General features: G+C 46.7%; 1 protein-coding gene across 1 annotated transcript; it reads right to left on the bottom strand.

The window, feature by feature from the left end:
• Positions 1–34,618: 34,618 nt before the first annotated feature.
• Ddx47 (DEAD-box helicase 47) lies at positions 34,619–46,468 on the bottom strand. The gene is made up of 12 exons (XM_052175135.1): positions 46,345–46,468; positions 45,679–45,772; positions 43,269–43,457; positions 42,994–43,065; positions 42,692–42,810; positions 41,935–42,006; positions 41,327–41,443; positions 40,207–40,353; positions 39,014–39,151; positions 37,523–37,593; positions 36,534–36,663; positions 34,619–35,098 (listed from the first exon to the last, which is right to left on the bottom strand). Exons 1-12 carry the CDS (start codon positions 46,429–46,431, stop codon positions 34,967–34,969), a joined length of 1,368 nt encoding a protein of 455 aa, XP_052031095.1. The 5' UTR covers positions 46,432–46,468; the 3' UTR covers positions 34,619–34,966.
• Between the last annotated feature and the right edge of the window lie 21,017 nt (positions 46,469–67,485).

Below are 67,485 nucleotides of genomic sequence, written 5' to 3'. Positions count from 1 at the left end.
CATCTTACCAGCACTCAATGGCTCTCTTGGTTGCTTCCCAGTTGCAGCAGTGGCACCAGCTCAGCCAAGCTAGACAGGCTGGAACACTTGCATGGTGAGGCAGGAGTCTGGTGACACAGACATTAGGGTACAGAAATCAAAGCTGGTATGGTGGTGTGTGTCTGGATGCCAGCACCTGGAAGACTAAAGCACAAAGATCTTGAGTTGGAGACCAGCCTAGACTAGATAGTAAGACCCTGCTTAAGAAGCAAAGGGGAGAAGTGGAAAAGGTAGAAAAAAATTAATTAACATGAATTCTCCAACCCCTAGAGAAGTTTGGAATAACTCAATTGTCATTTCTCCGAAGAGGGAAAGAGGAGAAAATAAAATATTGAGTGAAGGCCTACTGGGCACGAGGTCCCTTTCCAGAGTGATAGAACTACAAAGAACTAACCATACAGTCTCTCTGTACACATACATGATTCCTACTGTGTGCCACACACAGGTAGTACGTCCAATGAAACATGCAACATGCGAAAGGATGACCTCATATCAGCAAACTCCGTGTGTGTGCATCACAGTGCTCTCCGTGAGAAAGTCACAGTGTAGCCACTTTCTGACACTTCTCCCATTTGTGGTTAAGTCTGTGCATTGGTTAGAATCCCAGAAACACAGCCACTAAGGGAGAGTTGGTATCCCAGAAGGGAGAGCATCAGAGGGCCCTTCTCTGTCTTCCAGTCCCTGGGCCACATTTGAATCTGGTTCCGTCCACATGCCAAGAGGTGGCCCACTGGCACCGGTGGACACAGGACATCATCTGGTTGGCTAATTTCCAAGAACAACGCAGATGCAAGACAGAGCGAAATTCCTGTGGAGACTCTGGGCAGGTGAAGCATCTCAGACACCTTCCGGGACACCCTGCAGTGGCCCCGCCCAAGCCGTCCTGTCCCGGGCAGGTGGGCAGCAGAACAAGATACTTTGGGTTCTGAACCCACTTGCTAGCCTTTTCCTCATTTCTCTTGTGGTACCCCAACTAAAAGAGGTTTTTAAGAAGCCCGAGGGTGTGGCCTTGGGAGGAGTCAGTGTAAACAGAGGCCCACAAAGGAGCTCTGAAAAGAGAAGGCTTCTAAATCTAAACAGCAGTCGGCCAAGATAAATATGAGACCCTGGTACTCCCTGCCTGCCTGGAGTTTCCCATAACAAGCAGTCCCCTGAGAAAGATCTTAGGAGCTGGCACCTATGGGGATCTCATTTCCCATTACAGACAAGGAGAGATGTCTTCCACAAAGCAGCAGAGCTACCGCAGCTGCTGGCAGAAAGGCGGGTGTGGGCACTTGCATAAACACACGCGTGCATACATATAATAAATAAACAAATATTTATTTGTACCCCCAAAACAAAGCAAAACTAGGTAGGTTTCATACCATTAATCACAGCACTTGGGAGTCAGATGCAGAGAGAAAAAATAATGCACTATAGTTGTCAGATGCAAGCTGGAGCATTTGGGTTGGTGTAGCTATCTGTCTGTCCGTCTGTCTGTCTGTTTTTTTGAGATGAGATTTTACCAAATAGTCTTGACTGGCCTAGAGTGTGCTATGTAGTTCAGACTGGTCTCAAACTTGTGGAATTCCTTCTGCCTCCTTAGTATTGAGATTATAGCCCTGTATCTTTTTCTTCTTGTTGTTGATAATTACATTTATTTATTTATTTACTTACTTACATTTTTGTTTCTTTTTCTTTTTTCTTTTGCTTTGAGACAATGTCTTTCTATATAGCCCTGGCTTTTCTACAACTTCCTATGTAGATCAGGCTGGCCTTGAACTTGCAGAGATCCACCTGCCTCTGCTTCCAAAGTGTTATGATCAAAGGTATGTACCACCTTTAATTATTTGTTTGTTTGTTTATCTATTTATTTATTTTATGTATACATGTTTTGCTTGCATGTGTCTGTGTACTGTAGGGATGCCTGTTGCCCTCAGAGTCTGGAAGAGGGAGACAGATGGTGTAGAACTGGAATTACAGACTATTGTGAGCTGCCAGGTCGGTGGTAAGAGCCAAATGTAGGTCCTCTGTGAACGTAGAAGATGCTCTCGATCACTGAACCATCTCTCTAGCACACTTGTTGTGTGCCTGCAAGTGCAAGCACAGGCCTGTGTGTGTGTGTGTGTGTGTGTGTGTGTGAGTGTATGTGCATGCGTGTTTGAAAGCATGTGCACGTGTGTGTGTGTGTGTGTGTGTGTGTGTGTGTGTGTACTGTATGCCAGGGCACAGGGGAGCAATGCAGATCAAGGAACAGCCCTCAGGAGTTGCTTCTCTCTTCCCATAGTTTGGGTCCTGAGGATCAAACTCTATTCATCTGGCTTGACAGCAGGAGCTCCTGCTCCCTGAGACGCCCTGCCAGCCAACTGTCTTTTACATATTAATTAATTGATTAAATAATTAATTTAGTGTGTTTGTGTGAGTGTGTGGGAGCGTAAGCTTGCAGGTGCTCAAGCCGGTGCATGCACACAAAAGCCAGGAAAGGGCGCTGGGGGTCCGGCTGGGGGTCCGGCTGGGGGTCTGGCTGGGGGTCTGGCTCTGTTGCTTTCTGTTTATCTCTTTGAGGCAAGGTCTCTTCCTGAACGCAGAGCTTACGCTTTCTCAGGCGAGCTGGAAGCCGGGAGCCCCTGTGTTCCTCCTGTGTCCACTCCACTCCAGCAGGGGCTGTAGGTATGCGGGATGCCAGGCTGACTCCGCGGCTGCTGGTGTCAGAACACTGGTCCTCACTCTTACTGTCCAAACCAGCTCCCCAAGCCCTTTTCCTGCTGGTTTAATTTTTGTTTGCCTTTTGAGACAGGGTCTCAAGCTATAGCCCAGAACTCCCTGTGTAGTCTAAGATGGTCTGATTTGCAGCTGTCCTCCTACTTCAGTTTCTTGAGTTCTAGGATTGCAGGCACACCACAGCTTTTGAAAGACTTTTGCATGCTTTTAAATTCTCACTGCACAGCTGTGAGCATCTGTGCTCAGCAAAAGTGCAAAGTCGGCTAAGCAAAGTCGTCCTCTGACCACACGGCTCAGTGATAGCCCTATGACTCCGCTTCCTTATCGGTAAGTGTAAACGATAATTGTTGCTTTTAAAAATAAGCCATTAATCATACGGGAAAAAAGACACAGCACACTGTCTGGTCTGTGGTATCAGTTCACAGTGCATCTGGTGGGGCTGATCTCAACCACTGAGCCAATAGAAATCCAGACAGAATGCGTGATCTTAGTCCCCAAGTCTGGATGATCTGGGCCATAGACTCCTTCTCCAGGTGACCAGAACGGTCTTACCCATCTAAGGATAACTTTTCCTTTTGAAGCAAGGTCTCACTATGTACCCCAGGCTAGCCTCTAACTTGTGGGTCGTCTTCCTGCCTCAGCTTCCTGGGTACTGAAATTACAGGCATGAATCACCACACCCATAATAGATATGTAGAGATAATCAATATAGAAAGAGGTTTGTGTATATGAGTGTTTTGCCTCTGTACCCCTCAAGGATCTGGCACCCTCAGAGACCAGAAAAGCGCATCAGATTTCTTGGACCTGTAACTATAGATGGCTGTGGGCTACCATGTGGGTGCTGGAAACCAAACCCTGGTCCTCTGCAAGAGCAGAAAGTGTAGCCTCTGAGCGGAGTCTCTGGCCCAGGATAGTAGGTTTAAATAGTACACTCTGACATTCTGCCTTTTTCTGCTTTTCCAGACACGGTTTGACTATGTAGCCTAGGCTAGCCTCAGACATTCAGAGATCCTGCCTCCCTTTTTGCATGTTTCTTCTCTGTTTTTTAAAACACATTTATTTTGTTTTCAAAACAATACAAAAGAAAAAGGAAATGAGAGGGAAAGGAAGGAAATGGTCTAACTGTTCCTACAGACACTGACCAATTCCAGCAGCTCAAGGCTCATGCTGTGCACTCAGTTGTGAACTGTCCCCAAGACACACACACACACACACACACACACACATTCATATATTAATGTCTCAACCCTTGATGTATCCAGAATCTGAAGTCCTCTGTTCTCAGCTTTAGGAAAAAACTGAGAAACGGGATCTAGTAAGCTCATTCATCATTTGAGCTAGAACAGAAGTAGAGGTGTGTGTATGTGCCTGTGTGTGTGTGTGTGTGTGTGTGTGTGTGTGTGTGTGTGTGAGTATGTATGTATGTATGTGTATGTATTTTTGTGTATGTGTTTGAGTGATGTGTGTGAGTACGTGTATGTGTAATCTCAGCTTGAGTCTGCCCAGCCAGTAGCAACCATCTAATTTATAGAAAAGACTGAACAGGGGCCAGGAAGTGCATATTCAAATTAGCTGGGAGATAATCTTTCCCCCCAGGCAATCTCTGCCTTGGCATTCCTCACCCTTCACCCTGCCCACCCATGGGATTGGCTGCAAACATCTTAATTCCTTAGGCTTTCTACTGCCTTGCTATGATGCAATGCTATCAGGAGGTAGGGCCATTAGGAGTCCTGAGGTCAGGCGAGGTCACAGACGGAGATTCATGATGGCGCTGCTGTCTTCATAAGAGCAGATACCGAAGGCTGGGTGGGATCAGTTGGTAGAGCGCTTCCCTAGCAAGCACAGAAGCCTGGATTTGATCTCCAGCACCGCATAAAGGGGCTATGGTGGCACACTATGCGACAGTGGACTGACCTGTGCACTGCTCCTTCCATGAATTCTTATGTTGAAGTCCAGCACTTGGGAGGTAGAGGCAGGAGGACCAGGAAGAAGTTCCAGGCCAGGTGAGACTATATGAGCCCTGTCTCGAAAAACAGACAAATACCGTGATCAAAATACACTGGCATATATGAAAATGCCATAACCAAGCACATTATTATGAATAATTAACATGCTAATAAAAATCATTTTTAGTAGACATTTTATATTTAGGGGAAAATCAATAAAATTCCACTGTGAGTTGCAAAAAGAAAAGGCAAAGAAGAGACATATGTGGCTTTCTTAAGATTTCATTTTAGCCAGGCGGTGGTGGCGCACACCTGTAATCCCAGAACTCTGGGAGGCAGAGGCAGGCGGATTTCTGAGTTCGAGGCCAGCCTGGTCTACAGAGTGAGTTCCAGGACAGCCAGGGCTACACAGAGAAACCCTGTCTCCAAAAAAACAAGAAAAAAAAGGATTTCATTTTAATTATGAATATTCTTCTGTGTCTGTGTAAATACAGATGTCTTCAGAGTCCAGAACATGGCATTAGATTCCCCCATAGCTAGAGTTACTGTGCTGTGATGTTGCAGGATTTTCCATGTCTAATCATATTAGGCCTGTGATTGAACAGGAAAGGGAGGCAGAGCTAGGAGTTGAGGGACAGGGGTCTCAGGAGGAGAGACAGGAACAGAGACGGCTTCGGACATGGACCTGTGTGGCACTTACTAGCCACAAATAGCTAAGTTTTTATAAGGTTAGAGATATTGGGATAAAGCTTTTATCATTATCAATTGGCTCTGAAATTACTGTACTGGCATCTTGTAAATTATGGTATTATTTATGCATAAATCTGATTGGTTAACTAAGCTTTAAGAGTTTTAATTTACTTGGTTACCAGGATGTGGGTCCGCACATTACAGGGGTTTATGGCGGAAAGGGAACACAGCTGGGGCGCTGTGGGAGCTAGCTGGGAGAGAAGAGCTTGGTGGGGAGAACACGCTGAGTGGGACTCCGCCAGGACATGGTGCTGAGGCCTGGTGGGGCAGGAGAGACGGTGGGCAGCTTTTATATTTCCCGCAACACTGTGAGCCACCTAATACGGATGCGGGGGAACTGAACTTAGTATTATATAATCCTGACTGCTGGGCCAGCTCCAACATATGACTTTACAATTTTTTAATTACATTTTTTTCTCTGTGTGTCTGCGCATGTGTGTGTGTGTGTACATGTGCAAGTGCACATGGAAGTGTGTGTATAGTGTGTATGTGCATGGGTGGATGTGTGTGCATCATGGCACAGCTATGGAAGTCAGAGGACAATTCACAGAAGTCAACTCTCTTCTATCGGGTAGGTCCTGGGAATTAAACTCAGGCTTGGCCAAAAGCACCTTTACCCACTCATCAGGCTTGCCAGGCTGGTAGGTAGCTTTCAGTGTTAGAAGGATCTTCTTCAGGTGGCATAAAATATGCAGGGGTGATGTATCAGCCCAGACGGAGGAAGATGGGCTCAGCCCAGAACAAAACATATTTCCCTATTTTTCACATTTTGTATGAGGTTTATTTTACCACAAAAGAAGATTATCTTTAAAAATGACCGCTTGTTTCATACAAAATACATCATGCAATAGACATAATAAAGAATAGGCTGCCTGAAGGTTTTTTTTAAGTGTGTGTGTGTGTGTGTGTGTGTGTGTGTGTGTGTGTGTGTGTGTGTGTGAATGAACAAGTGCAGGTGTCTGTGGAGGATAAAGACATGGAACATGGGTTACACAGGTGCTAGGAACTGAACTCAGTCCCTCAGCTTGTGCTATTAACCATTGGGTCATCTCTCTGGCTCAAAAAATTGTTTTGTTTTGTTTTGTTTTAAATCAGTTTAGTTTCTTTTGTATAACAATGACATTTGATTACCAGAATTTTTGGCTTCCAAAAGGACTTAAAGATGTCTTTTTTTTTTTAAGTCAATGTCTCTTAGAGTTTTTGTTGCTGTGATAGACACCATAACCAAGGCAACTTTTACAAAGGCAAGACATTTAATTGAAGCTGGCTTACAGTTCCAGATGATCAGTCCATTATCCTGGTGGCAGGGAGCACAGCAGTGTGCAGACAGACAAGGTGCTGGAGGAGGGGCTGAGAGTTCTACAGGTAGATCTGAAGGTTGCCAGGTAACTGTCTTCCACCTGCAGCCAAGAGGAGGTGGAGCTTGAACACTAGGAGACCTCAAAGCCCTGCCTACACAGTGACGCACTTCCTCCAACAAGACCACACCTCCCAATGGTGCCTCTTCTCCTGGGCCAAGCATATTCAAACCACCCCACAGGATTTCTTGAGTAGCCTTGGTTCCTGGAACTCTCTCTGTAGACCAGGCTGGCCTCTGACTCACAAAGATCTGCCTGCCTCTGCCTCCCAAATGTTGGGGATTAAAGGCTCTGCCAACATTGTCCTATCATATTTTTAACAGGCTAGAAACTCTACAAAGTATCTGTTCACTGTCTTCACTTGTTTGTTTTGGTCAAGTTTTGTTTGTTGTTTTGTTTTGTTTATTGAGAAGGATTTCCAGTAGCCCAGGCTGGCCTTAAGCTTGCAATGCAGTCTGGGCTGCCAAGCTCGCCTCAAACTGGTGGCAATCCTCCTGTCTCCCAAGTGCTGGGATTACAGGCACAACCCATCATGCCCAGCTACAGGGCCTCAAGACATATATATAACCACAAGACGTTGCTACCACACCCACCAGGCTCAGCCCCTCAACGTAGCCCTGCCCTCTTCCTCTGGATCCCTCTGTGTCCTGTGAGGTCATCCGGCCCATCTGTAGCTGACTCTATAGGGACTTAGATGGCTGCGCCCTCTGCCACCGTGTCCCTGGAGAACTCAGTGATCTCTCCGGCTCCACCCTGCTGAACTGTGTAGCTGTGGTGCCTGAGGCTTACTCAGCTCCTCAGTCTCTTTCCTAGACTGTTAGGTTTGGCAGGAGTTGCAGCTCCTCCCTTTGCTTCTCTTTCCCAAGTGAAAATAGCTGGCACGGTGACCTCACCGGGGCCAGGCTGGCATCTCTCAGCCAACGCCTCCACCCACGGCTTGTTTTCCATCACTCGTGTTTGCGACATTACCCCGTTTCTCTGGCTCCACCACCCAGGACGAAGCTTTGCCATATTGTCTTGATTTCATGTTGACCACGGACAAGGCCTCTTTTCCTGGGATCTAGTTCACGTTAAATGGTTTCTAGCCATTTCCTTCAACTGTCCATGACAAACGGGGAAGGGCCTGCTCTTTGAACTGAGGCTCCAGCAGCTACCAGTGTGTCCATGCCTTCTTCATCCTCTCAACACCTGCCACCTCCAACCTGACCCTTGTCTTTATCCCAGAAATATGTCACTTAGTTTGTATATTTCATCCCTCTTCCTTTCTCCCTCCCCCCACCCCCTTTCCTCCTCCCCCGTGCTAGGATTACAGCATGCACCGCTGCGTCCGGATGTATACCGGAAACCAAACACAAGCTTCCTGGTTGCTAAGCAAGCACTCCAACAACTGAGATACTTCTCCAGGTATTATTTATTTATTATTTACATGCATTGGTGTTTTGCCTGCATGTATGTCTGTGTGAGGGTGTCATATTCCCTGGAGCTGATTTACAAACAGCCGTGAGCTGCCACGTGGATGTTGGACCTGGGTCCTCTGGAAGAGTAGACCGTGCTCTTAACTGTTGTCCAGCCCATATTTTTAAAATTATTATTATTGTCCATTAGGTTGATACTGGTTCTCACATTGTAACCCTGGCTGTCCTGGAACCAATGGCAATCCTCCTGCCTCAACCTTCAAAATGCTGGGATTACAAGCATGCATCTCGAGGTTGCTTCCCTAGGTTTATCATCTGTGTCAGTTGTTTCCTACTAAGAGGAAACATCTATGACATACAACCTCAGTACTCAGGAGATTGAGACAGGAGGATCTCCTCCAGTTCAGTGTTTGGCTAAATGGTAAATTTTAGGCCAGCCTTGGCTACACAGCAAAATCCTGCCTCAAAAGAGAAGAGCAGGAGGAGCAACAGGAAGTGGTCAAAAATATGAAACGGCTGAGGGATGGACACATGGCCAGGGATTGTTTGGACAGGGACTTGTGTGAGTTTTGACTTATTAACCTGTATTTCTTTGTTCCGATGAACATTAAACCCAGGGCTTAAAGCTCATGGTAGCCAAATACTCTACTGCTGAGATCCATCTGTAGCCTCATGCCATGATTTATGAGACAGATAGCATTTGGTACTTAACTCCTGTGCACTACCTAGAGGAGGGGAAGCTGGGATAGACCAGCTGTCTTCCCTTCCCTTCCCTTCCCTCCCCTCCCCTTCCCTCCCCTTCCCTCCCCTCCCCTCCCCTTCCCTCCCCTCCCCTCCCTCCCCTCCCCTCCCCTCCCCTCCCCTCCCCTCTCCTCCCCTCCCTTCCCCTCCCCTTCCCTTTTGGTTATACAAAGACTGTTGTACCCCAAAGTCTCCCAAGCTCCAGAGATCAGGGAATTTCTGTGTACTTGACATTTTCCAGAGGGAAATTCCATAGCTCAAATTGACAAGCTTCCAACTCGACAGCAGTTCAGAAGGACCGGTTCACAAATGTGTGCTGTGAGAGAAGCCCACGTGTGGCAAAAGAATCGTCTACAAAGAGGCCGCTGAACTGGAGTGGAAAGGAACGATGTTTGACTGTTGGCTTTTACCTGCTGGTCCCCCTCCCTGGTCCCCCTCCGGTCACTACCATATCTAAGTTTACCCTCAGGCATTTGCCAAGCAGAAAGTCCCAGGAGGTAAGCAGTCTCTTGCTTAGCCTTGGCTGTTTGGTGTTCACCATCCCTCCTTGTATGTCAGCTGTCTGACGTGTTCCCTTGGCTAGTTGCACCTTCAGAATTAACTCTTATTTATTATTGACCTGTTTGTCTGTTTATTTGGAAAGTAATTTGGGGGGGGGGTCTATTACTCCTTTTATCTCTCAAATAAATGACACAGAGACCTTGTTTTTATTATAAGCTTCAAACACTATAGCTAGACAGATACTCATCTGTCCTAACCTTCTATGGCTGCTTACCTACCAGACATAGAAGGTAGGTAGGCAGCCATAGAAGACATGGGCCATCTTATTTTGCCCTGGCTGTTCCTGCTCTATCCGTGTCCTCATGGTGACCCCCCTGCTGGCCTGCTCAAGGCAAATCTCCTCTCTACCACCTAGACCCATCTGTCTGTATGTATGTATGTCTGTCTGTCTCTCTCTCTCACACACATACACACACACACACATACACACACACACACATACACACACACACACACATACACATATCTTATGTGCCCAGCTATAGAATGAATCAGCTCTTTATTAACCAACAGAGATGGTGGGAAACAATTTTTACACAACACTGAGACAGAAGATGCTTGACAGGGCCTACATCCAGGCTGCGACGAAATGTCGGCCACACAGTGACCAGAAACTGAAGGCACAGTGCACAAAGCCATCTCCCAACATTCACTCACTCACTTACTTATTTACTTACTGCCGTACATAGTAAGGCAGGGTCTCACTACATCCCTGGCTGACCTGGCGCTCACTCTGTAGACCAGCTGGCCTCGAACTCACAGACATCCACCTGCTGCTTCTGCGTCCCAAGTGCTAGGATTGCAAGTGTGGTACACCATGCCCTGCTATCTTCATATTGGTTTACTTAGTCACTTCAAGACAGTTTTTCACACAGTCCCAGCTGACCTCCCTTTCTCAACACAGCCAAAGATGATTTCGAACTGGGATTCTACTGTTTCTCCCTCAGCGGTGCCGGAATGGCAGGTGTACGCCACCATGCGTGGTTTATGCGGCGGTAGAGATGGAAGGACGCGATTAGAAGGGTTTAGAGCATGCAGGCAAGCAAGCTCTCTTCTGAGCGACTGACGTCTCCAGCACCGTGGAAATAAGTTCAAATACATACTCACACTCACATGATTTAAGGCGGTGGACACTCAGCATAGCCATCTTATTCATTCATTCACTCATTCGTTCATCCATCCCACATTTAGTCAAGTCCGTCTTCTTCCCAGGCTCTGGAGTGAAGGATATAAGTATGTCCCCTGTCCTCAAGGTCCTCACCATCTCCTGGAAGAGGACCACGTAAAAGGGCGTGATTAGAACACAGTAGGTAAATGGAGACAATGGAGTGACCTGGGAATTCTCCAATCGAGAGAGATGGCAGGGAAGATTTTATAGTAGCGCTTCCCTCTGCCTAAGCAGACTTTGCTTTGTGGCGCATTCACTCAGCAAACCCTAGTCCAACACCTTCTCATGGTAAACGCTAACTCCTCCTTGTCTGCCCCCACTTCATAACTGTCATCATAGTCAAACTGAATTAGGGTGTGGCTGGCCCCTGCTCCTCACTGCATAATGGAGTTACTTTGCATTGCAAACTCTGGCCTTGCACTTGAGGGTCAGCAATCCATCTGTGAGCCTGAGAAGTTTATGAGAAAAGCTAGTCAAATGAGAGCCAGCCTCGGGAGGAACTTGGTCACCAGTTTCCCTCTCAGAGTCCTCAGCCTGGTCATTAGCAGAACTAAGGGTGCCATTTTAAAAGTGTTATACCAATTCCTGGGCATATACCCAGAGGATTCCCCAGCATGCAATAAGGACACATGTTCCACTATGTTCATAGCAGTCTTATTTATAATAGCCAGAAGCTGGAAAGAGCCCAGATGTCCCTCAATGGAGGAATGGTTACAGAAAATGTGGTATATTTGCACAATGGAATACTACTCAGCAATTAAAAACAATGAATTAATGAACTTCTTAGGCAAATGGTTGGAACCGGAAAATATTATCCTGAGTGAGGTAACCCAATCACAAAAGAATACACATGGAATGCAGTCACTGATAAGTGGATAATAATTAGCCCAGAAGCTCTGAATACCCAAGACTCAATTCACATATCAAATGATTCCCAAGAAAAAGGAAGGAGAGGGCCCTGGTCTTAGAAAGGCTTGATGCAGCATTGTAGGGGAGTACCAGGACAGGGAAGTGGGAGGGGGAAGAGGGCTTATGGGACTTATGGGGATGGGGGTTGGGGGGGACCGGGAAAGGGGAAATCATTTGGAATGTAAATAAAGAATATAGAAAAGAAAAAAAGAAAAAAGAAAGAAAGAAAAACTTACTCCTGATGAAATAAAAAAAAAAAAGTGTTCCCGCTGAGCCTGATACGCTGACTCGTGCCTACCGTCCCAGCACTTGGGAAGCTGAGGAGGTACAGTCTAGGGTTTAAGGCAAGCCTGAGCTACATTTGTCTAGCCATCAGGTTATTAGCTAATTTTGCTGTGCCACTGGAGCCCAGAAAACAAGTGTGAATGAGGGGAGGGGCCTGCAACCAGGGAGGATGATGGAAAAGAAAACTGACACAACTTGTTGTCAGTGTTGCTTTGAGACAGTGTGTGAGGCAGGGTTGGTGAGCCATATCACAAAGTCCGGCCAGCTTTACTGCAGTCTCCTTCCAGCTCCTGCCCTGGGCCTTGAAGTACCCGAGTCTGCTCCCACGCTGCCCTCTGAGGAGGGCTGCACACTCGAGCCTTGCCCTGTCCTCACACCACCAGACAGAGGGTTGATGACAGAGTCCAGGGGTCCGGCACACTCCTGGTAAGCACAAGGCCCTGGGTTCTACCCACAGCACCACACACAAAACAACTTCGATAACAACCATCCAGGAGGAGTAGGCAGGCAGTGGCTTAATAAGGCAAATAAAATGACCTAAGGCTAAAAACCTAACCAGAGCCAGGTGGTGGTGGCGCATGCCTTTAATCCCAGCACTTGGGAGGCAGAGGCAGGTGGATGTCTGAGTTCGAGGCCAGCCTGGTCTACAGAGTGGGTTCCAGGACAGCCAGGGCTACACAGAGAAACCCTGTCTTGAAAAACCGAAAAAAAAAAAAAATTAAAGAAAGAAAGAAAAAAAACACCTAACCAGAGAGCCAGTCAGGACAACCCCAGGTCTCACAGACTGGGCCTATAGTCTTGCCCAAGGTGAAGGCAGGTGTATCCACCTTGTCTAAAACCTTCTATGAATTCAGTCTAGATCTTTGCATCACAGAAGAAAGGCAGAAAATCAAGCAGGACTCCCAGAACCCATGAACATCTCAACAGTGGTGATGAAGTAGACAAAGGGAAGGTAATGTAATGTGGCACCATCTTCTCCTTCGCCTTTTTCTCCTTCCTTTCCTCTTTCCCTTCCTTCTCCTTCTTCTCCTTCTTCTTAACAAACTCCACATTTAGCCTAGACTAGCATTCATGGTTTTGGTTTTTTGTTTTTGTTTTTTAAAGGAATTATTTACGTATAGACGTACACTGTAGCTGCCTTCAGACACTCCAGTAGAGGGGATATGTGAGCCACCGTGTGGGTGCTGGGAATTGAACTCAGGACCTCTGGAAGAGCAGTCATTGCTCTTAACCACTGAGCCATCGATCCAGCCCCATTCATGATCCTCTTGCCTCAGCCTTGAGGGTGCTGGCATGACACGTGTGTGCCACCATATGCAACCCTGAAGGATTATAAAGAAATCCTATAAGGACGACTGCTCTCTGGGTCTGACAGATTACCTTTGAGGGGGGCTATTCCATGAGATGGCAATCTGCTAGGGGACAAACCAGCCCAGCCTTTAGTCAGATGCAACCCTGACTTGGCCTGAACCACGTGGTTAGTTGTTACCTATTAAAATAAATGCTGAAGCCCTACCCCTGCCCTTAGGAAGGCAATGTTTGTATGAAGAATGGTTAAATAAACATGAGTACCCGAGTAGGAAGCGCTGGGAATGAGAAGCATGGAGAAGCAAGGCTGTCGGGATCTGTGTTCTGGCCCTGGCGCACAAGTGGGAAGGGTATTTAAAAACTGTAGTCTAGGAGCTGGAGAAATGAGATGGGCCAGGGTAACAAGAACTGGCTCATAACCCTGACCTGGGCTCAGGTGACCTGGGCTCAATTCCCAGCATCTACATGGAAACTCACAACCAGGGTTGTCACACCCCAGTTCCAGGGGATCAGACATCCTCTTCTGACCTCTGTGGTCACCAGATATGTATGTGATACACATACATACATACATACATACATACATGCATACATACATACATACATACATACATACATACAGGCAAAACACACACATACTTTTTTAAAGTATTAAAACAACAGTCCATGGGGATAGAGAGATGGCTCAGCAATTAAGAACACATACTGCTCCTGAAGAGGACCTATGTTCAGTTCTCACCACAACCTCTCGATGATACTCCAGCTCCAGAGGGAGTCTCCGTCTCTTTCTTCCACAGTCACCTGCACACAGTGCACATGCCCACACACAGACACATACTCACATAATTAAAATAAAATTGTTTTTAAAAAATAAAATAATATGTATATAAAAATCGTAATTGAGAGGCCAGGTGAGATGGGTCAGTAGGAACAGGCACCAGCCACCAGGACTGATAATGTAAATTCAGTGCCGGGGACGGTCATGGCAGAAGGAGAAAACCAACTCCACACATGTTCTATGGCTTGTGAGAACCCACATACATGCATGTACACACACACACACACACACAAATAAATAAATAAATAAATAAATAAATAAATAAATAAATAAATGGGATAAGAACTCTAATCTGTTGAAATGTCATTGTTCTGAAATTAGCCACATTGGTCTGAAAATATTTAACTTATTTTCTTTCTATTCCTACAGAGTTAACACAATGTATTAATTATATAACAGCTACTCTGGTTTGAGTACAGAAATTAATAAAGGATTCTCTTAATAATGAAGGAAAGTACCTGTAACCTAGCTAAATATGGTAGCACATATCTGTAATCCCAGCACTCCTGAGGCGGAGACAGGAAGATAGCAAGTTCAAGGTCAGCCTAGGTTACATAATGACTTTTGAAGCTAGCCTGGACTATGTGGCAAGGCTTTGTCGCAAAAATAAAATAAAATAAAATAAAATAAAATAAAATGAAATGAAATGAAATAAAGTTGGGTATACAATGCCTGCTTTCATTCAGGGGGTCTTCAAAGAGGACAGAAAGCTGTGTAAGAGAATCCTGTAAGACCACTATAGTGGAAAGACTCCTCTCACACAGGCCAGCCGTCTATGCCTCTCAGCCAAATCCTGATTAGCATCAGATGTCCACAGAGGGAGGGAGAGGTCTTACAAAGAAGTCATTGACCTTCGGGGTCATGGCGAGCCCTCAGGCCCAACAGCCACCTTTGTCTTCTGCAAGGGTTTGAAAGAGAATGACCTCCCTTAGGCTCATGATGGTGTGAATAGGTTTGGCTCCTGTGTTTGAAAGCTTGGGCCCCAGGGGGTGTCACAATTAGAAGCCTTGTTGGAGAAAGTGTGTCACTGTGGGGGTGGGCTTTGGGGGGGGGCGTAAGGTCTCCTCTGCTCAAGCTCTGCCCAATGTGGAGCTTGAGTCTGCTGGCTGCCTTAGGATCAAGATGTCCAAACTCTTGGCTCCTCCAGCCCATGTCTGCCTGCACTCTGCCGTGCTTCCTGCTATGACAGTAATGAACTAAACCTCTAGAACTGTAACCCAGGCCAATTAAATGTTTGCCTTTATAGGAGTTGCCTTGGCCACGGCGTCTCTTCACTGTAATAAAACCCTAACTAACTCTTGTGGTTGAATACTTGATCCCTAGTTGGTGGACTATTTGGGAAGGATTAGAAGGTGTGGCCCTGTTGAAAGAGAGATGTTACTGGGAGTGGGCTTTGTGGTTTCAAAAGATTCCTGCCATCCTCAGTAAGCTGAGAGCTCTGTTTCCTGCTTGCTGTTTGAGATGTGAGCTCTCAGCTGTTCCTGCAGCCTTCACTCCACCATCAGATTCAAACCTCCTGAAACTGTAAGCCCAACTGAACATCTTTTATATGTTTTATATGAACATGTTTTATGTGTTGGCTGGTCTTATGTCAACTTGACACACAGACTGACGCTATCAGAAAGGAGAGACGCTCATTTGAGAAGATGCCTCCATAAGACCTGGCTATAAAGCATCTTCTTAATTAGTGATTGATGGGAGGGAGCCCAACCCACTGTGGGTGGTGCCATCCCTGGGCTGGCGGTTCTGGGTTATTAAGAAAGGTTGAGCAAGCCAGTAAGCAGCATCTCTGCATGGCCTCTGCGTCAGCTCCTGCATCCAGGATCCTGCCCTGTTTGAGTTCCTGTCCTTCCTTCCTTCAATGATAAACAGTGCTGTAGAAATGTAAGCCAAATGAACCTCTTCCTTCCCAGCTTGCTTTGTGGTCAGAGTGTTTAGTTGCAGCGATAGGTACCCTAACTAAGACACGCCTTGATCATCACAGCAGTAGAGAAGTAACTAAGACGCCCTTCTCCTCTACCTTTCCCCAGGAACCCCTCCCCTACACAGCTGCCTCAGAAACCTCGTCTATTCTTATAACAGGGTCTTCAGGACAACCCGAGTCCACTGGGGATTTTAGGAAACACAGCCAGAAAGGCTGGTGACACCCAGTCACATGTAACTGGTATGTTACATGCCAATTAAATGGGAAGACGCAAATAAACGCTCCCAGGCAGAGCCAAAGGGAAACAAATATGGCAACTGGGAGAAGACGGGGTGTGATCCAACAAACAACCTGTAGATCTGAAGCGGGGAGGAGGGATCACGCGTCACGCGGTCCCAGGTCCCCCCCCCCCCCCCGTGCGCCCCTCACTAAGGACACCGGTCAATTAGCCTGGAGTAAGCCCCACCTAAGCCTCCTGCACCTGTTGCTCCTCCATATCTGTCTCTATCAAACAGCACATACTAAACTCCGGCCTGAACAAACAAGTTTAAAAGGTTAATTTCCTGGCAGGAAATGCCTGTGTAATCAGTCAGCAGCTTGTCACTAACCGGCACTGTGGCCTTTAAGGGTCCACCCCTGCCCAGACCCACTAAGTCTTCAGGTAAGAGCCTCCTGCCCAGCCCGGACCCCTGCAGCTTCCCCCTGATCCCTGTGGCTCTGCTTTTCCTTGTCTGCTGGAGACCCTTAGTATGGAGAGTCTTCTAAGATTCCACATCTGGGGCTCCAAGGCAGGGCATGCACACAGAGAACTAGATTCAGTCTCCAGTGCTGCCAGTACCAGTAGGAGAAATCTGGTGAGTACTACCCTGCTTAAACCTATATTCTCTGGCCTGGGTTCACACACTTAGCTTGCACAAGCCCTGGGCTCAATATCCAGTGCCACCAAAAATAAATAAATAAATAAATAAATAAATAAATAAATAAATAAATAATAAAATAAACCAGCAAATAAAATCTGTATCATTTATTCCTAGCTGGAATTTGTAATGATTGATACTGGCGATTTGGCAGGCTCTTGAATCACCTTGAAGACAAACCTCTGAGCTCATCTGAAAGGGATTACCTAGACCAGGTTAATTCAGGTGGAGCACCGCATTCCGCAGACAGGGTCCTGGACTAAACAGAAAGGAGAAGGCAGACTTAGGAAGAGCGTTCCTGTCGGCCTGCTCCCGGAGGATGACCAGCTGCTCGGATTTCCCTGCCGTAGGGGATTGATTGGATTCTGTGAGCTGATATAAACCCTTCCTCCCTTAAATTGCTTTGTTTATTTTTAACACAATGGCCTAAGCCTTTAATCTCGCAGCACTTGAGAGGCAGAGGCAGGCAGATCTCTGTGAACTTGAGGCCAGCCTGGTCTACCTAGTGCGTTCCAGGACAACCAGACAAAGAGACCCTGCGTCTTAGTCATGGTTATATTGCTGTGAAGAGACACTATGACCGAGGCAGCTCATGTAAGAGAAAGCATTTAATTGGAGTTTGCTTAGAGTTTCAGAGGTTTGGAGGGAGAGGGGGGGAGGGAAGGAGTGGGGATGGGTGGTGGTGTGTTTTATAAAAAGAAAAGAGAAGGAAGGAATGTGTTTGGTGGGCACATGGTATGGTGTGGGGAAAGGGAGTGCCTCTCCAGGCCCATGCTGAGGCATCCCTTCCCCTGAGGTTTATTTAGAGAAAGGCAGAGAGAGAGAGAGAGAGAGAGAGAGGAGAGGACTAGAGGTCAGCCATGAGCACTTGGAGAGAGGGGGGAGGGGAATGGGGAGAGAGGGGGAAGAGGGTAAGGGAGCAGGAACAGGAGGAGAAGAGAGAGAGCAAGAGAGTGAGGCGGGGACAAGCGTCCCCTTTTAATAGTGAGTCAGGCACACCTGGCTGTTGCCAGATAACTGTGGGCGGGGCCTAGAAGGAATGCCAACATAGGAGTGGGGCACTGGCAGGGTGTGGGCTTTTGAAAACTTGAAGGCCCACCCGCTGTGACCCATACTTCTTAATCTTTCTAATCCTATCCAAGTGCCCCCCCTCCTTGGAGCCTATGCGTTCAAATATATGAGCCTGCGGAGTGGGGGTGCCGGTTCCCATTTAAACCACCATACCCTGTCTCAGAAAAAAAAAGAAGTTTTTTATTGAAATAGACTTACATCACTTTCCTCCCCCACCCCCTCCTGGGCCTGCTTCCCAAGCACCCCCTCCCCCCAACACCCCCAAGTTGGTCGTCTCTTTTTCTTTGGTTGTGTGTGGTATGCATGTATATTTCTACGTATATGCACAAATATACAAATACAGCCTGCTGTCTGTTTTTATAACTTGTGCTTGCATACAGTTTCAGGGCTAGCTACTCTGCCTACATCGGACAACCAGTGAGGGGTCTGTCTCATCCCTGGGAGAAGCTGATTGCTCTCTCCGCAGGCAGTCATCCGTTGCTTCTAGTTCTTTGTCTAGGGGTAGAGCCCTGTGAGGTTGCCCCTGGTTCTGGCCTTGTTTATGCAGTCATTTCTAGGAGAGGCTGTTTCACCACAGACTTCCTGATATCCTGGTGTTTATAGCCTTCCTGTCCCCTCTTCGATGATGTTCCCTGAACCATAGATGTGCAAGCTGTGGCATACGTGGATCCACTGGGGCTGGGCTCACTGATGATGATGGCCCATCGATCTCTGCATTGTGTCCTGCTGGTTTTCCCCATGATGGTCTCCGTTTGCTGTACCAGGAGCCTTCTTGGATGAGCGCTAGAAGCTACACTTACCCAGAAAAGCTGCCTCACAAACCGTTGTTTGTTAGTTGGTTAGTCTATTTGTTGGTTTGTTTTCTGAGACGGGATCTCACTGTGTAACCCTGGCTAGACTGGAATTCATGTTGTAGAAAAGAGAAGGCAGGCAGGCATGGTGGTCTGAGCTCGTAATCCCAGTGCTGGGGAGGCGGAGACAATGGATCCCTGCTTGGAGAGTTCTAGACTTGTGAGATACTCATTTAAGACACAAGGTGGACAGCATCAGAGGAATGACAGCTGGAGATGACTCTGCCTCCATGTGCATGTGCACACACATGTGCATGTATGTGTACCCATGCATAACACACACACACACACACACACACACACACACACGGAAGAAAAGAAAAAAGAAAGGGAACAGAGTCCTATTGTCCCCTCTAAGGGGGCATTTCAGTGACCTGAAGACCTCCCATTACTGCCACCTCATGAAGGTTCTGAAACTTCCCAAGAGTGCTGCAGGCAGAGGATACAAGAGCATTTGGCGGACATTTAAGTTATAAACTATTGTGAGTGTATGGTAAGACCTGTGCCTGCAACTGAAAGCATGGGAGGTAGCGGTAGGAAGACTGTCAGCCTCATCTCTAAAGTCCTTTTTAAAAAAGAAAAACAAAATCAGGAGTTCAAGATTAGTCTTAGGCAAAGTGCAAGGCCAACCTAAGCTACATTTCTCAAGGCCATCCTGAGCTACATTCCTCAAAACAAAACAAACAAACAAAAACAACCTATAATGACCGTCTTAGTTAGGGTTTCCATAACTGTGAAGAGACACCATGACCAAAGCAACTTTTATAAAGGCAAACATTTAATTGAGGCTGGCCTACGGTTTCAGAGGATTAGTCCATTATCATCATGGTGGGAAGGAAGACAGTGTCCAGGCAGACATGGTGCTGAGGAAGGAGCTGAGAATTCTACATCTTGATCTGAAGGCAGACTGTCTTCCATGGGCAGCCAGGACGGGAGCTTCTTCCTCACTGGTCAGTTTGAGCACTGGGGCCCTCAGAGTCCATCTCCACGGTGATGTACTTCCTCCAACAAGGCCACACCTCCTCACAGTGCCACTGCCCCTGGGCCAGGCACATTGTAACCACCACAAGGACTATGACTGCCTTAATGCCACAGATTGTGACCACTGTCCAAAATGAAGTGAGTGATACACCCAAATATGTTGTTTATTGTCCCCCCAAGATACTCTCTGAATCGTTGCTTTGTTGTTGTTGTTGTTTTTTCTGAGACCTGGTCTTGTGTGGCCTAGGTTGGCCTCACACTCACTATCTGAGATGACCCTGAACTGACCCAGTTTCCTCTACCTGCAGAGATTACAGGCATGCACCATTAGGACCTGGCTTAAGGCTCTGTACAGTAGTTCTCTGTCCCTGTCCCTCTACTCACCTGTGCTGTCTAGTTTTATGTCACTGAGCTCCCTTACCCAGACTATTCTACATGTGTCAAATAATCACAACTAACCATCACATTGCATAGTAAGATTTTGTATAAAACAAATAAACAAATACAGTAAAAAACAAATGAGTCAATTATAGAGAAAAAAAACTAGGTCTGACAATAACCTAGGCATGTGAAGCGCGTCAAATGAAGACAACAGGAGACACAGCCTCTAAGCAGTGACCTTCAGGAGGTGCTGTAACCCTTACACCTGCGTGTTAATTATCTCTCACTTGAAAGCACTTATCTTTGGAGACAATGAAGAGGAGTTTGTCTGTTTGTCTGTCTGTCTGACTGACTGACTGACTGACTGACTGACTGACTTTGAGGCAGGATCTACATACCCTGACTATTCTGTAACTATGCAGACCAGGTTACCCTCAAACAGAGGATCCAGCTGACTCTGCCTCCTGAGTGCTGGGATTAAAGACGGGTGCCACCAAGCCCAGTTTGCTTCAGATCCTTAGAACTACAGAGACAAACACCTTATCCAGTTGGGATTATTTCTTGTTTGAGTGAGTGTCTCATGTAGCCCAGGCTGACCTTTAGCTTACTTCATGCTGAGAAGGCCTCTGAGCTTCTGCTCTTCCTATCTCCCTGAGTGCTGGAACTGCGGTTGTGAACCACTGCGACCAGTTTTATGTGTGTTGGGAATTAAACCCAGGGCTTCCCACGTGCCAGACTTGCAGGCTGCCAACTAAGTTACTCTCAGCCCCCCAGCATTCTTTCTTATGCTTGGCCTTTTACTAAACAGGCTGGCTTCCTTGGATCATCCTATAGCACCTGGAAAATGGCAACTGCTGCATGAATGAATAAGTGAATGAATGAGTGAATGAATGAGTGAGTGAGTGAATGAGTGAGTGAGTGAATGAGTGAGTGAATGAGTGAGTGAATGAGTAAGTGAATGAATGAGTGAATGAATGAGAGAGTGAGTGAATGAATGGATAAGTGAGTGGATGAATGAGTGAATGAGTGAGTGAATGAGTGAGTGAATGAATGAGTGAATGAATGAATGAATGACTAGCTCACAATACCTGAGAGACCCCAACATGCCAGCAGTGGGCAGAGGATTACTGCTCCAATCACTATGGCATAAGGCATGACATTCTTTGTGGGTGAAGCCTTTCTCCGGTGCTCAGCAGAACCCTGGGTCCACGCAGCACACAGTGAGTCTACACAGCACACAGTGAGTCAGTTTTTCAGCCTTGATGAACATCCACTGTACCGTGGACACAGGGGTGACACTTTCAGAAGTGTGACTTTATTTACAGCAGAGAGAAGACTTGCACCGGCACGCAAAGGTTCTCTTCCCACCGCTGCACGGAGGATGAATAAATAACCTTTGAAAGTGTGGACAAGCAGTGGAGGAAGAGAGGCAGCTGAGCAGTCACTGGAGCCCAGGGGCCACACGGGGCGTTCATGAAGAAATTTAAAGGAGCAGTTTGGGGGAGAAAACTAGGGTGGGGGACACTGTTTTGTTTTCTACTGCTGCTGTTGTTTTGATGAAGGAAAAAAGTCAGCCTGTAGCCCAGGCTGACCTCCAACTTGATATGCAGCTAGAAATAACCTGAATCTCTGATATTTTGCTTCCATGCCCCAAGTCATAGGATCACAGATCTAAGCTACTGTGCTCAACTCTTTAAATTACTTTTTTAGTTTTAATACAGGGTCTCATCATGCAACCTTGGCTAGCCTGGAACTCCCTATGTAAACTTGGCTGGCTTCGAACTCACAGAGATCCACCTGCCTCTGCCTCCTCAGTGCTGGGGTTAAAAAGTAATGGTTCCACACAGCGTTTTCACGGTGACAGAGTGTCACAGTGGTTGCTCTTCCCATGCCCGGTGCCCTCCCTCGTGTCCCTTGTCCCCGTTCCAGTTGATTCCTTTCCTGCTCCCAAACACCCCCCACTTCTGCTTTCATGTCCCATGTATCCCTTCTTCCTTCCTGGCGATCTCCTTTCTAGTTTCATGACCTATGCATATACTCACCCAGACACACACTTACACACACACACACACACACACACACACACACAGATCTGCATTTCATATGTGGACAAAAATGTGCAATAGTTACAATTTTCAGGCTCACCCATTTTCTTGTAAATGTCATGATACCATTTTTATTTTTTAAGATTATTTAGATGGATTTGTTTTATTTGTATGGGTGTTTTGACTGCATATATGTATATGAACTACATACCCTCCCTGGAGGCTAGAAGAAGGAAAGCATCAGATGCCCTAAAACAGGAGCTCTGGATAGCTGTGAGCCACCAGGTGGATGCTGGGCACTGAACACCGGTCTTCTGCAAGACCAACAAGTACTCTAAGCCTCTGGTCTCTTTTACTAGCCCCTTGATTTCATTTTTCTCTTCAGGGTCTCGATACATAGCCCAGCCTGACTTGAAACTCTTATTTCTCCTGCCTCAGCTTCCTGGTACCACCACACCTGGAAAACGTGTACTTTTCCCTTCTACTCCAAAATCCCAAACAAAGGCATTTATTGGAAAGACCTTTGTTGATGCAGTGGGCTCTGTCTCTGCACAAAGAGGCAGGCTTGGACATAACAGTTTTCCCCTTAACCACACAGCCACCTCATCAGTGCATTTGGGCGTAGATTTAGGTGTTTAAGTTTGTCTCGGCCGATGGTAAAATCTAAAGACACATCTTAGAGTGCTTGAGCCTCCATGATGATCTCATTCCATATGTATGTACGGTTTTGTTGTCACTGTTCTAGCTTCTTCCTTCATCAAGTTAGACATAACCTCAACCTAAACTCACACCTACTTCTTCTGGAGCTGTTTCTTAAAGCTAAATATCGGGCTGTCTGTGTGTAGCGATGTGCCTTACAAAGTTGGCAGGCCCTGAAGACAACGTGTCTGCCATGAGCCAGGCGTGATGGTGTGCGTGCGTAATCCTAGCACTCCAGAGGGTGAAGCAGGATGGCTGCCTCAAATTTTGAGGCCAGCCTTGGCTACATTGCAAGATCCTGTTAATCAATCAATCAATAACTCATCTGCTCTTTGTAAAGTTCTACCTGCTTGAGTAAGTGTTGGGGACTGTAGACATTTTGTTGGTGTCTCTTTGAGAGACAGGGTCGTACCATGTAGACCAGGCTAGTCTCAAACTTGCCGGTTCCTGTCCTCAGAGTCCCTAGGTCTGGACCACTTAAACTTACATTCAAATTTAGCTTGTGAGTTTCTTTTGTAAACTTAGTGGAAGCTCAGTCTCCTAATTTAATATCCTAAATAACAGTTCACCAGTTCCATGATCATGATTTAGAGGTGGGGGCTGGGGTCTCCATGGTTAAGAGAACTTTCTTCTCTTGGAGAGGACCTGGGTTCAGTTCCCAGCAGCCCCATGATAGCTCACAACTGGCTGTAATACCAGCTTCAGTAGAACTGATATCTCTGGCCTTCTAGCACCTCTGTATACCACACACATGGTACACATAAACTCACATGGGCACTCATTAGAACCAAGTGTGAGCAGGTGTATTTCTCTAGAGGGCCTAGCTCAGGTGTTGGTTGGGTTATAGACAGCTATACCATCCCAGCCTGTCTCTGTGGTCACCTGGTCTGTTTTCCACGTGTCCAAATCTATCCATTTATTTATCATTGGGGTTTTTTTCTTTTTCTTTCTTTTTTTTGTTTTTGTTTTGGGGGGGTTGTTTTGTTTTGTTTTTTGTTTTTCTTTAGAAACAGGGTTTTTCTGTGTAGCCAGGGGATTTTTTTCCAAAACATTTTATTTTATGTGTATGAGCATTTTGCCTGTATTTGTGTATGTGTACCACATGCATGCAGTACCCAAAGAGGTCAGAAGAGGGCGTTGGATCTCCCGGAACTGGAGTTACTATGGTTGGGGAGCCACCATGTGGATATAGGGAACTGGAACTCATGTCCTTTTAAAGAACAACAGGTGCCCATACCTGCTGAGCCATTTCTCTGGCCTCTCATCCTTGGTCTTTTGAGGCAGGGTTTCATGTAAGCCTAGGCTGGCCTGGAACTCACTAAGTAGTCAAGGATGATCTTAAATGACTGATATTTCTGCCTCTGCCATCCGAGGGCTGGAATTCTGGGTGTGTGCAGCTTTAGAGGCACCCAAGATTGGAAGTAGAAATAATCATTGTCCTGGTCACGGTAGTTAGCACTCACTCGGCAAGCTCTGTGTTGCTGCAGAAATGAGCATTTGTTTGTTTGTTTGTTTGTTTTTAAGTGTTGGAATTGGACCTGGGATACTCCAAGCAAACACCCCAAACTGAACCACATCCCCAGCCATGGATTAGCCGTTTAGGTCTCCTAGGAACTCAGAGAAAGCAGCTTAAATATAAACCCAGGTACAGCAGGACCCACACCCACCCCATCCCTGTTGGATGTGAGCAGCAGCATGCCCCTCAGTTTTGTGCATATTCCTTCAAGGGGCCTCCAGACTGAGGCCTGCACCACAGACAACACAGGCTCCTGCCCGGAACAAGCCTAGTGCGTTCTCACCGGGCTACAGGAGTGAACTGGGTCCATCAGCTCTGTCAAACAACCAGAGGAGAAAGAAGAGACCATAATCAGAAAGCTACATTTCAGCCAAGTGTAACGGCTCATGCCTGTAATCCCAGCACTTGAGAGGCGGAGGCAGGAGGAATTTTGTAAATTCGAGGGCGGCATAGACTACAGAGATCCTGTCTCAAAAGTAGACAACCAAAGCGGGATTGGGGATACGACTCTGTTGGTAGACTGCTTGCTTATCTTATCAAAAAGCCAGGGTTGTTGGTTCCCTAGCACCACATAAACTGGGCATAGTGGCACAGGGCTGTGATCCCAGTAGTTGGAAAGTGGAGATGAGAGAATTATTCAAGTTCTTCTCGGGTAAATAGTAAGTTCAAGGCCAGCCTGGACTACATGAGACCTCATTTATTCTGAGAGAGGGGAGGGCATTGAATTTGGTCCATCTGCAACCAAAGAAAAAAAGGGGAGTGGAGAGAGAGAAATGGGGAGGAGGGAGGAAGGAAGGGAAGGAGGGAGAGAGGGAAGCCCATTTCCATGATGTGGACTGTGCGTGCGCGTGATTTCTGACCACATTACCCCCCTAAGAGCCACAGCGATGAAGTCAGACAGGGTCCAGGCGGCACCTTCCCATGGTTTTGGGGCTCTGAACTCCACGGCACCCAGAAGCTAGTGACTGTCCTACCTCTGTGCTTTGTTCAATATTTTGTGCATTTTGGCACTGGATAAAGTTAGACTGGGAAAGCTGCGGGTGGCACCACGGCGTTTATTTTGGTTTCTACTTTGCAGGCTGCATCCTCACCTCAGAGCAGACTCAAAATCCAGGGATCAAAGGGAGATGGAGCCAAGCCGCGGCACTTGGAGCTGGCAACGTTTGGGGAGAGAACTCTTCCAAGGGACAGCAAGAGGTTCACATGGTGCAGGCTGGCAGTAAATCCAGGCCCCACGTCAGTCCCCTTGAGACCTGCCTCAGGGTTACAGTGAGTGGTGAGGGAGTGTCTTCAAGAGAATGAGTTTGATTTCATCTTTTAAAAAGCAAAGCGTGCTGGGAATGGTGGCATATGCCTTTATCCCTGCACCAGGAGACAGAGGCAAGCAGATCTCTAGAGTAGCAGGCCAGTCTGTTTACACAGGGAGGACCTCTAAGCCAACCAGAGCTACACAGAAGATGGAAAGGAGGAAATTATAAGAAGTGATAGTAACCTCTGTGTGGTAAAACTGGATTGGGGTTGGGGGTTGGCACAACTCAGGAAGTAAAGGCATTTGCTGACGAAGCCTTACAACATGAGTTGGATCCCCAGAATCTATGGCAGAGGGAGACAACAGACCCCTAAAAACTTGTTCTTTGATTTGTGCCACAGCACACACATGGACATGTTCTCGTGTATATGAATGTGTATATGTGTGCATGTGTGCGCGCGCACACACACACACACACACACACACGTACACACTTGCACACACTCACATGCACTCTGGTTGGATGTCATCCACTCTGTTCTGTGTCAGGCTTGGACTGGAAGGACTGAGATATAAGGAGGCCGTAAGGTGTGCGGCGGAGATTAACCCCACTGACTCCAGAAGAAAGTGATAATCACTTCTTATTACAATCTCAGGTCTCTAGGGTGGTTCTGGATGGCGACGAAGGTAGAATTATGGAATGGGACAAGGAAATCATCTTGCAAAAAAATATGGCATGAGGGACAGACATTCCTTAAGCTTCGTAGTCATGGTAGGAGTGGGGAAACAAGAAAAGGAGACCAGAGCAGGCTTTTCTTTTCTTTTCTTGCTTTCTTTTTTTCAGGTTTTGTTGTTGTTGTTGTTGTTTGTTTTTCGTTTTTCGTTTTTTAGGGTTTTTGGGGGGTTGTTTTGGTTTTTGGTTTTTGGGTTTTTTTTTGTTTTTTTGTGGGTTTTTTTGTTTGTTTGTTTTTGTTTGTTTGTTTGTTTGTTTTGTTTTGTTTTTGTGTGTGACAGAGCTTCACTATGTCCTGGAGCTCATTAGATAGACCAGGCTAGTCCCAAATTCATAGAAATTTGCTTGCCTCAGTGTGGCAAGTGCTAGGATTAAAGGTGTGTGCTACCTACACATTTTTTGGGTTGGTTTGTTTGCTTGTTTATTATTTTTGAAATGTTGTCTGATTAAGCCCTGGCGCTTGCAAGCCTACTGTCTCCACCTCTTGAGTAACCAAGATTACAGTCCTGTACCACTAGACCTGACTAGGAATAAACCCTTAATGATCACAGCATGGGTGAAACTCAGAATAATTACTGTAGGTAATCATTTAAACATACATACCATATAATCCAACAACTTAATGACATCTAAAAAGAACGCAAACACACGTGCTAAGTTGTCAAGCCTGGCAACTCAGGTGTAGTGATGGACATCTGTCCTCGAGAAAATCTGGGAGGAGGGTCAGGCTAGGTCATCCTCACCTAACTATCAGGTTAAAAGTAAACAGGAAAGGCAACCAGTCTCTCCCAGCACGGGCAGATCGTGGTTTCCCAGGAAGTGGGATCAAGAAAGGAAGGAGGCAGCTATTAAAAGAAACAAAAAGAATCATTTGGGGGCTGGCTCAGCTTCTTAGCATGTAGAGTGTCTTGGGTGCAGAAGCACATCACATATGCATCAAACTGCACACATCAAACATGTAGATCATGTAGGTACTTGAGCCAGTAAATATGCTGAGAAGTTATATGCAGGAAGGGAGAGGAGAAGAGATGAAAAAGGAGATTAATTTCCCAAAATGCGGGAATCAACAATGAAAATGGCTAAAATCAAAAACCCTGACAGGAGGCAGCAAAGCTGCTCAGCAGGTAAAGGGTTCCCCAAGCCCGGTTTTGAGCTTGAGCCCCAGTTTCTCCTACAGGCAGGGATTGGTTCTCTTCCTCCACAGAAGTAACCCACGGTGTACTGGCTGGTTTTGTGTCAACTTGACACAGGCTGGAGTTATCACCGAGAAAGGAGCTTCAGGTGAGGAAATGCCTCCATGAGATCCGGTTGTAAGGCATTTTTTCAATTATTGATCAAGGGGGGAAGGCGCATTGTGGGTGGTGCCATCCCTGGACTGGTAGTCCTGGGTTCTATAAGAAAGCAAGCTGAGCAAGCCAGTAAGTAACATCCCTCCATGGCCTCTGCATCAGCTCCTGCTTCCTGACCTGCTTGAGTTCCAGTCCTGACGTCCTTTGGTGATGAACAGGTGTGGAAGTGTAAGCTGAATAAACCCTTTCCTCCCCAACTTGCTTCTTGGCCCTGATGTTTTGTGCAGGAATAGAAACCCTAAGACACAAGGATTGAACTCAGATTGTCAGGGGTCCTCAGCGAGCACTTTTACCTGCTGAGCTATCTCACCATCCCTCGAGACTGTAATTTAAAAATATAAAGCCTCATTAGAATGTTGCCTAGAAACTAAACATTTTTTTTTCTAAGACAGGGTTTCTCTGTGTAGGCCTGGCTGTCCTGGAACTCACTCTGCAGACCAGGCTGGCCTCAAACTCAGAAATTCGCCTACCTCTGCCTCCCAGAGTGCTGGGATTACAGGCGTGCGCCACCACCGCCCAGTTTAGAAATTAAACTTAATCTCAGAATGAAACATACCATAAATCTTTTAAAGGACTTCTCAGCTTGATGTGGTGGCACACACCTGTCCTCCCAGAACCAAAGAGGCAGAAGAATTGTGAAGCCAGGCCATCCTTGTCTACATAAAGAGTTCCAAGGTGAGCCTGGGCTACGAGAGATGGGATCCTGTCTCAATATAAAAGCAAACAAGCAAATAAGTAAATGACTGTGTCCAGATATTCTCTCGGGCCAGCTATCAACTCCATCCCTATTCAGTGTAACTATTTCCTGTTTAATGTGTACGGGTATTTCTTGTGTGAACGTATGTGCACCACATGCATGTCTGGCGGCCATAGAGACCAGGAGAGAGCATTGGATCCCCTGGGACCGGAGTTACAGACAGTTGTGACCCACCGTGCAGATGCCGGGAAGTGAACCCAGGTCCTCTGGAAGGGCAGTCAGTATTCTTACCTGCTGAGGCATCTCTCCAGCTCTCGATGTAACTTTGATTTTGAGCACTAGGGATTGGACACAGGGCTTCACCATGCTGGTAAGTACTTTACCCCTGAGTTACATCTCTCAACTTTCCCCCCCCCCCCCCCCCCCCGCACACTTCCTATTTCTACATATTTATTATAATTATATTACTATAGTAATACTTTATGTCTGTTATAAAGAAAAATAGAAATCAGAAATGAATAAAAATATAAATAAAAGTTCTAGAGGCTTCTTTCGACATCTGAACAGATTATATTACAGCCTGTTTCCCTCCCAGTTGCATATGTCAATGCACCTAGCCCTGCAGAGACTAATGTGCCAGGGTGGGGGATAACCACCCTTTCAGAGGAGAGGGAGATAGGCAAAGGGACTGAGGCAGGGGGGAGGTGGACAGGGGAGCAGTTATTAGGATGTAAAGAATTCTTGAAAAGGGGAAAAAAATAACTCCTCTAGCCACAGGGGAAAAGCCTGAGCCTTGGCCATGGGCCACCGACCAGGGAGTGTCCCAAGGAGTGTTGAGAGAGCAGGGGGAGGGACAGGAAATGACTCCAAGCTGGTTAACCATAAACCCCGGGTTTATGTGGCTATAAACCTCGGCACTTCCTCTTTCCTCCTGCTAGCCAGGTGCATTGGTTTTCCTTATTTCCATCCAACCCTGTAGCCAGACCGGTCCTAAGAGGTCTTCTGCACCTTCCAAGACTACCCCTCGTGGTCACATGTTAATCTGAATTCCCCAGAGGGCTCTACAGATGGGTGGTAACAAATGTGACTTACACATAATCCTCCCACAACAATCACAAGTTAAGGAAAACGTGTTTATTAAGAAAATCAATATGAGATCAAGGCCAGCCTGGAATATGTAGTGAATTACAGGTCAGCTAGGATTCCACAGTGAGACCCTATCTCAAAAGACACAAACAAAAAACAATAACAAAAAGAAAAATAAAAGGACCTTCACATGAGTGTGCACACACACAAAGACAAAATTAAAGCCCATCTTTTCACAAAGGACTTGAACCTGCAGATGTCAGTCCTAAGAAGGGCTTTGCAGTTCCCTTGGCAGGAACTGCCCACAACCGTCTGCTAGAATGCTTTTAGAACAGGGCTAAGTCGTCTTACGTCTCTCCGTAACAGTTCTGAGCTTGTGGGCACATCACAGGACATGCACAGATGTGTGAGCATACACATTCTTCCTTTAAGGACCCCCCCCTCAAGGAAGCATGAGCAGATTCCACAGAGGCTACGTCATTCGAAGCCTAAAATTCAGATTGTATGAGAGACTTCTTGAGAAAATTGTGATATAGAAACCAAATTTCAAATCTATTTCTTTTCCCCCTCTTCTTTTAAATATCTTTATCCTGTCGTCTATCTGTCTGTCCGTCTTCTCACCTATCTATGCACATGCACACTTATTACCAAGGCGGATGTGTGGTAGTCGGTGGACAGCTTGCATAGTCTGTCCTCTCTTCCTGTTCCATAGATCGCAGTAACTAAAGCCACACTGTGAGGCGTGGCCTTTACCCCTGACCCACCTCACCAGCCTATCCTCCCATGTAGGCCAACCTAGGCTACACACGATCTTCCCGCCTTGGCCTTCTGGGTGCTGGGAATAAAGGACTGAGCTCTCCACCCACTCCCTGGACCCCATCCTCTAAAATCCACAAAAACCGACCAAGTGCCAACAGAAGCCTTGCCTCAGCTGCATTAGCAGCAAGTCCCAGCTCCCTACAGGGATCTGGAATCTCCTTGGGAAAATTCAAAGCGGTAGACACAGAACGAGGGGTGACCAGGATGCAGCTATGAAGTGTCACAAACAAGCTTTTCAGACGTTTCCTCAAAAAATGAGTCATGGCCTCTAGCGAGGGAAATGATGGATGCCAGCCCCCAAGGCTGCCAAGACCCAGCAGGCCGGCCACAGCCTCAGAGTTCACCATCGCATGTCTAGAACAACCCTGACGACCAGAGTTAAGAAAAATGTGGGTCATGGTCTCTGCTTTCTTGACTCGCTGAAAATCACAAGGAGAGCTTTGGTTTGAAGGTGGCACTGAGTTTAATAGCCTGGGCTGGCGAGTCTCTGAGATGTCAGGCAGCAAGCTCGAGTCACCAGAGGACCTGTCGTCAAAGAATGGCGGGGAAAGAGCCAGCATTCAAGTTGTAACTGTCTCTGTAACTCTCTCTCTCTCTCTCTCCCTCACACACACACACACACACACTAGTGGTATGGTTTGTGTGTGTGTGTGTGTGTGTGTGTCTGTGTAGGCCAGAGGTCAACATCCAGTGTCTTCCTTGATTGGGTCTCAAGGACCAAGCTCAGATTACCCACTGAGCCACCCCAGAAGCCCACAACCATTTTTTTTTTTTTTTTGAGACAGAGTCTCTCATTGAACCTAGAGTTCACCAACTGACTACACTGACTGGCTAGAGAGTCCCACATGCCCAGCCCCCCTTCCCACATGCTCCATCACAGGTGCATGCCACTGTACCAACTGTTCCTGAGTTCTGGGGCTCTGAATCCAGCCCCTCCTGCTTTTGCAGCCATCACGGTAGCAACCGAGACATCTGTCTAGCCCCTCATTTTCTTTTTAATGCCAGGAATCCAACCCAGAGCCACGTGCATGTAAACCAGCCTTTGCCACCAAGCTATGCCCTCAGCCCAACGTTGCCGACCACCATTCCTGACTGCTGCGATTGCTCTTTTGGGTGGAGGACAATTCTCCATCACTCTGAGCCAAAGACAAGAAGAACAATTGGCTCCCCAGTCTCCTGGCACCAAGCCACAAAACAACATGGACCAGTGACAGCTGTGCGCTGGCCTATTAGATGAGCACACAGCTAAGTGGAGGGATGGCGGGAAAGAGGATTCAAGACACCCAACAACTTACTCTCACACACTGTGCACCAGGAAGGAAATGCCTGTATCCCCAGGCTCCGGACTGGGGCGGGAGGGGGGAGAACAAGGGGCTGGTTCTATGGCGGGGAAGACTTTAGAACAAGCAGAAAGCTAGCACGGACTGGGACCAGGGAACAGAGCAAGGCTGCATTTTATCCTGCTTTTAGTTCTCCCAGTCCTATCTTCTGGGTGACCCAGAGATCCCTCCACACACAAGGCAAGCTCTCTACCTATCAGGAAACACCCCAGGCCTGGCAGTCCTGTTGAAGGCCGTCACCCTTCAGATACTTTTCATACCTGCCCTGATACTATCCCTTAGTCACTGTGTGCCCTTTGATTCTGCACTGCACCCCAGTCACTGCTCCGTTTTCCCCACAGAGGAAGTGAGGGAGGGCCAGCGGTTCCCCTTCTGCCCTCTACCAGTGAAAACGAAGATGTTATTCTCCCTTAATTGTTGCCAATTGGGAACTAAGTTGACACCTGAAAGCTTATTGGCGCGTAATACCCATTTGTTAGTGGAGCACATTCAAGGACGCTGCCTGCCCCTGGGGCTGACTCCTTTCACTCTGTAAGTGCTCATTGAGTGTAGTGTGGAATACACACGGAAGATAGATGTACACACCATAGAAGGACTGAGATTTGGAATCAAATCTGGTTTTGCTTTTTTGTTTTGTATGCGTGCTTTTGTTTGAGTCTTTTGATCTAAATTTTTTTATATCTGTTAATCAGCGGTAAGGTGGCAACATATCACAGCATGCATGTGGAGGTTAAGAGGAAAATTTGTGAGTCAGTTCTCTCATTATGAGTTCTGGGGAATCAAACTCAGGTCCTCAGGTTTAGTAGCAGACGTGCCTTTACCTGCTGAGCCGTCTCACTAGCTTTTTTTCCCAAAAGATGAGGTTTCACGTAGCCCGGGCTGGCTTCAAACTACCTATGCAGCTAACACTGGCCTCGAACTCCCGATCCTTCTGCTTATTCCTCCTAAAATCTGGGATGACTGGTATCAGATGAACAGATGGCATCTGCAGTGCTTAGAGAATGGCCCCGAAGGATGGGGCTGTTTGAGAAGAATTAGGAGGTGTGTCCTCATTGGAACAGGCATGGCACTGGGGGCGCCCTCGCCAGGCCCAGTCTCCTTCCCTCTGCCCCGTTTGTGGGTCAGATATGAACACTTAGCAGCTGCTCTAACACCACGCCTGCTGTGCTCCCTACCACGATGGTCATGGAGTAATCCTGAAACCATAAGCGAGCCCCCAATAAATGCTTCCTTTTATAAGTTGCCTTGGCCATGGTGTCTCGTCACAGCAACAAAGAATAACCTTTAAGACAAGCTCTAGTGGTCCCGACAGGTCCTACAGCCAGTGGCCTCCAGCTGAGTGCTTCTGTCTTCCATCACAGCACAGAGCTCTTGACTCTCAGGTGTGACTGTTTGGCGATACTTCCCAGACCTCAAGTTTCTGCAGCTATTTTTAGCTGTAGTTTTAGTGCATTCTTTAGACAGGTGAGGCATAAAGAATGTGGGTGTGGGTCACCCTTGAGTCTCCAGTCTGGGGCTGAGTCTCTTGTCATTCCAGCCCAGGAGTGACTCACACCCTTTTATTATCTGCCCCAAGGCTCGGTCTCACCTCAAGCACTCCAGAGGAGAACGGCTCTAGCCTACTCTCTAATTTCTTTTTAAGGACATGCATTCTTCATGGTTTGTTACTGGCTTCTGATAAGGTGGATTCCTTCTTTTTCAGTAACCAATACTACTGCCCTCTGGTTCTTTCTGGTCCCATTTCCCAGAGCCTTGAGGCACTCGGCACACGGCATCAGATGCAGGCGGCAGACAGTTCAGAGCCAGGAAGCCACCTGGAGAGCTCTCTAGCTCTCATCCAGACGTCTATGAAGAGCCAGGCAAATTCTGGGGTGTTTGTTGCAATTTTATGAGACCGAGAGAGAAAATAATAAAATGATCCGGCAGAGTCTAGGCCCCTCAGGGCGACAGCTGGGCTAACCTCTAAGCCCCGCCCAGCAGGCTGGTGTAAGTATGTGGAGGCACTGGTTCTCGTGTGCACCCGTGTGCTCATGTGTAGAAGCCAGAGGTCAATGTCTGGTGTCTTCCTCAGCCACTCTTTAAAGTCTCTCCAAAGACATGCATTTATCTCAGCTCCATGAGCCACGGAGGGACAGGTCAGGCCGGGACCTTCCAGCTCTTCACTGAGCCCTCGGTCATTTCCCATCCAACTTTAATTTGCTTCTTAAGTTCATCACAGAGAAAATGTCAGCCATCAGCTATCCACTGATGCAAAATAAAGTTACCACCAAAGCCACCTCGGAGAAGTCTATCAGGAAAACATGACTAGTAGAGAAAGAGCCCAAGGGTGCCCAGCTCTAACAACTGTTCTCCAGTGTGGGTGCCCCGCCCTCTTCCTCGGGATTGTCCGACTCCTCTAATTCATCCTTCACTCTAACACACCACGAACATACGCACGCATGCACACACGCACGCACGCACACACGAGCCCTGGGTTTGGTCTTCAGCATCACCACACTAACCAGGCACAGTGGCACACATCTGTAACCCCAACACCTGGAAATTTCCTAGACATCTGTTTAGCCCAAGGAACCAGAAGAGTGACTGTGTCCAGGGCTCTGAAGCCCTTTGCAGGGCAATTTCCTTTTAAGCAGGACTTCTCGTTCAAAGGCATCCATCATCTTGTGATTTTCAACGTTAATTAATGTCTTAGTTCAATTAAAGACAACCAATTAAGCTACCTTATAATCACACAGACAGGTCCCTGGAGGTACAAAGCCTTTAAGAGCAAGGTCTCCAAAGAATTTGAATACTGCTCTTCTAGAGGACCTGAGTTTGATTCTCAGCATCCACACTGGTGAGTCAGCACTGCCTGCAACTCCAGCTCCAGGGGGAGCCAACTCCTCTGGCCTCTGGGCACCTACATAAAAGTACATACACACAGACACACACACACACACAGATAATAAAAATACATCTTTAAAAAGAATAATGATTGATCCACAGCAGGCTGACGTCGGCTGAGAGGGGGGCTTACACGCCACTCTGTAACAGCTTTACAGTTAAGCACAGACAGGGCTCGTTGTCAGCCAGGCCTCGACTGCAGGTGGAGAGGCAGAGGCGCAGCACGAGGAGCACACGACACTCGTGTCACTGGTAAGGAATGCAGGCTGAAGAGCAGTCAGGCCTGTGTCAACACTGTAGTTGTCCCACTGCAATGACACTCCAATCCTGAGAGAACAAGCTCCCAGCTGGCCGAGCCGTCTCTGGACAGAATCTTAGAGCTGGCGAGCAGAGGTCTTCCGAGAGCGTTAGCGGCCTTTCCGCTTCTTCATTTTCCCCCCAGCCACCTTGTTCCTCACACCAAAGGCGCCCTCCTTATCATCATCATCCCCTGCGTCCTCTCGCTTGCGTTTCTTCTTTTCTCCATGTTCCCGTAATTCCTGCAAGGTAGCAAACAGGATGTGACTGAGCCTGAGTTAATAGCACCCTCCAGGCTCCGCCCATCCTCAGGTCAGAGGTTACCCGCAAAGGCTAAGAATCAACTCCAAATGAACCGAAACGCGTGACAGCAAAGACTGGCACATGTGGTCACATGACCTGCTGCAGCTGTTCTAGGGGACAACCAGGCATTCTGTACCAGTCCTACTGCATGTGTACTCCTTGGTCCATATCACTTCTAGAAGTTTCCTTAAGGAAACAAGCAAGGCTGCACATGCTAGGATCTCCAGCACAGCCCTAATTAAAGTGGAGAGCACACATCTTCATAATGTAATCCATGCTACATACATGCAATGTAGCCATCAAAAAATGATTAAATGTGCTGGTCAGGGTGGTGCACAGCTGTAATCCCAGCACTTGGAAGGCTGAAGCAAGAGGCTGGACATGAGTTCAAGGGCAACTTGGGCTACATAGTAAGTGCAAGGACAGCCTGAACTATACATCAAAACCTTGCCTCAAAAATCTAAGAATACCAAAAACATAACATGGTGGACAGGAGGGTAAAACTGGAAAAAAAAAATCCTATGGATTTATATTTGGTGAAACACAAAAGTGACAGTCACATTTAATTAGATAAAATGGCTATGGCTAAAATACAAAACTAGCGTGATGCTCTCAATGGTTCTCCCTAGGGCCTGGTTCACCTCTTCAGCTACTATTTTAATCCGTACTTTGTGAAATCTGTCCAGGCACAGATATGGCCTAAAACTCTCAGTGATCCCGACTCAGCTTCAGAAGGGCTAGGATCATAGGTATAAGCCATTATACTTAACTACAGGTAGCACTTGTGTGCTCGCGCATGCGTGTGTCTACCTTTCTTCCCCACCACAGAGAGCAATTTTATAAACAAAAACTCACACATAAATTCCATGTGGGCAGAAAACCACAGCAAGCCTGTCTCTCAGTTATATATAAAAAAAAAAAAAAAAGGCAAAGTTGCTCCACACCGCAGAGTTCTCTCCAGGAAGGGCACAGCCCTCCCAAGGTTCCCTCTAGAGCCTTCTCTATGCTGCTGCTGTTGCCACCCCTACTAGACTCGTGGTCTCCAGAGCTTGTCTGGTATTCAGCATACAGGAGGGCATTCAAGGCAGGCAGTACACAGGTGAGGAGCTGGCTCTGAGCTGAGGCAGCACGCCCAGACTCACTGTACCCACAGCTGTCTCCTGACCTGGAGACTGACCTCTGGGGGGGGGGGGAGGGGAGAGCTGGGGGGGGGCACACAAGCAGAGGAGAGCATGGCCAGTCTGTTCAGACTACACCGACCCAGATTCAGCAGGGAACTTCCCGCAAGCCCCATCTCGACTCTGGGCGGAACATCAGGTGTATGCGGAGGGCGCAGGGGAGCTCGCCAGGCCTGCTGCTGCAGGTGCAGCTTACCATTCGGGCAAACCTCTGGGCTTCGTTCACACGTTCCGTGAGCATCATGACCTCCTCATCCTGCGTTGGAAAGACAGGCAGTTTCTTGCCAATTAAGTGCTCGATGCGCTGGAAGAGTTCCACGTCATACCTGAGGAAGGAAAATCAGCCTGGCTTTGCTGAGCTGGTAATGCCGGCACCTTCCACTGGCTAGTGCCATGGTATCACATGTGACAGAATAGGGGCCAGGTTTAAACAACACCGAATAATATTTGAGTCCTTCTCGAAACACAAGTAAAAATACAACCTTTGTACCCAGACAATTGGGAAATTACCCACACAGAGATGGGTAATTGATTTACTCAGAGAAAACACTGGGTGTCCCACACTCAATCATACACAGCAGCACTGATTAGATTCAGTGGATTATAGAAAGAAGAGGGCATGAAGGGGAGAGGGGACATTTGGAAGAATATGATCAGGATATACTGTATACATGTGTGAAACTGGCAAATATGCTTTTAAAATGGGCCTGAACAGATGGCTCGCTGCTTAAGAGCACTGACTGTTCTTCTAAGGACCACGGTTCAATTCCCATCGCCCATATGGCAGTTCATAACTGTCTCTAACTCCAGGCCCTGGGGATCTGACTTCTTCTAGCCTCTGCAGGTACACACATGCACGTGGTACACAGACATACATGCAGGCAAAACACCCACACACATAAAAAATTAAAAATAAAGTCAGACAGAGTTATTGTAGCCCGTCAGAATTAAGAGAAAGGTCACTGCTCCCGGTTCTAGTACTCCAAGAAGCAGCAGGTGTCATTGTGCTTCTGAATGACATGACATGATATATGGAAAACCAGGTAACCCCCCCCCCCACACACACACACACACACACACGCACACGCACACGCACACACACACAGCCTGGAGAGAGTCTATCTGACTAGCACTGCACCGGGCAGAGGCTGCCATCTGTCGCTGTCGCAGTGTGGATTTACTCACTGTGTTACAAAGGTGATGGCCTTCCCAGAGCGCCCAGCTCTCGCAGTTCGTCCTACTCGATGGATATAATCCTGGATATAAAAGGTAAATAAATTCACGTCAGAGCCAAGAAGGGATGTGTGCAAAGTTCTGCGCAAACTTCTCAAAGAAAGCATGCCTTTGGAACATGGAGGGCATGGCCTGGGAATCTGCTGAGAAATCTGCGTCTTTGTTTATGACAGGGTTTCCCTGGGTAACAGTCCTGGCCGGCCTTGACCTCACAGAAGTCCACTAGTCTGCTTCCCAAATGCTGGGATTAGATGCATTCCATATCATCACGCCTGGCTTCTTTTTTAGAACATTCTCGTAGCACAAAATCTATCATATCATATGCTTTCCCTTAGGCAAAAGCAAACCTACACTGCCTACCCTCAGGGCTACGGCAACACAGAATAAAGACAAACACTGGCTGGCAGCTGGAGGGACAGCTCAGTGGTTAAGAGCACTGACTGCTCTCTCACAGGTCCTGAGTTCAAATCCCAGCAACCACATGGTCCCTCACAACCATTCCCTCTTCAAGAGTGGATGAAGACACGGCACTCATACACATAAAATATATCAACAAATAAATCAAAACAGACAGACAGACAGACAGTGAATCTAGGGAGGTCCTACACAATTATCTGCACACCTGCACACCACCACATCTCTAAACTTTAGTTCCTATTTATAGACCAGGGCTAGAAACAAATGCACAATCTTAAGAGTTGCTGTGAATATCAAAGGAGATAGCAACTTACCTATAAGAACTCAGTAAAGAACCAATCGAAACAAAGGCCCACCAGGGCAGACCCTGCCTCTCCTGGGGACATCTGGTAATGCCTGGAACATTTTTTGGCTGTCACAACTACAAAAATGTGAGGTACTGTCTAGTAGACTCAAGGAATGCTAAGCATATTATACACAAACAACTCCCAAGACAAAGAATCCACCAGTCCAAATGCTAACAGCGCCCAGACTGGGAATGCTGAGACACCAAGCCGCGGAAGCTGTTTGTAAAGACATGAGACTGGTCAGCACCTGTGTCCAGCCATTCTCTCTGGATAGCTTCACATTTGCATCTGCTGATGCTGTACACAGGCATGTGCAGATGGTGAGAGCTTTCTCAGCTGCTGCTTTTGAGACCGGGTCTCATGTAGCCTGATCCTTCCAATGTCTCTGAGGATGACCTGGGAGTCCTGATCTTCCTACTTCTACCGCAGGAGTGCTAGGACTGCAGACCTGTGCTAGCACACCCAGCTTATTCGGTGCTACAGCTCAAACCCAGAGTCTCTCGCATGCCAGGTAAGTGTCCTATCAAATGAGTGTTACCCCACCACTTTTTCAGTTTTTTATACTGAACTAATAGTGGATAAAATGCTGCATTATAACTAAAGAAAAACAAACAACAAAAGCACATTATTTAGCAAATAAACTTAGGGACTAGGAAGTCCAGGCAACAGTAGAACTCACCTTAGAATGAGTCGGAATGTCAAAATTGACCACTACATCCACATGGGGTATGTCCAGACCTCTGCTGGCCACATCAGTCGCTAGAAGAATGGACCTCGCCTTAGCCTTAAACTTATTAAGGGACCCAAGGCGCTTGCTCTGAAAAGAGGAAAAGAAATGAGAAACTTTAACTCTGAATAATGAAAGAACCCTTGCATATCAGGCATGAAGACAAACAAATACAAGAAATGTATTTCTTGTTATTTTATACTCTATTCCACCTCTGAGTCCACGCTGGGGCTTCATAGGCAAAGCAAGCACGGAAAGAACAAAGCACTGAAGACCTGAGTCAACACTGCTGATATGTCACTCAAAAGTTCACAACCAGACAAGTGCCTGCGAAGTGTTCTCTGTAGATGTATGTTCACATGTATGTTCACATGTATGCTCACATGCATGTAGAGGACAGAGGACGCTCTCAGTGTCGTGACAATCTTTTTGAGACCTCTTTCCTGCAGATGGAGAGATGTCTGCACGATTGAGAACATCTTCTCCTCTTACAGGAGATTTGGTTCCCAGAACCCACAGCTCACAGCTCCCCATAGTTCCAGCTCACTGACCTGAAGCTCACTGGTTAGGCTAAGCTGTCACCACAGCACGTGTCACCACACGCAGTCTTAGGTGTTTCTGGGGCTCAAACTCAGGTTCTCATGTTTGCACAGAAAGAATTTTACCCACTGAGCCTCCTCCCACGCCTATCCATGACCCATTCCCACCTTAGCCACTCGCTGCTGAAAAGGAGAAAGCGAGCACACAGCAGAGCACAAGCACAGAAGGCGTGCAGGAGCGCGCAGTGGGCACGGCTGCCCGTGAACCAGGAGCACACAGTGGGCATGGCTGCCCATGAACCAGGAGCGTGCAGTGGGCATGGCTACCCGTGAACCAGGAGCGCACAGTGGGCATGGCTGCCCATGAACCAGGAGTGCACAGTGGGCACGGCTGCCCGTGAACCAGGAGCGCACAGTGGGCATGGCTGCCCATGAACCAGGAGTGCACAGTGGGCACGGCTGCCCGTGAACCAAGAGCGCGCAGTGGGCACGGCTGTCCGGGAACCAGGAGCGCGCACTGGGCCCTGGAGCCCAGTCTCTGCTACATCCATCTACCCACTACGGTTTGCTGACCTTGTCCCTGAAGTTCCTCTAACAAACTCTTACCTGGCTCATCTGTCCATGGAGGGGGATGGCCGTGAACCCGAGGTTCCGGAGTAGCAAGGCTGTTCTCTGAGTGTTGTTACAGGTGCTACAGAATATCATAAAGGAGTTGCCAGCCAATTCATTGAGAATATAAACCAGATATGTATCCTAAATAACAAAACAAGGTACATAACTGACCCGGAAGAAAGGGTGGAGACCTAGCGACATGTGGTAGAGACCACGTCTATAGGAGGGTCTCAACCATGCGACCACCAGCTTTGAACTTGATAACTTCCTCCCTGCTGCTCCCGGGTTTTTCGGACAAGGTCTGTGGGGACTGGAGAGCTCCCTGAGTGAGAGAGTAAGGAGCAGGTTACAGTCCTGAGCTGTTGTTGGCAGGTGTAATATTGACATGAGATGGCCGTGAAGGCCCCCGTGCCTCCCAGCTGAGAACAGCACACCCTCAGTGCTCAGGCTCAGACAGCCATCAGTGTGCTCACGCTGACAGTGTGGAGAAGATAGCAAGCACAGGCTCCTCCTCTAGGAAGTGCAGAGCTGAGACTGTCCCCTGACAGAGGCCACCATGGAGAACAGCTACACCCACTCGTGTATACAATACAGCAAGCATGCCGACTTTCCCCATCCTTGTTGGTGCACCTATCGGAGGGCACAGCCCACCCCATCCCGGCTTCTCCAGGCCTGAACATCCTGACTGCCAGGTTGCCCCCCAGGTCAATCCTCATCTGTGCAGGTGTGGCAGGTCTCACTATGTAATCCAAACTGGCCTCACACTTACTTGAGGCCCAGGCTGGCATTGAACCTACAGTGACCTTCTTGCTTCAGGTTTCCAGTGCTGGGGACACACCTGCCTGGCTGCTCTGCACCCCAGTGCATCCCAAGGTCGTTCCAAACCCATGAAATAAGCAGCTGAAGGAAACTCAACCGCAGGGGTGGTCTGGGGAAGAACTCGGCCATTGTATCAGGGCTGGCACTTTGCTTTCATGCCCTGAATTCCGGGCATGTTCACTTTATCTGTGATAAACAGAAGCCGGACATGCAGCCCTCGGCTCAGAGAGTTGGCGCACTCTCAGATGCTTTGGTGAGGACAGGAATGACAGCGATGACAAAGTCAACACTTTACCTTGAATTTAGAGGGAATAAAAAGGTAATATTGCTGCAGTTTCTCAACAGTCTGGTACTTAGAGGAAACAGCGCATTTCACAGGGTTCTTGAGAGCTGCGCGCTGGAGTTTCTGCACCTAAAGGAAGAAAACAGAAAAGCATGTAATCCTAAAGGCTCAATGTTCTTACTCTGATGTGTTTTCACTGTGATTCTAATACACAGGTGTGGGTGTGCATGTGCGTGTGTGTGGTGCACGCACACACACTACACTTTAAACCCAGGCCCTCCCCGAAGCTCAACCATGGATTTACTATCACCTACATCTCCAGCCCGAGTTTTACTTTCCACTTGGAGGCAGGGTCTCCCTAAGGTGCCCAGCTGGCCTTAAACTTACTCTGTGGTCCACACAGGCCTTAAATTTGTGATCCTCCTGCCTCAGCCTCCCAAATAGCTGGGATACTCATATATCAACTCCTTTTCTTTAAAAAAAAAAAATTGTTTTATTTTGGTTTTATGTGGGTAGGGTTTTCCCACATAGACCAGGCGGGCCTGAAACTGACATTCACCTGCTCTTGTCTGTGTGTCAATTCTTATAAAGAGGAAAGCAGGAATCCGAGCGAACCTCACCTTCTTGGTCATGGTAGCCGAGAAGAGAAATGTCTTCCGATCTCGGGGAATTACTTTGAGGATCTTGTCAACCTGGAGCACACAGGGAAGAAGGCCAGTGACGGGTGGATTAGATCTATAGATCCTCTACTTAGCAGTGGGGGTGCCGGGCAATGAGACGGGACTCAGACCAAGCCCTGGAGACTTAAGGACTTAAAACGCAATTCAAATCTTCAGCTAGAATTTACTGAATATTTATACTTTGATACTAGATCAGATGCCTTTCAAAGAAAAGAACAATTTAAAACTAAGTTAAGAAAAAGACCAAAAACATTAAACATTAGTCAACTCAATAATGTCAAGTAGGTCGGGAAGGACGGTGAGAACACTGCAGGCACCAAGCGTGGTGAGTGAAAGGGAGGCTACGGTTAACGCAATGCCTCACCTCTCAGGTCAGCCCGGACCACATGCTAAGGTGAGACCACCTGTGCATGCTGCTGCTATCACTGGGCCGACATAGTGTGCTACAGAGACAGTGCTCAAGGAACCAAAACCAGTGTCAAGGAGAGGACCAGAGAAACCCACTGTTGTTAAAAACTCACCTCTAGGCTGGGCAGAGTGGTGCATGCCTTTAATTCCAGCACTCAGGAGGCAGACAGGTGGATCTCTGTGAGTTCAAGGCCAGCCTGGTCTACAGAGTGAGATCCAGGACAGCCAGGGCTGCTACAGAGAAATCCTGTCTCAAAAAATGAACTAACAACAAAGAAAAAGAACTCACCTCTGTCTCAAAATCCATGTTCAGTATCCGGTCTGCTTCATCCATAACCAAGTACTTAAGAGCTCTTAAGTTGAAGCCTTTGGTATTTTCCAAGTGGTCAATCAGTCGGCCAGGAGTTGCTACCAAGAAAGGTTGAGGAGAAAGGACCCAAGGGTAAGAAAGGGATCTACTTCCCAGAGAACAATGAAGACACAGAAGAGTTAAGCAGAGTCACAGGTTCACTCCCTAGGTGCCACCCAACATGGTAGACTGTCTCCAACCCATCCAGTCATGGTGGTATTTTACCTGTGTCAGTGACTCACCTATTACTATATGTGGTTTTTTGGCCAACGCTAGTGACTGAGACATTGAATCAATTCCACCAACAATGACAGCTACAGAAACAAAGCAAACACAGAACCTTCTCAGTGAGCACCTTCAAGCCAATGTTAGATTTCTACTTACATTCGTCTACACCCTCCCAAGGCTAAACCACGGCACTAGCCCTTAGGTCAACACTGTGCTAACAGTGCCCCCCTCCCGCCCTCCCTCCCCACTTGTGAGGGCTCTCAGGGCTCTGCCCTTCTTAGACACTTACCACACTGCACTCCAATAGATGACCCCAGGGCCTCGAACTGTTCAGAGATCTGAAAGGCCAGCTCTCGAGTAGGGGTGAGGACCAGGGCAAACAGCCGCTGGGGAGTCTCCAGCAGTGCATTCAGAATGGGCAAGGCAAAGGCACCTGTTTTTCCAGATCCCGTTTCTGCCAACCCAATAATATCACGACCTGCAAGAAACAAAACAAAACTCTTACACAAAGAAATGCACTCTGAGCCCTGTCAAAGTTTTCTGTATTGACACAGTGCGAGGTACAGGTTCTCACTAGTGAATTAAAGACTCGATAAACAAAAAGATAAGCTAAAACCCAGTAACAGGACAAATATAAAGATATGTTTAAGCCAGGCAGTGGTGACCTGTGCCTTTAATCCCAGCACACAGGAGGCAGAGGGAGGCGGATTTCTAAGTCTGAGGCCAGCCTGGTCTACAGAGTGAGTTCTAGGACAGCCAGGGCTACAAAGAGAAACCCTGTCACAAAACAAAGCAAAAAGTTTAACTTAAAGCTGACTTTAAAAATTGTTTTATGTATATGTTTCTCTTTCTGTATATAGGTGTGTGTTTCCATGTGTAACTGTGGCAACTTGTAGGACAACAGAGGACAACTTGTAGGAATCAGTTCTCTATTTCTAAGCATGTGGGTCCCAGAAATCAAACCCAGGTCATGACCTTCAGCAGTAAGAGCCTTTAAGCACTGAGCAATCTTACCAACACGGACAGAGCGCTGCGGCTCTAAGAAACAGCGCACGGCTCTAAGAAACAGCGCATGTAGGAGATGGGAAGCCCCACCTGGGTGGAATGCAAAGGTGGTACACGGGAAAGGAGGGGCCTGGGAAGGAGCTCATAAACCCCCAATGCAGTTAGATAAACAGGGAACTTCACAATCGACGTTATTCTTCAGGAAGAGAAGCCTGGCTGAGGCATGGAGCTGAATGGTGTGCACGACGGAGCACACCTGCAGTCCCCACCTCATGGGAGGCTTGAGCACAGCCAGGCCCCATTCAAATGGAAAAGCAAACAAAAACTGGTTGAAACAAAGTTGGTGGGTGACAAATTTTAGGATGGGAAACTGAAAAGTCAAAAAAAAAAAAAAAAACCAGAGACAGGAACTATAGAAAAATCAGTTCTGGGAGGGAGTTAATGATTCTGGACACAGAGAACTTCAGGTTCGGAGAGACAGCTACACACTAATGGGACACACTTAGGCTAGCAGGCCTTGAGCTCATCTTCCTAAAGAACAGCAGTATGCGTGAAATGTCCCTGACTGCCATGACTAGCCGTGACTGGGAGCATCTTTATAACCTCCCTCTTCCCCTTCACACAAAGCATGCGCACTAGCAATGCAGACCCGGGAACCATGAATGTTCACTCCTGAGGGCCGCGCACATCAGAGGTACGCTCGATGAGAGCTATGTCCCACATCTGAAAATCTTCTGTTCGTTTGCTCTGTTTTTCGAGACAGGGCTTCTCTGTGTGGTCCTGGCTGTTCTGGAACCCGCTCTGTAAACCAGGCTAGCCTCAAATTTAGAAATCTGCCAACCCCTGCCTCCTGAGTGCTGGGATTAAAGGCGTGCACCACCACCACCTGGTTTTACACCTGAAAATTCTACCTCAGAAGGCCCAAGTTGTCTTAGAAAAAAGAAAAAGAGAATGATGATAGAACCGCTACTGTAAAGCAAAGGGGAAGAAGCAGTAGCTAAAGAGACAGGCTACCAAAATACTGAAAAGATGACAATTTCAAGAGAGGTGTGACCAAAGGTGTTCGAAGCCACAGAAAATGCATGCAAGATGGATTATTTTTCTGTCTTTTGGGGTGTTTGTTTGTTTGTTTGTTTTTCAAGACAGTGTTTTTCTGTATAAATGTTTCAGCTATCCTAGAACTTGCTTAGTAGATCAGGCTAGTCCCAAACTCTCAGAAATCCACCTACCTCTGTGGACAGAGTGCTGAGATTAAAGGCGTGCACCACCACACCCAGCTGTATGGTGGATCCTTGAGTCCCATCTCTTAGAGTTTAATAACATAGTCAGGATATGCCGGGTAAATCCAGACAGCAGAGTGCTGTAGGGGTCATCCCAGCCCGGCAGTGGTGGCGTAGGCCTGTAATCCCAGCACTTGGGAGGCAGAGGCAGGCGGATTTCTGAGTTCAAGGCCAGCCTGGTCTACAGAGTGAGTTCCAGGACAGCCAGGGCTAAACAGAGAAACCCTGTCTCGGAAAAAAAAAAAAAAAACCTAAATAAATAAATAAATAACAAGTAATCCTGCCCTACCCTGGGAGAGATTATACCTGTATTTCACTTGAAATGTGCCAGTAATAGCTCTTAAAAGCAATACAAAAGCTGAGTGTAATGTCACACACACTCTGCACTAACCTGTATATTTAATTCCAACCTACCTTGCAAGGCCAAAGGAATAGCTTCAATCTGGATCTTGGTGGGTTTTGCCCATCCCAACTGGTCACAAGCTTCACACAATACATCTGTCACGCCCTTTGAATTCAGAAAACCATACTTTAGCAAAGAACACATCCTCACTTCCTTCCTTTTTAAATACCTTTATCAGAGCCATGCTCTGATATGTAGCCCTTCACACTTTACATAATAGTACATCTCAGAACCTACTTTATATGAACATAAGCTCTTTGAGACAATTCACCAGGGACTGTGTCAACTGCTTTACATGTATTATCTCATTTAAACGGTCCCAATCAGTTCTGACAAGTGGCTAGCTATTCCTCTACCAAGTTTACACGTGTATAAAGTGGGGGACTGACCATAACAACTTGCCTCTTGTAACGAGGTCACGCGTGACCCTAGATAGCATACGGCTCTACACTAACTGGAGAGAAAAGCAAATGCGGGCTTTGAGGACTCAGCAGCATCTTACAAGGCAAATGCACCCGAGGGAGCGTGAAGAGACCCCGAGTCTAACAGCCTGAAGAAAGCATGAGCTAGGCCCCAAGGTGTTTCCACACACTACAGGCTGGGATATAGAGTACCCAAACCCTGGGTGAGCCTAACGCCAACATCACACAATAAACACCAGCATCGCCCATTCTCACCAGGTCTTTAAATGTTTTCGTTTCCTCCTCTTCCGCAGCTGTCTGAAGGGCTTCAGATGGGGAATCGGGGTCCTCGTCCGCCGCCATCTTGCTCGTGGACTCCGGAAGTGCGGCAGGGGCGCAAGGCGTGCTGGGAAATGTAGGAAATCGCGTTCCTAGAGTGTAGGCTCTGAACGCCGCCTGCTGGTTGGTCTGGCTTTGCAGCGCCCCACACAGGTGGGACTTTGAAGAACATTAGTGGCTTGAAGCCTGTGTGCCTGAGACAAGAGAAGTGGCTGATGACCTCACCACCCTTTTTGCTGCCCTTTGGGTATCCGCCCTATTTTTTTCAATTGGTTTCTTGAGGCAGGATTTCATTCTGCAGCTTCGTTTTTTCCAGAGCCTTGTCTGTCTTCCCGTTGGCTCACCACTTTTCTAAGTATAGAAATGTAAACACATGGATATCACTATACTATTTACTCATTACTTCATATATTTGGCAACTGACAGTCTACCATATGCTTGGACTGTGCTATGTGTCTAATGATAGGGCAGGTCAGTATCAACTTCCATTGCAGAGAGAAGGCAAACAATACATAGGTAATAATGTCAGAATTGCTACAAGATTGAGAAGGTGTCTCTGAGGCAGTGATATTTGATCTGGGACCTTACTGATAACAGAAAGGCCATTCTGAGTTCAGGGGACAACTATTCAAGACTGGCAGATCTGTGCATACAAAGTTCCTGAGACCAGTGAGGTATCTGAACAGTCACCACTCAGGCTAGTGAGGTACAATGTATGTTGCATGCCCTGTGCCTGCAAGTGCACCCCAGTGGAGAGGCATTGGCGTTCTCAGTGTGTGGGGTATCCAAAGCAGCACTCTTTCTGAAATTAAGGCATTAGAGACTATCTGGTATCCCCTTCTCTGTGGTATCCTGTCAGAGTGAGTTGTTAAAATGTATGCAGCACATGCTGAAGATATCCTTATGAGTATTTAGGGCTCCAAGTCCTAAGGCTGCATAGGAAAAGCATAGATTTAAAATCTGTAACTAAGCCAGGTGGTGGTGGTGCACGCCTTTAATCCTAGCACTTGGGAGGCAGAGGCAGGCGGATTTCTGAGTTCAAGGCTAGCCTGGTCTACGGAGTGAGTTGCAGGACAGCCAGAGCTACACAGAGAAACCCTATCTCGAAAAAGCCAAAATAATAAATAAATAAATAGATAGATAGATAGATAGATAGATAAAAATAATAAATAAACATAATAAATAAAAATATAAAATAAAATATGTAACTAAAATTGGGAGTGATGGCCCATACCTTTAATCCCATCACTCAGGAGGCAGAGGCAGGAGACTTCTGTGAGGTGGAGGCCTGCTCAGTCTACACAGCAAGTTCAGAACAGCCAAGGCTACTTAGTAAGATCCTGTTTCAAGTTGTGTGTGTGTGTTTTTTTATTATATTATATTATATTATATTATATTATATTATATTATATTATAAATGCGGAGGGAGAAGAATTAAGAAAAAATGCACAAGTTGGAATTCAGAAGCAAAAGGACAGAAGAGAAAAAAATAGAAGAAGCTAAAGGAGGGGACAATGCTTTGACTTGAGAATTGAGAGGCGCACAATGCAACAGCCTGATATATCCGTCATACATGCCTCATAGATCCTGAATTAGGAGTTGAGTGAGCATCTAGAACAACAAAACAAGTTGTGAGATTTGGAAAGGTAAATCAGCCAGACCCTTCAGGGCTGTGGTAAATGGCATGGGGTTTGGGGATGTTATCTTAAACATAAGAAAAACTGAAGGCAGAAAACTGACATAACTCATGTAATTCACATGCTGCTCTTAGCCGGAAGGTTGGCACTCTCCCTTAATCACGGAGTTTGGGAGACAGAGGAAGGCAAGTCTCTGAGTTCAAGGCTATCCTGGTCTACAGAGTGAGTTCCAGGAAAGCCAGATATCTACAGAGAAACCCTGTCTGGAAAAACAAGCAAACAAAAGAAAAACCATTGCTCTCATCCACCACGATGCTGGTCTTCAGAAAAGAAACTGGGAAAGGAGCCTGCCTCAGAGACAAGCCGACAAGAGATGCTCTTTGTTTCCCTGATTCTGGAGACAAAATGGATGCTAAGTATGTGCTGCCTGGCTGAAGTGAAACTCAACAAAGCATTGGGATTGGGGACCATGGCAGACCAGAGGGACTTCTCTGGCTGTTTCTTTATCAGTGGTTCTCAATTTTCCTGATGCTATGACCCTTTAATACAGTTCCTCGTGTTGTGGTGACCCCAAAGCATAAAACTATTTCATTGCTACTTCATAACTGTAATTTCACTACTGTTATGAACCATAAATATCTGATAGGTGACCCCTGTGAGAGGGTCATTCAACCCAGAGACATAGGGGTTAAGGACTACTACTTTAGAAAGTGATTTTTTTTTTTTTTTTTTTTTTTTTTTTTTGCCCCACACGTTCCTGAAGAATAGGTCCTTTGGTTTAGTTTGTTTGTTTTTCTTACATTTCACTCCAAGTTAAAAGAGGAAAACCCCTTCTGTATAAAACAGGCCAGCCCAACATGGATTCTACCAGACAGCCATAGCACATGGATGGCTGACAGAAAGATGAAGGCATTCTGGCTCTCTGTGTCTCCCTTCCTGTGGCCACCTTCTATGTATTTTGTTTTATTTCATTTTATTTCATTTTATTTCATTTTATTTCATTTATTTATTTATTTATTTATTTATTTATTTATTTATTTCTCCGAGGCAGGGTTTTTCTGTGTAGCCCTGGCTGTCCTGGAACTCACTCTGTAGACCAGGCTGGCCTCGAACTCAGAAATCTACCTGCCTCTGCCTCCCAAGTGCTGGGATTACAGGCGTGCACCACCATTGCCCATCATATCAGAGGCTCTTGATCCTCCGGCCTCTACTTTCCAAAGGTAGGGAGGACAAGTGTGCACCACCATGCCTAGGAACCAGGTCATTTAAAGTGTCCCTGTCAGTGAAATATACTCTTTGGAAGGAGAGGAAGTTGACTCACCCTGGAAAGGGACTGTCCCTATAGTGAAGGCCTTTCTACCTCTTGTCTGCCCTTACACAGACTCCCTAAGGAACTCATTCTTCTTACTTGACCAGTGAAGAACTTAAGTCCCATAGGAAAAAGGCCTGTGTCCAGGATCACGAAGCAATGTGACAAGAACCAAGCCCAGAATCCAACCTGCTAGAGGTCAGAACAGAACAGGGAAGTGAGGACAGAGGGCGGCTGAGGGGCTGCAGAGACCAGAGGCCCCTAGTGGGAACAAGGGGACAGGTTGTAAACTTAGATGCATCATCGAAAGGTCCCCAAATGTCCAGTCTCAGAAAAAGAAATGAGCTCACTTGAGATGTCTGAGACCTGACTGCCGCCTTCTTAAAACACGTAGCTTTGTGCTGTGTGAGATGCTGGGCTTGTGGCCTCACACATGCACAGAAGAAGCTTTCCTATCCTCACCCTTTGTCTCCCTCACCCTCCCTCACCTGGCCCCTGACCCCTGGCTGCTGCGTTAAAGGAACTGATTTACACCTTTCTCTTGCTGTTGATAAAACTCCCTGAGGCAGGGTCTCAGTCCGTGCCTGTATTCCCAGCTCTTGAGAGTCAGAGGCAGAAAGATCATGAGTTCAAGGCTAGCCTATGTAGAGAGACTCAAAAGAAATAAACTGGGCCTGGTGGGGCCTGCCTTTAATACCAAGGCTCAGGAGGCGGAGGCAGATGCAAAAAGATCTCTAAGTTCAAGGTCAGCCTGGTCTATAAAGAGAGTTTCATAACCACCCGGATACATAGCATAACCCTGTCTCGGGGAGTGGGGGAACTTCACTGTTTTAGTCAAGCAAGGATTCTTTTTGTCTATTCTTGGATAATTCAGACACAGGCTATTTTTAAGACTTCCTCAGGGCGCCCAAGGCCATATGGCATGCAGTGACGACAGCATCTCCGTGCTTCTATCCCCTGGCCTGTGACCTGCAGGCAAGCTTCGGGTCTTCAGCTAGCACTTGCCCTGGGACAGTGTTTTTGTTGAACTACTAGAGTGACCAGAGATGTGCTCCAAAGAGCAAAACCCATGTCAGCCTACTGACAGTGCTAAGTGCTCGAGCACTTCCATAGGCCTGGAGCAGCTAGGATATTTATATTCTGGCCACGGAAACAACAGGGCCCCATTCTAGTAACTGGGCCCTGTCATATCCTGTATTTTCAGAACAATAAGGACGGTTACAAAGGAAATCTAAATAAAATTCTAAAACTGATATAGGGCAAAAGCAAGCCTGAAATGATACATGAGATATGGAAGAGTCGGAGTAGTTGATTGTATTCTTGTTCCGAAATTTTTTCATGGCTTCAGACACACATTCATGTGTTCCCTCTGTCACAAATATAACACATATAATTAATATCCATAATATTAAATATATAATATGCTTAATATATAATATATACTATTTAACATATAACATTTAAATTGGATATAGCAATACATGCCTGTAATCCCAGCACTCAACAGGCTGAGACAGAGGGTTACCATGAGTTCAAGCCAACCATAGCTATATGGTGAGACCTTGTCTTAAAGAGCCAAACTATTTTAAAAAAGTTTTTCAAAATAAAATTTCTGTTTTACAATTGTAAAAGACAAGTATAGCATTCTCTATTAGAATTATTTCCTTGATCACCTTAAAAGTTCATTTTCCCTACTGTTCCTAAAAAACTCTTAAAGCCTTTTTTGTAAAGCTGGAAAAGTAGTCTCCCCCCATCTACAGAGGGTATGTTCCAATGACCCCCCACCCCACAGTGAATGCTAGAAACCACGGGCGGTACCAAACCCTAGAGATGCTGTTTTCCATGTTAAAGTTTAATTTACAAACTAAGTCTAGTAAGATATAGGCAATACCTAATAATAGAAGACAACAATTATCACAATACAGCGTAATAAAATTTACATGGGCCAGGCAATGGCGGCTGTGTGCCTTTAATCCCAGCACTCAGAAGGTACCAGCAGTCAGATATCTGAGTTCAAGATCAGCCTGATCTACCGGAGCAAGTTCCAGAACAGCTGGGACTACAGGAAAAAACTGTCTCCAAAATAAATAAATAAATAAATAAATACTTTCTCTTTTAAAAGTTAGATAGATGTACTGTTCTCTCTCTCTTTTCTCTCTCTCCCTCCTTCCATCCCTCCCTCTCTCATTCCCCACTACCTTTCCCCATGCCCACCCCTACACTACTCTTTCCCCCAGAGGTACCTGTTTATCTTTACAGGAACAAATAAATCTTAACTACTTACTAACACAAGCCATGAAGAACTAAAGATTTTCAGGGTTGACCAACGTTTTGACTTTATAACTGTGAATGCCAAAAATGCCACTTTGCAGAAATAAGTAGTACAAACTGGCAGGAGTCTGCATGGGGCCATTTCAGAAATCGTTGGAAGTTCTTTTCCAATCCCAAGTCAAAATAGATTAGCTTGTTATGAAATAAAAGTCAATTACTCTGTGATTTTCAAAGGCAAACTTTCTACTGCCAGATAAAGATGTGACACTGCATACTGATGAATGACAATAGGAAAATAGAAGAGTGTTTCCCCTACTTAAACCAACATTTCTGTAAGAGCAGAAGACTTTGAATATGCATAGTTTGTTGGTTTGTTTTGTTTTGTTTTGTTTTGTATTTCAAGACAAGGTTTCTCTGTATAGCCCTGGCTGTCCTAGAACTCACTCTGTAGATAAGGCTAGCCTCAAACTCAAAGATCCCCCTGCCCCTGCCTCCTGAGTGCTGGCATTATGGGTATGAGTCACCACTGCCTGGAATGATTTTTACTGATTTTAACTATTTGTTTGTCTGTGCGTGTTCAGGGGCTTGAAGAGGCCAAATATGTCAAATACCCCTGGAGTTGGAGTCCAGGCAGCTGTAAGCCCCATGATGTGGGTACTAAGGCCTGAACTCAGATCCCTCTGGAAAAGCAGTGTGGTGGTTTGAATATGCTTGGCCCAGGGAGTGGCACTACTAGGGAGTGTGGCCTTGTTGGAGGAAGTGTGTCACTATGGGGGTGAGCAATGAGACCCTCCTGCCCAATTAACAGTCTTCTCCTAACAACCTTCGGATGAAGATGGAGAACTCTCAGCTCCTCTGCACCATGCCACCTGGATGCTACTGTGAGCCAGGCTTGATGAGAACAGACTGAACCTCTGAACCTGTAAGCTAGCTCCAATTAAATGTTCTCCTCTCTTCACAGCCATGGAAACCCTAACTAAGACAAGCGGTATGTGCTCTTAACCCCTGAACCATCTCTCTAACCCATATTTTTGCCTTGTTTTGTTTTGTTAATTAGTGCATCTTGAATCTTCTCTGAGTGTTTCAGATGGCAGTTCACTGGCATTGTGTGTCACGACAGCGTGCACAGCACATGTGGTGTGAACTAACAGTGATGTGCCCTTTACTGCCCTCACTGAGGGAACCGCATAGTTTGCCATCAGATAGAAAAAACCTTTTGACTTGTAGGTTGAGGCCTGTTGTGGATATGCCCTGGTGGATTTGTATACCCTAATGAAGAAAGGGCGTGGCTGGTTGTGACAGGGAGGGCAGAGAGAAGAGGATAGTCCGCAGGGATTTGGGGGAATGGTTGTCTAATCTGTGTCTAGGGAACAAAGATTTCTTTTTTAAACCTTATTGTTGGTGGTGGTGGTGGTGGTGTTGCTGACACAATGTCTTGTGATATAGCTGAGACTAGCCTCAACCTCATGACAATCTTCCTGCCTCAACTTCCCAAGTCCTGGGATCGCAAGCATGTACCACCATACTGGTCTTTCTTCCTCCCTCTTTTCTTTCTTTCTTCCTTAATAGATATTCTCAAATGTTACCCTCAAGCCCTAGGCCAGACATTATGTATTCAGCACTAAACATGAGCCCCAGGCTTTAAAAAAAAAAATTTAAAAAAATCCTTGGAGCTGGAGAGATGGCTTAGCAGTTAAGAGCATTTGTGGCTCTTTAGAGGACCCAAGTTCAATTCCCAGCACCCACAACTGCCTATGATTCCAATCCCAAGGGATCTGATGCCCTCTTCCGATCTCCTTGGGCACCAGGCATGTCCATGGGTGGGCACAGACATGGATGCAAGCAAAACACCCAGACACATAAACTAAAGCTTAAAAATTTTGTTTTTGTTCTTTTGAGACAGGATCTCTCTATAGAGGCTGTCCTGGAACTTACTACGTAGACCAGGCTGGCTTGGAACTCAAAAAGATCTGACTGTCTTTGCCTCCTAAGTGCTGGGAGTGTGCTATCCCCCCATGTTAAAAAAAAAAAAAACTTTTTAATAAATTAGTTAATAAATCCTCATCAGCTAGTACAGCAGAAAGCTATAAAAATCCAGATATGGCACACGATTGTGAGTTTGGGGTTAGCCTGAGCTACATAGTTAGACTGTGTCAAATATACAAAAATGAATTAATAACAGAGACAATGGTAATAAACGATGGTTAGATTTCTGAGACAGGGTAAAGAGACAGAAGTCTGGCCTTCAACAGACACGACTTTGCTTGTTAGTACACATAGCAAGGGGAAGTCTCTCTCCATGGGATATTGTGGGATCTGTGGGGGCGGGAGGGGAGCTGGCTATGTCCTTTTATGGGGGGAGGGGCAAGGGGTTTGGAAATGAGGAAATTATTGCAGCCCTAGCCCAAGTTTCTCTCCTGCAGTCCCTCCTTCCTGAGATTGTTTGCCCCAGGCCAGTCAGGCTGTGTCAGGAGACCAGCTCTCTCTACAGACATTCTTTCTGTTCTGAGCTAAGTCACCTATAAAATCACAGGAATGCCAGCCAGGTCCTTAATCAGCCGTGAAATGAATGATACTAACGAGAAAGATCGAATGCTAAAACATGAGCTGTCCTAGCTTTTCGCTGGACAGCACGAAAATGTTCTCTGTGTCTTGCAAACAGAGATCTCTGGTCTTCTAAACCTGTGTGTGTGTGTGTGTGTGTGTGTGTGTGTGTGTGTGTGTGTGTGACCCCAACAAAAGCAACTTGAAGGAGAAAGGGTTTCCTGCAGCTCACAGTTCATTGGTAGTCCACAGTGACAAGGTGTAAGAATCAGGAGCTGGTCGGATCATATCCACAATCGGTAAGCGGAGGGACGAACAGTCAGCTCACTTCCTGTCCTTTCTGCACTCAGGGTCCCCTGCCCAGGGAATGGTCCCTCTCACAATTAAGGTGGATCTTCTCACACCAACTAATGTAATCAAGGTAATCAACCCCCCAGAGGCCCACATCCCAGATGGTTCTAGGTTCTCCCCAGTCGCCTAATAACTCTATCCCTGGTAGGGGCTGAATCTCTGTCTGGCAGACCAGGTTAAGTCTGGATGGAGAATGGGCTGGAGAGAGGGTGGGGAAGCAGGAAGACCGTTTGGCAGCATTTCAGGCAGAAGATGGCGGGATAATGGATTTAAAGGGTGATGTCAGAGAAACCGTAGTGATTGATATAAAGGGGGAGGGGGCATGAGGCTAGATAAGTCTCATGATTCATGGGAATCTGTCTCGGGCTGATTGAAAGGAGTGGAATGATTAACATAGCTATAAAGTACTGGAGGCAGGACATGAGGCGGTGAACAGAGGTCAAGTCCAGAGGGTGTGAGGACAAATCTCCACTGTCAACATCACTGGATTCAGAATCAGCGCAGTTACAGTTAAGCCTATGCTGGAGAGGCTGAACTGAACCTGAGGCTGGTTAGAAAGACAGGGGGGAAGGGTGGGGGTGAGAAAGGAGAGGAGCTCCACCCAGGAGTCTGGTCAAAGCCTCTCATCCACAGAGAAGTGAGGATTCCAGTGCAATGAATAACCACTTCAGGCCCTTCTCTCTTCCTTGTTAGAACCTTCAGTGTTCCAGCAATCTCGCCAGAAAGCCCATTTGCCGGGAAAGGACATTACCCTACTCCTTGGGCAGCCCTAGTAGTTCCAGGTTTTACCTTATCAGACTGTAATTCTACACAGGAAGCCCCCAGGCACATCCTATAACCTCCCCGAACAAGGAGAGAACTAAGCAAGTGGAGAAGGAGCCTCAGCAACCTTTTAGGCTGTATCATCCTGAGAGCCACCAAAACGGTCCCTTTGGTTAGTGTTAAGATGGATCCTTATGATTCCCATGAGACACCCATAACCACAGTTTGTCTTTCTTTCTGAGTACCTCTCTCCTTAACTATCACACATAAGCCTCTGCTAATATCTTCAATGAAATCTCCAAACCTGCTTCAAACTAGCTAGACCTAGAATTCTCTCTCTCTCTCTCTTTTTAAAGATTTATTTATTTATTATATGTAAGTATATTGTAACTGTCTTCAGAAACTACAGAAGAAGGAGTCAGAGCTCATTACAAATGGTTGTAAATCACCATGTGGTTGCTGGGATTTGAACTCAGGACCTTCGGAAGAACAGTTGGTGCTCTTAACCACTGAGCCATCTCTCCAGCCCTAGAATTCTCTTTAGCAAGGAAGCATCCTGGTTTGACCTGAGTCAAGAACCCTAAATTGCTTCGGGAACACCTAAGGCGGCCGAGAGGGAGATTCAATGCCTCTGGCTCCCAAGGACACCTGCACCCACACTTACACACAATTATAAAGCAAAAATAGGGAGCTTGAGGAGTCGCTCGGCAGTTAAAAGCACTTGCTCTTGTAGAACACCTGGGTTCAGTTCTCAGCACACATGCGGTAGCTCATATCACCCATAACCCCAGTGCCAGGGTACACGATACCCTCTTCTGACCTCCATGGGCACTGGGCACTCACATGGTACACATTCATACACTTAGGAAAAATGCTCGTACCCATAAAATAAATAAATATAAAACATTAAAATGTAATAAGATAAAGTGAATAAATAAAACAAAAATAAAGCTTCAAAAAATAAAACTGAGAGCAATAAAGGAAGATACAGAATCAGCAAGCTCCAGGTTCAGTGAGAAGCACTGTCTTAAGAAAGTTAAGCATTGAGGCTGGAGAGGTGGCTCAGAGATTAAGAGCACTGACTGCTCTTCCAGAGGTCCTGAGTTCAATTCCCAGCAACCACATGGTGGCTCACAACCATCTGTGATGGGATCTGATGCCCTTTTCTGGCCTTCAGGCATACATGCAGGCAGAATGCCGTATATGCATAATAAAATCTTTTTTTTAAAAAAGGTTGAGTGAAAGAGGATCTCAGTGCTGACCTCTGACCTGTCTAGTCACAGACATGGGTGAGCACACTTGTGTACATACACACACACACCACGCATGCACACTCAAAGGGAAGACGGATAAAGCAGGGCCAGAAAGATGGCACAAATAGGTAAAAATGCCTGTTGTGCAATCGTGGATAACCTGAACCCATGCGAGATGTTGCAGGGGTGTGTAATCGCAGCTCCCCAACAGCATGAGATGGGAGAAGGCCCCAGTAGCTCAGGGGTCAGCTAGACTGGAGTATGCATTACAGCCACAAGCAACAAACGAGACCCCGCCGCAAAAACACCGTGGAAGGTAAAGAATTTCACCCAAAGTTGTCTTCTTTCAACCTCCATACGTGTACCACTGTGGGCAATCTCACACACGAACATGAATGTAAGCCCCTCGAGGTGCACGAGTGGACACACACACACACACACACACACACGCCCCTGAGGACCACCAACGGCCAGGCTCCGCCCACTGAAAGCTTAAGAGTGGGACCCAGTCCTCCCAGAAACAGGCAGCCAAGCTCCGCCCTACAGAAGAAAGAGCCCAAGCTCAGGACTTTTAACCCACGATCACTGAGTTTGAAATCCCACCAACCCCTGAACTCACTCCAAGCTCAGGTCTTGAAATCCCACCAATACCTGCCCTGGAAAGAGACCCCCACCCCGCCCCGCCCCGCCCCGCCCCAAACCCCCTGTCTTCTACTCAGTTCTCTCCTGCTTTTTACTGAAGCAGAGGTAGCCACCTCCTGGATTTTTCCTTTCCAATAGAACTCTTGTATGAGATTTGTTGTGTGGTAAGACTCTGTGGTACTCCTTGGCTCCCAACTGCCAGGATACCTTTCCCTTCAGACTTGTTACATTTGCACTAGGGAGACCTTCTCGCTCTGCAGTGCTTCGGTTGGGGAAGCCTTTCCCCTCAGGCTGTAACACTTACACTGTCCTCACTCGCGCGCACACACACATTTACATCATACACACACACACACACACACAAAAATAAGTTTTAAAAGAGAAAGCCATATGAGAATCATGTAATTCTCCGTTTTGTTTTGTTTTTTTACTACAGAGGTCATGTGACATCTTCCCCACCACAATGGACTGTGTCTCTGAGTTATGAATCGAAATAAGCTATTTCTTCCAAGTCGCTTATTGCCAGGCATTTGATCATAGCAGTGAGAAAAGTAATTAGTACAGAAGGCCACGGCCTCTGGGAGAGCCTATGCTGTCCTATGATGGCGCTGCTTCGTCCCTGGGCCATCCCTAGTATGGTGAAAGAAAATGGAAAAAATAAGCCACCATGTGATTGCTGGGATTTGAACTCAGGACCTTCGGAAGAGCAGAGCAGTCAGTGCTGTTAACTCTGAACCATCTCAGAAGCCCCCTTAATTTCTTTATTTTATATTTTATTTTATTTTATTTTATTTTATTTTGTTTGGTTTGGTTTGGTTTTTTCGAGACAGGGGTTCTCTGTGTAGCCTTGGCTGTCCTGGAACTCACTCTGTAGACCAGGCTGGCCTCGAACTCAGAAATCCGCCTGCCTCTGCCTCCCTAGTGCTGGGATTAAAGGTATGCGGCACCACCACCCAGCCCCTTAATTCCTTTTTAATGAGTGTAAACCAAGTTATCTTGTTACAACTATTTTTGTATAGTCTACACGCTGTAACGGGGTCCCTTCAGCAGACAGTTAGTTTTGAGCCAAGACAAGGACTTATCTTCTGACACACATTAAAACTGCAGCCACCCACCCACACTTGTTTCTCGGGCCTGTTCTCACCTTCCCTGCAGGGTCCACATCAGCAAGTCTTAGACTGCAGCTAAGACTTCCGCTTCTCCTCCATCCCGTCACTACTATCCCTGGACCTTCCAGTCTGATGTCCTGTCAGCACCACAGGAACAGACCCCAGAACAGCACGAAGCGCGCATTGGGTGATGCTTGCCCAATGAAAACACGAGAACAGTGTGAGTGCTTAGTGCCAAGTGTCAGAGATTTTTATTTCGCGAGTCTATGGACCACAGGAATGTCTGAACCTGGAGAGATCAGTCCTGGTAAGCGGTGATTGAACAGCCAGCCCTGTGTGGAGAGCCACCCTACAACGTGGCTCCGAGATACTGGGTGTAGCGGCTTGTGTTCTTATGCTAATTACGTTGCCCAGAAACCTGTTTGCGGTGTCCCGCGTGTAGGACTAAAGGAAACATGTCCGCAGTTGGTTTTGACTGGTCCATAAAGTTAACAGTGGCCAAAGACTGGGCAGGGACACTGAGCGGGACTTTTAGGATTCCCAGGAAAGGACTGAGGAAGGAGAAAGAAGGGATTTCGGCCGTGCTGAGGGCGGACCACACCAGAAAGGGTGAGACAGGCAACAGGTAGTTGCAGAGGGGAAAGCGGCCCCAGGAGGGCTGCAGAGCAGGATCCCGGGCAGCAAAGCTAAAATACAGATTTAGGAAATATTAACTCAGGGATATTGGAGGGAAGTGCGTGTTAGCCATGTGGAATTAGGGAGTGGCTCGGCCGTTGAGCTGTTTAAGGTATTTAAAATATAAGACTGTGTCTGTGTGTCTGTCTTTCGGGAATCCAGAACATCGGGGTGATTCCGAGAAATGCACACACACCCTGGGAAGTGTAAAGCAGATTAACAATTACCACTACACAGGTGCGTTGGGGGGGGGGGGAGGTGACAGCAAAGCTGGCTTCCCTCTCAAGCCTGATACTTGGTCACCAGATTCCCTCTGCCCACTTCATCTTCAGGTCAAAGATGTTTGTCTCTAGGACTCCAAAATATCTGGGGTCTCAGACTGCATACTGCAGTAACCGAAACACGGGGAAGGAATGGGTCTAACCTAGTCAACACCAAGCAAGACATGCGGAGGATATTATAATCCTTACGTCAAAATCCACAGAAGCCAGGGTTTCAAGGTCAAGTTCACACTGTGAGCTGGGCAATAAAAAAGAAAAGCAGCTTTGACTCATTTCCTGGTTCTGTCAGATTCCTTATATACAACACAAGTGTTTTCTTTTTAAAGGCATGCACAGTTAAAACACAGGTTACTATAGATGGAGAGGTTTATGAAACTCCTTGGCAACCTGACACTGTTGCTATGCTGACGTGCTGACGTGCTGACATGCTGACGTACACATACATTTTGTCATGACGATGTTCACGGCAGCATTGCCACATTTTAAAGCAGGAGACTCTCCAGGATAATGAGCTGACGTCAAGATGACTGCAAGCAATAAACAGAAAGCCCACCATGAGCTGGAGCTGCTCTGTGAAGTCCTCACGCTCCGCGATAATTTAGCATCTCTTGAACTGTATCCAGGTGATGGGCTAATCCACCCCCATCAGGATGCCACAGCCCTGAAGGAAATATCAGCTAATCCCCCACCCTCCCTTGAAGATATCCCTTGACTTTCTTCAGTGGCGTATGATGGTCTCTGATTCTTTTCTACAGCTCATTCAAAATCTCTGGGCTGGGCTGCTGAGATAGCTCAGTGGGTAAAGGTACTTGCTACCAAGCCTGAAGACCTGAGTTCAATCCCTGAGGCCCACAGCTTGGAGAGAACTGCGTGAGGCCCTGGCTTTAATCCGGATTCACGGAGGATATTCGTGGTGAATATCGCCTACCTGTTTTTGCTTCAATTGCTTTCCTTCCTGAATTTCTCCCCCTCCTAATCATCTACTAACTCACATCTCCACCCTGAGCCTGTTCCCTCTGACTCAGCCCTCTAACCGACCCGTGTACACCATTATTTGAAGTTACCTTAGCTCGCCCGCCCCATGTGCTAAGTAGAGCAAATGTCATAAAAACTTGGCGTGCTTCTGAATCTGCACTCAAACCCAGAACCAAGTTTTACTTATTTATTTAGAGATTTATTTTTTTTCCTCCCCTTTGACAGATGCTTACCAAGTTTCCCAGGCTGCTCTGGAATTCACAATTCTCCTGTCTCAACATGCGTACATTCAGGCAAAACATATATAAAATAAAAGTAAACATTTTCTTTTTTTTAACGAACAGAGAATTTAAAAAGGAAAGAAAAAAAAAAGAATGGGTCACATTAAGTTAGAAAGATATGCTTTGGGAAAGGTAGAACAGAGACAAGCCTCTGGGAGCTATGCAGACAAGGAAGTTACACGCCAGACAACTGGGAAACTCCAGCTGTCTTTTCCATTCCCCTCGTATAGTTCAGCTTGGCCTCCTATTTACTATGTAGAGAACAACTCTGAACCCTTAGTTCTACATCTACCTCCCAAGAGCTAGGCTTCTAGGGATACAGCATATGCTACCTTTAATAGAAGCAGAAGAGTGTGCCGGGCGGTGGTGGCGCACGCCTGTAATCCCAGAACTCTGGGAGGCAGAGGCAGGCGGATTTCTGAGTTGAGGCCAGCCTGGTCTACAGAGTAAGCTCCAGGACAGCCAGGGCTACACAGAGAAACCCTGCCTTGAAAAATCCAAATCCAAAAAAAAAAAAAAAAAAAAAAAAAAACCACCCAAATAAATAAATAAATAAATAAATTAAAATAGAAGCAGAAGAGTGGTAAAAATTGGGCCCATTTTACAGAGAAGAAGGTGGAGGGGCGCTGTACATGGTGGGAAGCCATGACAGAGCCTCTTTGGAGATGTGTAGTGCTTTTCATATGTCCATTTAACAGATGTGGCAGGAGCCAGAAGCACCACCGTAGGGACTTAACAATAGCTGTGCTTGGATTTCTGTCCCCAAGGACCTTGGGGTAAACATAAACACCTTCAGTAAAAGCTGCCTCGGAATAGCCACAGACTCGAGGCTTTTAGACGTGCAGGTCAGAGTGAGATCACATCAGGTGATCATCACAGCGCGGTTCTGCAGGGACAGGCACGGGTCCCAGGGACGCAGCTGGACCTTTCTTTCTCCTCCATAGAGGAGCCTTCTCCACCTGCAGCCTTCTTGACCAGTTTGCATAGTAGTCAAGTTGACCCAAAAGAAAGATGCTTTGCAGCTAGGTCCTACACGGTTCAGGAGTGGGTAGTGAGACCCGGAGAGTGGGTACGATCACGGGAAGGCGCTGTGGGGAGGCAGCAGAGGTAAGAGGTAGCACTTAGGAGTCTAAAATTAGGGAAGACTTGAAGATCAAGAATGGAGGATAGAGAAAAGCTACCAAGGAAGTTAAGAACCAGAAACAGCCATAGAGGCTGAAGAATTCAAGAGAGGAAAGATGGTTTTAAAATCGACGTGTGCAGGGCTCTGTGTCCGGCCACCAGGATGGAAAACAGAAAGGAAGGAAAAAAGGGAAGGAGAGAAGGAGGGATGAGAGTGAGGGAGAAAAAGGAAGGAAGGAAGGAAGGAAGGAAGGAAGAAGGAAGGAAGAAGGAAGGAAGGAAGGAAGGAAGAAGGAAGGAAGGAAGGAAAGAAGGAAGGAAGGAAGGAAGAAGGAAGGAAGGAAGAAGGAAGGAAGAAGGAACTGGGGGGCCAGGCCTGGGGAGACAGCTCAGTAGGTGAAGAGGTTGCAGCACACAGCAGCACGGGATACAGGTTCAGAATCCTAGGACACATCTATCACTCCGTCGCTGACGAGGTGATGACAGTGGACCTGAAGGGCTAGGTCCCAAGCTAGTCAAAAGGTGACTCCAAGGTCAGTGTCTCAAATAGAAGCTAGGGGGCAATCGAGGAAGAGAACTGATACCAACCTCTGACCTTCGCACACACGTAACCACACACACATGTGTACACACGTACACCACACACTACAACAATGAATTATTTGTTTATTTTTAAAGGTAGCGTAAAACACCATGGTCAAAAGGTGTTTCCTCTGGGAGGAAAGGCTTTCTTTCATCTTATAACTCCCAGGTCACAGTTCCCAACTGAGGGAAGGCAGGGCAGGAGCCCAAGGCAGGGCCTGAAGCAGGGACCGTGGACAGCATCGCTTACTGCTTGTGTTTTCATGGTTCTCTCAGCCTGCTTTCTTATAACCTAGGGCACCAGCACATGAGTGGCGCCTCCTACAGTTGGCTGGCCTACCATTAGTTAAGAAAATGTGGCATAGACCAATCTGATGGAGGCAGTACCCCAGTTGAGGTTTCCTGTTCCCAAGTGACTCTGGTTTGAGTGAAGGTGACAGAGACAGAGCACAGGTAGTTCACAATGTCAGTTGCTATAGGAAGTTGGGCTGGAACGTAAACCATAAACCGTAGATAATGCTTTATTGCATCTCAGTCATGGCAACAACAAATCACCTGTACAAAGCATTATGAATTGGCATTGTTTAGCAAACCTGAGCCTTACTCACCCTCACACCCACTTCCTCACCTGGACGCTTCCAGCGGAGAGGCCACACATTGGACTGAAAGTGAGTGCACACCCTGGCTGGAAGAAATGCAACCCAACAACCAACCAAGCTCAGTGGCAGTTTTGATAGGATGACCTCAAGCAGTTTCATTTCCAGAGGTCGGGTGGCCCACGATTTTAGTTTCTGATGCTGTGATAGAGTGACCAAAAGCTACTTCCGGAGGAAAGGGTTTATTTGGCTTCCACTTCCCGGTCTGACAGAAAAGTACAGAAAAGTCAGGGCAGGGACTCAGGCTGGAGCCTGGAGCTAAGAATCGGGGCAGGAGCATGGAGGGATGTTGCTTACTGAGCTTACTCAGCTGCTGCTTTCTTACACCACCCAGGACACCAGGGGTGGCCCCACCATAGTGGGCTGGGTGCACCCGCCCACATTTACCATCAGACAAGAAAGTGTGCTGCAGGCTTTTACCCATAGGTCATTCTGGCGGGGACGTTTTCTCAGTTGAAGAATAGAATCTTCCAATATGACTCCAGCTTGTGTCAAATTGACATAAATTATCCAGTCACCCCTATCTTCTCAGCTGTGTTGTCTCCGACACACTAAGGTCTCCTCACCTCAGCAATTAGCACAAATCCTGCTCTTCCCATCCTGCCATTCCATGTCTTTCTTTTTTCCCCTTTCAAAACAGCCTCACTCTAGGTTTTGGATTTTCTTTGTTCCTTCTACTTTCTCTCTACAACCCCCCCCTGCTGCCCCCCTTTTTTAGACCAGGTCTTACTCTGTACCCCAGGCTGGCCATGAACTCATAATCTCTGTCCTGGCTTTCAGAATGCCAGGATTAGACACATGAGCCACCCGTGCCAAGCAGAAATATATTCACTAGTAGACTGGCTAAGATATTGACTCTAGAATCAGACCATTCCAGAACTCAAATTCTGGGTTACTCTCCTGGTGTGCCCTCTCTAGTTCCTCACTGTATATAACAATAGCAAGGCGACTAGAGTGTCCACTTGGAAAGATTATTGTAAATAAAATCAAATTGCACCTAGAACAGTGGTTGTAAGATCTTAATATTGTAACTGGAGAGATGGCTCAGCAGTTAAGAGTGCTGACTATAGCCAGGCAGTGGTGGCGCATGCCTTTAATCCCAGCACTTGGGAGGCAGAGGCAGGCAGATTTCTGAGTTCGAGGCCAGCCTGGTCTACAGAGTGAGTTCCAGGACAGCCAGGGCTACACAGAGAAATCCTGTCTCAAAAAAACAAACAAACAAGAGTACTGACTGTTCTTCCAGAGGTCCTGAGTTCAATTCCCAGCAACCACATGGTGGCTCACAACCATCTGTAATGGGATCCAATTCCCTCTTCTGGTGTGTCTGAAGACAGCTACAGTGTACTCATATAAATAAAATAATAAATAAATCTTAAAAAGAAATGACAGGCTCAGCAAGCCCTGGGAGCAACGCAGTAAGTGGTTTGCTCCAGGCTTCTGCAGTTCTTGCTTCCAGGTTCCTGCTTAAAGAATAATAATAATTGTTAGCTATAATTATTAAATTCCTTACTAGAAAGGCTTTTTCCCCCTAGAGACTAATCCTGTAAGTACTGAAAAAAAGTAAGTATTGGAGTTGTTTGTTTTTTTGAGACAGGGTCTTAGCCCAAGCTGACCTCAAATTTATTATGTAGTTGAAGCCGGCCTTAAGCTCCTGAGTCTCCTGCCCTCGCTGGGATTCTATGCATGCAGCACTAAGCCTAGGCAAAATAACAAGGGCAGCAAGAATAATAGTTTTTAATTATATTGTAAGAATTCAATTTAAGTCATAAGGTGAGGTCAGTGGTGTGTGTTGACCTAGAAGAACAGCTTTTGCCTGTGAGACAGATATGAGGCGTGACTCCTTCCCAGCTCCGCCCTCAGAAATAGCCTTTCTCAGTTTCAACTCTCTCCATAACTTGGCCATGGGAACTAGTCAGTGTCTAACTGTAGGTGGGGAGCCAGAGACATTGGCAGTGGCCCCTGGCTACAGTTCTGGGACCGAGCAGACATCAGGCCTTCTTGTACATCACAGTGAGTGGGGTGGACGGGTGAAGGGGGTTTACAACAGATACAAACCATCATTAAACAGTAAGACCACAACACCGCCAATCTCTCCACAGCTCAGTGTCAATGCCACTGAGGCAGGACTGCTAAGGATCTTGGGTATACATTCCTGGTCCCCACATGGAACCCCACTCTATCAGCACAATTTCCCTTCTGACAACTCTGGCTGCTAACAGAATCTTGCTAGAGCTTAGAGCTCTCCTTGTCCATCTCCAGCGTGCAGCAGGGTTTAAATTCATTCTTACAGGTGTTACAGTTTTGTCAGGAGCAAAAGCAGCTTTTAAACCTTCTATCAGCAAGAGATCCACCCATTGCTGTTAACGAGAAGGATGCTTGCCAGGACAGGAATTCTACGACAAAGACAGGACTTCAGTTTCTGACCTGCTGTGGCAAGGTGACACAGACCCCGGGAGCTTTCCAAGGTGTGGGTGTATAGACAGGCAGTTAGAGTGAGACCACTCCAGAATATAAGTCCCGGCTGCCTATGGCAACTACCACTCCAGAATATAAGTCCCACCTGACCACCACGTAGGCTTTTGCTTTGTTTTGTTTTCCAGATAGGTCTCTGTAGACCAGGCTAGCCTTCTCCTATCTGAAGCTCCCTGGGGCTGGAATGACAGGAATAGAGACCAAACTTGGCATCAGCTGGTCATTTTGATTGCTTTTGTATTTTGAGAGAGTCTCTTATAACTCAGGCTGGCCCCCGTAGGCAAAGCTGACCTTGACTTCTTAATTCTCCTGCCTCTATCTCCTGAATGCTAGGGTTACAGGTGAGCATCACAAAGTCAGGGTTGGGTGTGGTTTTGTTTTGTTTTGGGTTTGTTTGTTTGTGGGTTTTTTTTTTTAGGTTTTATTTTTAGTTGTTATGTTGTTGTTGTTGTTGTTCCTCCTCCTCCTCCTTCTCCTCCTCCTCCTCCTCCTCCTCCTCCTCCTCTCCTCAAAGGTAGGGTCTTACTACGTAGCCTAGGCCCGTGTAGAACATAAAATTCCTCCTGCCTCAGCCTTCTTAGAGCTGGGATCACCAAGACCAACTCACTTTCCAATTTTTGCTTTGTTTTGTTTCATTTTTATTTTGTTTTTCAAGACAGGGTTTCTCTGTGTAGTCCTGGCTATCCTGGAACTCACTCTGTAGACCAGGCTGGCCTCGAACTCAGAAATCCGCCTGCCTCTGCCTCCTGGCTCACTTTCCAATTTTTAAGATAACTAGAAGCCTGCTTTCTAGATCACACGGGAATTCCTGAATATCATTGATTAAACAATTGACTCATATAGCTTAAATGCATTCAAAGACAAACATGGAATTATGAGAAATTAAAAAATTATTTAGGCTTGAACCACTCACTCCAATAGAATAAAAAGGACTGATTTACTCCAGAGGAAGAAGTGAGTTAGGATGCTGCCACATCCAGCTACAGTCGCCTGCACTTACCTCTGGAGAGTCTCTTTTCTACGACTTATTTTGAATCTACGTCTGTATGTGCGTGTGAGGGTACGAAAGTGCCCACAGAAGCCAGGAGAGGGCATTAAATCCCCTGGAGCTGGAACTCCACATAGTTGTGAGCCAACTGAAATCAATGCTGGAACCAAACTGGGCCTCTCCGAAAGGACAGCAAAGACTCTTAGCCACTGAGCCATCGCTTCAGGCCCTGTACAACCTCTTTGTCTAATTTTCCTTATTATTCATACCAAGGAGAGACAGAAAGCTGACTATCTGAAGTGCCCGATCTAGAACGGTCTCTACAGCACACCTCTGTCCCCACCCCAACCCGGCAAATATTTTTACCTTTGAAATTCATCAGATTGGACATGGCCTGTATCTAGGGCAAATACCCAGAAGGAGCTAGGGTCAAAATGCTCAGTAAATGTTCTTTCTTTCTTGGGGAGGGTTTGTCTTTTTTATGATTATTTTTTAAAATTTTGTACATATGAATGTTTTGTCCACATATATGTATGCATACCACGTGCATGGCTGGTGTCCATGGAGATCAGAAGAGGGCATCCCCTGGAACTGGAGTCACAGATAAGTGTGAACTGTCACGTGAGTGCTGGCAATGGAATCCCGGGACTCTGTAAAAGCAGCAAACGTTCTTCACTGCTGAGCCCCATCTCTCCAGCCCCACAACTTTATCAGAGTTTTAAGATGCAAACCAAATGTATTCCCTTTGCTGTGAAACAAAACAACCCAGGTGAGTGTAAAACCAAGAAAGGGGCACAAGAACACCCCAGCATTTAGAACAAACATGTATTTTCCAAACCCTGCCGTTTATTTCTCTCTCTTTTCATTTTTGCCACAAACCCTTTCGTGACCTGCTTGCTTATAGAACAAAGGTCGAAAGGGATAACCTACTTCATGAAAGAAATAAACAAGTTGTCTCTAGGATCAATTGTTATGAAGTTTGCTACCCCCTGGCAAATGCTCCAATCTTTACAACACACCTGCACATAAGAAAGAGACTGACCAAGTCATCCCTCGTGGTACAGTGAATTATTCAAATGTGTTTTCAGTTTGTGTTGATTTGCTTTGCTTTGCTTTGCTTTTGAGATGAGGTCTCGTTGTGTAGCTGGGGGCGGGGGGACCTGGAACT

Source organism: Apodemus sylvaticus, chromosome 2 (assembly GCF_947179515.1).
Source record: "Apodemus sylvaticus chromosome 2, mApoSyl1.1, whole genome shotgun sequence".
NCBI lineage: Eukaryota > Metazoa > Chordata > Mammalia > Rodentia > Muridae > Apodemus > Apodemus sylvaticus.
This window is presented reverse-complemented; position numbering and strand designations above follow the sequence as displayed.

Bases quoted from the DNA above. Each gene is read 5' to 3' on its own strand.
- Ddx47 (XM_052175135.1), bottom strand. From the start codon at position 46,431: ATGGCGGCGGACGAGGACCCCGATTCCCCATCTGAAGCCCTTCAGACA. The intron at 43,066-43,268 runs GTAAGTGTCTAA...TTGTTTCTGTAG, and splicing joins ATCTATTGGAGTGCAGTGTG to CTGTCATTGTTGGTGGAATT. The intron at 40,354-41,326 runs GTAAAGTGTTGA...TTTGTTATTTAG, and splicing joins TTATTCCCTCTAAATTCAAG to GATACATATCTGGTTTATAT.